The sequence below is a fragment of the Crocodylus siamensis genome, chromosome 5 (genome assembly GCF_052110815.1).
Source record: "Crocodylus siamensis isolate JL-2025a chromosome 5, ASM5211081v1, whole genome shotgun sequence".
NCBI classification, from domain to species: domain Eukaryota; kingdom Metazoa; phylum Chordata; order Crocodylia; family Crocodylidae; genus Crocodylus; species Crocodylus siamensis.
The window spans coordinates 117,970,410-118,031,516 of NC_143399.1; the positions used below are offsets into that span (position 1 = coordinate 117,970,410).

General features: G+C 43.4%; 1 protein-coding gene across 3 annotated transcripts; it reads right to left on the minus strand.

The window, feature by feature from the left end:
* Positions 1-15,541: 15,541 nt before the first annotated feature.
* BLVRA (biliverdin reductase A) lies at positions 15,542-57,121 on the minus strand. 3 transcript variants are annotated; one of them, XM_090050032.1, is made up of 7 exons: positions 57,041-57,121; positions 30,713-30,840; positions 27,595-27,714; positions 25,972-26,069; positions 24,166-24,273; positions 23,069-23,240; positions 15,542-17,672 (listed from the first exon to the last, which is right to left on the minus strand). In XM_090050032.1, exons 2-7 carry the CDS (start codon positions 30,829-30,831, stop codon positions 17,399-17,401), a joined length of 891 nt encoding a protein of 296 aa, XP_089906158.1. In that variant the 5' UTR covers positions 30,832-30,840; positions 57,041-57,121; the 3' UTR covers positions 15,542-17,398. The 3 variants fall into 3 exon arrangements, with proteins under 3 accessions (XP_089906158.1, XP_089906160.1, XP_089906157.1); XM_090050034.1 differs by having other exon boundaries at positions 57,050-57,068; XM_090050031.1 differs by lacking the exon at positions 57,041-57,121 and adding an exon at positions 56,923-57,029.
* Positions 57,122-61,107: the final 3,986 nt, after the last annotated feature.

Here is a 61,107-nt window from a genome sequence, read left to right on the forward strand (position 1 = left end):
GCAGGTACAGGCACGTGGAGCCTATAGGTGGCGTGAGGCCAGGGTGTAGAGGTGGCGGAGCCCCGTGTGCAACCGGTGGGCCAAAACCGTGCCACCGAGGGACCGTTGAACTAGCCCTGCCCACTGGGAAAACAGCAAGTCGTGGCAGGAAAGAGCGGGGTTGGCGACAAGGGAGAACAAACACCCACAGTGTCAAGCAGGTCTGGACAGGGAGTAGCCAACAACCAGGAAGGCGGAGCTCCCACGAATGACACAAAAAGGCCCATCTGGGACAGTTTGTTACCACAAAGGGCTGAGATCAGACAAGCCAATTAAACTGTGACTTTTATGCATTAAGAATTTACAAGGCACGTTTCTAGGAGACTCAGAAATGTTGATGTTACGCTCAATTTCTAAGGACAGTTTCAGTTGCTACATTGAAAGCCAATAAGTTTTCTTACCACCTGTCACCTGGTTATAATTTACAACAGATTATGAATGGAGTTAATTATTCATTATATTAAGACCAGACAGAATTTACCAGCTTCAGTGGCTAGGCCACCATGGACGGTATTTTATAATATTACTGTAAAATTAATATTATTGATGCACAAAAAAGCTTCATTCATGTATGGGAAGCTCAAAAAACCTTATTTCAGATTTACCAATAGAACAGAAAGATTCACTGTAGTTTATTAGACCTTCCATTTTTGGTTAACTCTTGCCATAGCGTGATGTAACCCTTAGAAACATTTATTCACCTTGCATGTATTCTATGCTGGGGAAAAGAAAAGAACAAAAACAAAACAAAAACCACTCTCCTCCTTCATCCCCAATGACTTCCACTACACTGTATTCCTTGAGGTCATTTATATCTATGTAAAATGAGGATAAGTAAAAATGAATTTTAAAAAACAAACAAACAGGAGTTTCAGCAAGTAGAAACCAGGCCCATCAGAACTATTTGTAGTCCTAAAGATCTAGTTTAATTTTTACTTGGAAAGGTAGATGCTTACCTGAAGGTCTTGTAAGATCAGCAGTGGCACTTACCTCCCAGAAAATAACTTCAGTTGAGTTTCTGTAAACATCCAAGCTGTTACTGGAGACCGAGAATTGACCTGTTGTTACTCGTCCTGTCCCGATGGTTTCCAACAAATAAAGCTGCCATAACTAGATCCACTGCAAGGGTCACTGCAAAGGTTGTTGTTCACTAGTCCTTTATGTGTCTAGCTAGGGACAGACGTTACTCATAAACTGGTTTAAGTGAGCAGAAACTGGTTTAAACCTGTAACAGAACAGAAGCTCAGTGCACATAAACCAGTTTCAAAATGGCTGAAGTCAGTTTGAGATAAACCTGGTTGAATGTGGCAGACTTAACTGACTGAGCTTAAAGCAGTTTATGAAAATTCTGTCCCAAAGCCCTTCCTGGTTTAAGTTAAACCAGAGTCCCCAGCATGCTCTGCAGCCCAGCATCTGGCAGAGGGGGGTTATTCTTCCACTTGCCCCACGCGTGGAGTGATTGGCAGTGGCTGGGGCTGGCAGACTTTGGCTATGGTTCCCCAGGGGCAGAGGGAGTGGGGTCAGGGGATATAATAAACCCCATCCCTGCCACCTCTGCCTCAAGGGGCCATGCTGGCTGGAGTTTGGTGCCTCTGTCCCTGCATTGGCCGGGGGGGGGGGAGGATAGTGCCAGTGCCAGTGCCAGTGCCAGGTGGACCCCAGCTCAGGTGCATGGGACAGGGAGGGTGGAATTATGTTTTCTCCCCAGCCAGTTCACTTTAGGCTACTGCTGGGGCACTGGCCACTCCCCTGCCCCCGCCCCCCCCAGCATAGCTTCCTTTGAAGCCAAGGGCTGCTCTAGCACCCCCCGGCTCCTGGCCTGAGTGACTGCAGGCATATGCCTACATTTCCTCAGTCCAGAGGGAATGTCTGTTCATTTGCATATTTGTTCATTCTGTGTTATTTTGGATCTTAGGAAGAAGCAGGAAGACTCTTTGTCCTCATTAAGCCTTTATTGTAGCAACTAACCCTTTACCCAAAATGGTCAACTGACCCTTTCTTATGGAAGACATCACTCTTTAGTAAGGGAGCTAACCATTACTACTACACAATCTAGGCAGGTTAGACTAACCTGCAAAGATTGAATCAATTCAGGCGCCGGCTTTTTGAATGTCTGTCCCTAGCTGGAGCGTACAGCGCATTCCACACCCTCCAAGGGAAGCACAAGGAGCTTCAGGCTCTAGTCATCAGTAGATAAGCACAGTCAGAAAAAAATACAAATATAGAAAGCCCAATCGGTTCTAGTTACATAGAAGTGGCACATCAAGAGTTGCTAATCCAGGGCAGTTAACTTAGTATAACCTCTGTATCCTGTCCTTTGCATGCCAATCAGAGGCAGCCACAGGTGCTCTCTCTCTCTTCACCCAACTCCCATATAGCCAAGGCCTCTCCACAGTCAGCTCTGGCCTGTTGCTCCTGCCCAGATTCTGCCTCTTTTTCTCTCTCTTTCCCAAGCTTGGTCTCCTCAGAGCACAGAGAGTATCCCAATGTACAGGAAATGGTGGGTCCCACCACAGTCTGGATTTAGAACAGGAGAGTTTCATCACCCCAGGAAGGAACAGCATGATTTTCCAATCTGAAAGCAGACAAGCATGATGTAAGAAGATACTCTATCCCAACATCTGCATTTTACATGCTCAGTTTCCTTCAATTTGGTTTAAAACCTTCCTGCTTCTAGTCCTTACCTCTCTACTCTAACAACTGTTCCTTCTTTAGATGGAAAATTCAAAGTAGGACAGACAGTTTAAGCAGTTGGTCTGGCCATGGGAAGTGTTATGCTAATGAGGAAAGTGGCCAAGTAAAATACCAGCTTCAAAGATAAGAGCAATCGGATTTAAATTTAGTAGGAATTGTGCCCCCAGCATCCCTCATAGTCATGCCCATACCTCATAGGTGTTATACAATTTCCACATGTTGAGCCTTGCAACTTGGATACTTGTTTTTGCTCACTCTGGCACAGGTCCTCTGTCCAAGGTTCAGCCTCCTCAGCCTTAGCTGAATTCTCTCTAGCTGTAGCTTTCATCCTGAGACTGCTGGCTTCAGCTCCTTAGCATCAGCCCACTTCATACCTCTGCTCCATGCAGGAATCCATTTGCCGAGCACCCAAACACACCACTGTATGGCCTCCAAACCATCTCTAGCCACTCTTAAGCCAGTAGTGGTGACTCAACACACTCCCAACTAGAACTGAAATAGCTCTCAATAAAATCTTTAACCCTTCTAGGCACACTTACCTGCCAAGAACAAAAATTCTCTACCCTCTGTAAACAGTCTCTCTAATTCCAAGGAGTTGCCTCCTTCCTTCTAGGCCACAGCTCACGCACTCTGCAAGAATGCTTCTACTTTCTTGGTACTCTGGGTTAACTGTCCTCCTTTCCTGGAATCAATGTATTACTGACCCAGCTCCTCCCCAGGTTAGGGACAGACATTACACATAAACTGGTTTAAGTGATCAGAAACTGGTTGAAAACTGTAACAGAACAGACATTCAGTGCACATAAACCACTTGAAAATGGCTGAAACCAGTTTGAGATAAACCTGATTGAATGTAGTATCAGACAACTGATTTGGCTCAAACCAGTCTGTCTCAGAACTCTTCCTAGTTTAACTTAAACCAGAGTCCCACAGCATCCCAGATGCTTTGTAGCCCTGGGTGGGGCTCTCTGCTCCAGAGAGTTGGGCTGGCCCCGCCACTCTGCTTCCTGGCTGAAGCTCCAGCAGAGATGGGAGGTACAGCCTGGCTTCCCCCTGTCCCACCCCACCACCATTCCCTGCTCAACCTGGGATTCCCCTCTCCCAGAGCATGGACTGTAGCCAACATGTGGTGTGCTAGCTAATGCTGAGAGGTGTCTGTGTAAGGCAGACAGGACAGTGGCTGCTTAGGGCTTTTTGGAGCTAATCAACAGGTAGCTGGTAATGTTCCTGCATTCCTTCCTTGGAAAAAGCTGCTTAAGAAGGGCTTGAACTAATGAGAGAGGCTTATGTTTTGCTGATGAGCTGATAATTGCACCGTTATCAACTCCCTGTATAACTCCTGGCTGTATAAGTTAATGCTGTGCTACTAATGTTAATATTAATGTTACAGTAATAATATTAATTTTCAGTAATATTATAAAATGCCATCCATGATGGCCTGGCCAGTGAAGCTGGTAAATTCTGTTCCTTATAGAGTGAATAATTAGCTCAATTCATAATTTGTAGGAAATTATAACCAGGTGAAGGCTGGTAAGAAAACTTATTGGCTTTCAACGTAGCAATTGAAACTGTCCTTAGAAATTGAATGCAACATCAACATTTCTGAGTATCCTAGAAATGTGCCTTGTAAATTCTTAATGCATGAAAGAATTCAGTTTTAACTTTATGTAGGGTCCCTCACTGGTCAGGAGCAGCAAAGGGAGGAGGTGAACTCTTCCCTAATCAAAGTGTCCTGCCGGGGCCTGGCCATGTCCCCTCACCTCACCCCAGCTCAGCACTGTGGAAGGAAAGGGAGGGCTGCTTTAGCACCCCTCAGCTTCTAGCCTGAGCCACTGTAGGCATGTGCCGACATTTTTTCAGCCCACAGGGGATGTCTGTGTGGTTACAAACCAGTTCAGCCTAGGCAGGTTAAACTAACCTGCAAAGATTGAATCAATTTAGGCTCAGGCTTTTTACATGTCTGTCCCTAGCCCAGCTGGCCAGCTGATCCCTGTCTCAGAGGTCTGGCACAGGAGTTTTCTATTATCTCTTTTTAGCCTCATTGGCCTCTGGTTTATCTTTGTCAGAGGCAGGTCCACATCTGGAACCAGTTTCTTCTCAACAACAATCTGCAATAGTTTGCATTCTGGAGCTCAGTGCAGCCCCTGATTAGGGAGTTTGTCTCCCCTATTACGAGCAGGCACTGCCACCAGTTCAGTCTTTCTGTCTTTCTTTCCCAGGGTTCTTTTCTCCTGAGCCCCTAGACTAAGCCTCTTACCCTGTTTTGTAGCAGCACTTTATCTAAGTCCTTGCCCCTGTAGGCCACAAAAGTTGAGTTCCTAAAGGGGCTCTGTTGTTTTTCTCCTGCCTATCAGCTCTTTCTCAGTAACAGTACTTGGGTCCCCTGTTCCAGAGCTCTTGAAGCTTTTTTCTTTTTTGCTTTTTTTGGGGGTGGAGGTGGGGGGGGAGGTTAAATAGTTGGTTTATTTGGCTAATTGAAATTACTCACAAAAATGCCTGCTCTCTTTTCACATTTTGATTTTTTTCCTCTACTGAGTAATAACAAGCCTCCCTCAAGGTGGCATTGCTAACACCCACACATTTATCTTGAATGATAGGATTCTGGTGCCTGCAACGAAAACTCTCACAATAACGTAAAAATCCTTGTATCCCTAATTTTCAGGGCTAGGCACTGCTGCCTGGTATACTGGGATTCTTCTACCTGGGATCTCGAGAACAGAGAAAATTCCCAGGATAACAAGAGGCAAGGATGGAGAGAATGGAAGAAGTCTTTTGGGTGTCCTATGCACAGGATAAGTCAAGTCTCAAGGAAGCTAAAGGCAAAGTAAATTAATACTATTTTTTAATTACTTGGGCTACTATATTTATTTTTAAAACTACATTTAGTGTAATTTTGGGGTGATTAGTATATGTATGTAGGTGAGAGATACCATACAAATAAATCAGAAAGATTTTAAATTACCTTAGAAATGTTTTGACTATAGGACAATTGATTTTCTCTAAAAGTAGTGCATGGATTCTGAATATAATGACTGCACTAATTCTCTAGGAAGTTGGGCTTGGTTTAAGGTACACAGCAATTAACAGGGTAATCGATGCTATGAAGATATTCTTGAGTAAGGTCTTTGTAGTTTGTATCGATTTGTACTAAAAGTAACTGGAAAATTGAATGCTTATAAGCAACAAAGAGAACTGTGTGTTTCTTGAACATTTATTATTTCTTTTCTGTTACTTAGCCCATTTGGGAGTCAAATGGGAATGTTGTAGGGCAAGATGGCAGTGAGAAGTATATTGCAGTTCACTTTTTGGGGAAGTTGGTAAGTGGAGAGTATAGTAGAATCTTCATTTTGGACTGCAAGGGTACTAATGAAAAGGTGGAGGATTCATCAGAATCCATCCACTCAAAAAAGAAAAACAGTGGTGTAATCCAAGCATACTTAAAACCCTCCCAATCTAAACAAAGCAATAATTAGAGAACACCCCAGCCCTCCCCATTGTTATCTGTCACTACATAAGACTTGTGGTATATATAAACTCTTAACTGTAACTGCAGATATCCCAGGGCAACTCCTATGTGTATCATTATCTGATGATAAAAACACAAAGAGTGATGCAAAAATGGCAAGTGAAGAGATTCTCACTGTTAGGATCCTCCTCCAACAAACGTTTAGAACTATCTGCTCAGCAGAGAGAAGAGATGACACGATCCTAACCAACAAAAGCATAATCCTCTGACAGCTCTTCCCAGAATGTACAGAAGTACCACTTGTTCCAGGTACAGAAAAAAGAGTGGGAGGACTAGTATATATTATAATATTATTATTAAGCAGTGCCATTAGTAATGGCATCTCCAAACTTGTGTTGTTCACTTGAAGTAACAAGTTGTATTTACATGCAGTGGGACAACTGGGACTCAAGTCCTTTTAAAAAGTGATTCTAAAATACTGCCTTTGTCCGACAAGCTGCTGAGATCAGAGGACATTTGAAAAACTTGTTAATAAAAACCTTGCCTAATTTAGCCCATCTGCTCCTGGGAATAGGCTGAACCAAGACAATGAAACAAGTACTGGGAGCAGGCATGATAGTAACCAGTATGAAGCACTTCAGTTTTCTTTTCTGTTTCAGCTAGAAACAGTACTGGGAATTATATAATAGGAACCATTTTTTTAATGGAGCTCAGGCATTTAGGTATAAGCACCAAAATCAGCTTGTTTCTTGGATATAATTGCAGTCATATTAGTTCTTGAGAACAGCCTTGAGTTTCCAAGAGTGGCTTTTTTCAGTTATGGAAGTCCCTTTCTTTAGACATTATTTGCATCTGTGTGGGCAGCTGAATGACAGAGAATGCAGAAGGGACTCTCTATGTCCTGATTTACAGCTGCAGTTTGAAACCTATTAATCTTAAACAGTAGACATTCCATCCAAAAGGCAGGACATAAAATGTAGCTCTTTTTTTCAAATGGTTTAAGCTACTGAGATCTCCAAAGAACCATGAAATAGATTCAAATGTTTTGAGCTACTGAGATCCCCAAAGAACCATGAAACAGGGGAAGCAAGTGGATTTCAATCAATGGACTAGGTCCAAAAAAAAAAATCAGTCTTGAAACCGATCATCCACAAAACAGAAACATCCCCAGAAACAAATGAAAGAGCTGCTCTTTGGAAATGCTTTCTAGAGAATAACATGAATTCTAGAGAAAACAAATGTAAAGCTGAGAAATGAGTTCTTTATTAAGCAATTTACATGACCTAGTGTTTCATGCCATTCAAAGAGTGTTTCAAAGCCTCTGTAATTGAGTGCCTTTCAGCAAAGGGTCCAACAATTCCCCCAGCTGGAAGGAGGACATTGTAATTATTATTTCTGCAGTACTCAGTACATGCTTTTTGCTTTACATGTATATTAGAATATTTAGGTGCCTAAAGATGCAGAGCAAGTGTCTGCTGGATTTTAGGAATTCTCCCAGGTGAGTTAGGCACATAGGGAATTTTTACATGTGCTCTGGGTTGCGGCATCAGGCCCTTTAATTGGTGAGCCAAGCTAATTAAAAGTGGACCCTTTAATTAGCAAGCCACGCTAATTAAAGGTGAGTGCATGTCACAGACATCAGCGTCCCTGTGCATCCCCCACACTGAAAAATGGCAGGGGGGGAATTTGAACTAGTTGGAGAGCAGGAGATTTAAGGGACGCTGGGGAGCATCCCAGGGGGAGACAGAAGGAGAAAGAAATCCGAGCAGTGAAAGAGAGAAAGGGAGAAGCCCAGTGAAGAAAGGAGAAGGGATAGAGGGCCAGAAGGTAAGCACCAGCCCCGTGATTTACCCGGCAAGGTCCAACCAACAATTGGAGACGGCAAGGAGGCTTGAGCAGTTGATGAGTCTGATCCTGGGTGGGTGAAAGGAACCACTCCGGGGACCTACAAGAAAAGGAAGAGGGGCTGACTTTATTCTCTCAGAAGAGAGAGGAGAAGAGAGAGAGGGCCCCGGCCTTGAGACTGTGACAAAGAGAGAACCAGAGACAGAGAGCCTTGGGACCCATGCAGGGAAGAACAGGACAAGCAACCACGTAGACAGACACCTCAGTTAAGAGCCTTTTGGTTAAGATAGTAAAGAATCATAGTGGCAATCAACATCGCCTGGAACATCAGGTGTGGTGCAGGCAGGGGATGGGGATGGTGAAGTCCTGAGAAGAGCCACAGAAACTCTGAGTCCATAACTGATCTCAGTTGCCTCCCAGTAGTGTCTGCACTTATCTCCCAGAACGTTGAAGGCGTGGCAGGCTATCTACAACAACAAAATACTACTGTTCCAGCTGGGAGGTGACACAACTCTAAGTGGTGAGGAAAGCCCCTTACACCAATGCAGAACTGTTTCTTATAATATATTTATTAATACATAATTCTATTCTGTTTTAAAAGTCCTGAGTGATAGGTCACCTACTGTTTTCCTATGGAAACACTAGTGCAGCCTAATAGATCTCTGTCAGGAACTTCATAACCTAATTTTTTGCTAATTTTTTCATGATCTTTTATTTGATTATTACCGTATACACAAAATATGTATCAGGCATCATAAAATTCTTATTCAGTAGATTAATTATTCACAACATTGATGTAATCTGGCTCTTTTTCTCTATGACAGGTTTTGGGGGATTTTGTATGTTAACCTTTATCAGTAAATAACATTGACTCATCAGTAATTACGTGAAGTATGGTAGATAGCAGTGTTATTAGGCAGATTGTGACATTAACAGGAGTGACAAAAACAGGAAATTAGCTCACGCGGAGCACAATTTAAAGATTCTTGGTGTTAGGAATAGAGATAACTTTAACAAGACTCCTGTTCCTGAGGTAGTAACCATATAATAGACTAAATAAACTTTCAGGCCACAGTGCTTATTAGCTCAGGATACACTGACTGTTGACTTAAACAGAAAACAGGTGCATTCCCAAGTTAGAGAAGTGTGACACTGAAATTTCCTTTTGATAATGAAGATGAAGTCACCTGTCTGAACCCTGCATAGAGCAGTAAAGACCAAAAGTTACAAAAGGCCACATTTGTTTAGTTTCAGTTTGCTTCCAAGTGAACTGGTATCTGCATGAGAAGCGCTACCACAGCTGACACTCTAGCAATGTCAGTACAGAAATCTAAATCTAAATCAGCTGAATTCCCTCCAAATTAGGCCTGATCTTAAATTGGTAATACCTATGCTGTATCTCTTTTTGAGGAAAGAGAAATTTGATAAGACTGGCTACTTGTTCCTGGTGTTTGAATTCATCATGCCTCTGAGTGAGGGTAGCAGACAGGCTACAACAAAATCAGCATGCATATCATGCCTTCCTGTCTCTCTCTCCTGGGAGAAAGTTTGTTTCTTAGGGGGACAATAAGAACAAGGTATCTAATTCAAAATGACACTAAACACCTTAAATATCACTTCCAGTAAGCAGTTCAAAACCTATGCTAGTTAGGGCTGACTTTAAGATCTAACTAACCATACCCAAATTGGCCTTGTCAGCCATCTTCAGACCCACAGTTAAGACAATCATGGAAGTCAATCATCCTCGATTGTGAGGGACTGCCAATGACGAGATGATGACCCACACCCATTGGTCACATATGCCCCACAAGCTGGTCAGCCTTGGACAATCTGGTGACTTTATAGACATGAGGTCAATCCACACTTGCCTCCCAGCCAGCCTCTCACCTTGGCTTTGTAGGCTTTGAGCATAGTAAATCCATCAGCTACAAATATACAGTCTTTCATTATCTCTCTTCGTTTTTGTCCTGCCCATGAATAGATATAACCCTGTAGTGATAGACATCTGCAGACTGATTCCTAGAAAGGTTCAGAATTATATACAAGTAGTTCCACATGGATGGCTATGGAGTCAGCAACAATGTATGTTGTAGACAGAGGAAAATGACTTGCATGGCTCAGACAGGCTAAGGACAGCCTTCAAGGTTCATCCTAATGTCCTGTGTGTATATACCCAGTCTTACCCTAATCAAGAAGTCTTCTTATGTTTCCAGGTTCATTGTGACAGTGAGACCTGGGGAGACAGGAACGAGATGCCAGGTTGCTGTGCTGGAATTGCAGCTGGCAGCTGTAGATCAGCTGAATGAGACCTGCTATGGGCTGACTGCCCATTAGACTTACCTGCAGCAATGCTACATTTGACAGCACAGCAGCGTACAGCACCACAGTGTCAATTTATAAGCGCATGCTCCTTCCAGCTCCAGGGATGCATGATGGATGGTGTCAGGGAGCTGCACCACACTGGCTGTATAAAAGGAGTTACAGCTGTGCACAGGGAGGAAAAAATCAGGGAGGCAGAGCCCAATATGGGGAAGGTTTAGCAACCTCCTGAAATATTTCCAAGGAGGGGAGATGTGGTGGGACTGAGATTGTCATCCCCACCTTCAGGACTGTCCTTGTACATGAGAGGGGAAGTCCTGGGAAAGGTGAGGACTGTAGCCTGAAGGACTTGGCTTTACTGTTAGGACTGCAGGTGCACAATCAATTTCAGTTTCTCTTTATCCATGGGTACCCTGGAGAGGTTTGCTTTGTTTTCTTCTTTGCAGACCTGGTTGAGGGTTAGAAGACCCCTGTGTTAGTTTATATATTTTTTTCTGGATGTTGGGGGCCTTCTGGAGGACCAGGAGGATTCGGGTACTACAGAACCCTGAGTAAGACTTTCATTACAGGTGTCTGAGCACCCCCAGGGACTTTTCTGGGGAGGATCTGGGAAGCAAGGGATCCTACACTTCTCTTTTGTGAAGTAAATTATTGTTTATGTATCTTCTGTTGCTTCAACCATATAGTTTTCTGTTATTCAAGAAATGGGTGCCCAGAGAGCAGCAGTTAGGCCAGTTGCTGCCCCACATGAAAGGAGGAACAAAACTTCACTGGCTTGATCTCAACACCAGTATTTTCAAAGGAGCCCACTGGCTTGGCTTGGGTGGCAAGTACATCCTCAGTGACACACTGCAGCTGGCATATGGAAGAGGTGTAGTGGAGGTGGAGCTCCAATTCATCAACTCGCTGTGCCGTGAAGGGGAACCCATAATTTATGTCACTGAACCCTCCCCTTTTTCATTAACATCAAAGGCGTGGCAGATGAGTCGGAGGGGAACTCCCTCTCAGGGTGCTCATGAATTAGAGTGGAGGCTCCACTACATTCATGTTTGGTTTAAAGGTTTTCCTTGTCTTCTTCCCTGTGTGCTACTTGACACCTTTGCTTTATATGATTTTCCTGCTTAGGAGAAAAACCCTAAGAGGCACTGTCTCCATGTTCCAGTAGCCTAACACATTACAGATGTCAGTTCTTTTCTCCAAGACTGACATCTTAGATGGTATTTAGGAGTAGGCTTTTCCTCTTGGCATACTGAAGGGATTTCACCCATTCTTAGATGCACCAAGAAATGGGGATGCATATCCCGTTACAACAACTGAAGTATTCAGAGTGTACCAAGTTCACACAACCCACCTGTCCTCTCTTTAAAAACCAACTCTTATTAAATATATTAAGTATAGCTTAAAAATTAAAAGAAAAAAGGAAATAGTACAGCTGGTCAAAGTAGAACAATGAGGATTCATGGATACCAGCCTAATAAAACATCCCTCAAATAAAAAAACCCCCAAATTTCCACTGCCAAAAAGGCGTAAATGATTGTCTTCCTGTGGGTCCTTTCGATCCACGTTCTATACTGTCGTGTTCTTTTAGTATCCCACAGTATGTATCTGGTAGCAGTTAATAGGTTACCTATATAAAGTCAGGTAGGATTATCTTCATGTTTCACCTGAGGTGTAAGATTGCACTATGCCACTATGTGTTAACCCTGTTAGTATTCTCCCATTGGGACACTCCCCAAACTACCAATGCATGCAAGGTAATTTCAACTTTTAATGCTTAAGGAAAAGAATGCATTCTTCTTCTTGGCTGCTCAAAGGGAAATCACTTACTCTCCGCTTCTTCCTAAGGGGAAAGGAATAACAGTACATTTTCCCTATTAGTGTTGACTTGCCTGACTACTTGTCCATCTGACCCCTCATAATTCCTTTTTATTACTAAGGTTATAACATGCACTTGGAAAATGAACAATCAAGGAAGACAGTACTTGCTAACTACTAACCCAGAGGTTCCCAAACTTTTTCTTATTGCATACCCCTTTCCAGATTTACTGGCTGCCTGTGTACTGCTCCCAGCATATAATTTATATTTAAACCCCTTAAATGTGAATTATTATTATAATGAAAATTAAATCCACCATTATACAATTTCTACAGTGTACCCCCAGAGATGCCTTGCAAAGCCCCAGGAGCACGCATACCACAGTTTGGGAACCCCTATACTAATCCAAGCAGAGCTTTTTGTAACTTCGTGCAGTAATATATTTAAAGCAGCTGCAAGCCTATCACTAGCCACAACCCTAACCCTAGCCAAGCAGCCCTAATCAAGCCTAACTGTAACTTGCAAAGCCCTACCAGACAGATCCCTAATCCCAGCCTGAGGTATCCTGACCAGCCAAACCTGAACCCTAGCTCTATTAGCCTCAGCAGTTCTAACCCTAACCATAGACCCAAGCCTAACCCCCAAGCTATAGAGTATCTGGGTTCATTTACTAGTCCCACAAGCCTCCACACTTCTGTCTCTGACACCAGGAGTCTGAAGAGTCCCACCAGCTACTACCCTAAATCCCACAATGCAGTACCCTACCAATTCAAAATCCTTTATAAACTATTTAAGTATTTGATTCTTAAACATTAAACACCATTTCAAAAATAATTTTTAAAACATTCACATTTTTGTAAAATTTCCATTTAACTAAAGGTGAAAATTATACAATTGTTACAATAAATATGGTTTTATGTATTATGCTGTTATACTTTATCCAAAAATACTTTAATTTGAATTATCTTTCTCTCCTACTGACTCTCTGCCTGAAACGCTGTGACATTTCTTCCCCTTCCCTTCTCCAGACATTGCCTTGATTCCAGGCAACAGGTAAGTCCATGGACAGTGGGCAGCAAAAAATGTTGTTGCTGGGTGCACAGACAGACCTCAGCTGGCCCATCCAGCCCTGGAAAGAAGTAATAGGAACAGAAGAGCTGCTTGCATTGCTTGGAGGGCTCCTCCTACAGGTTCCAGACCTCTGGAACTTGCACACTGCCTGCCCCATGGCTGCCTGGAGAGCACTATCTTTCTTCTGCACTACCTAAAGCTGAGAAGCTGCTGTCACATCCCTTCCACCTTCCCTCCTCTCGCTAACCTCTGCAGTCCTTCAGTCTGCCACTGCTAAATCCACCTACTTCCTCACAGTGCCTGTCTTACTCATGTCCTCTGTACCTTTCCTCTACCCCACCCTCTGTGGAGCCATGTTCTGGGAGCTCTGGACACAGCTTCAATCTACCTGAAAGCAACGATGGCAGCTATCTTCTGCCACATCTGAATGTATAACCTGTAGGGAAATGGCCATCATCTTGTTGGCTTCAGCTGCATGGGCAGTAATGGGAGATGATAGCTGTTCTGACTGAGGAAAAAGGTACAAGAATCACTACATTTGCAGGAAAACCAGGAAAGTTGGCAACGCTGCACGCATTATTGGGTTTCCCTTGGCCTAAGTAGGCTGGAACCCATTTCTTCCCTTAGCTTCACCAGCACGCTGTCTGGGCACAAGCACACTGTCTATTACCCCTTCAGAGAAATGGGACCTTGCCAGCATTGCAACCTCTTAAGAGCACAAATTTCCTAGGCAACCATCAAAGAGTCATTAGAGACTTTGTCAATCATCAAAAACACCACTCTGTAAATTGACAAGTGATGCACGCAGAAAAATGACACAGGGTCCTTAATGTATACATTTTGCTTTTAGGAATCCCCCAGAAGTCACAGCATATAGTGGCACAATCCCTGTAACACAGGGCCCCACAGCCTGGCTGTCTTGGGTGCACCTGACCTACCTCTGACCTTCAAAACTACTTCAAGAACAGCCTCTCCCAGAACCCACCAGGTAACTAAAACAAATTTACTTTGTACTTTGATAACAAGGCATGCAGACTTCTAGACATAAACGATAAGCTTTTCAAATACTCCCCTTGCCTATTGCCTTGCCACACTTGAGCATTCTCTGAGCTTGGTTCTGTCTTGGGTCCTTCTCTGGCAGCTTCACTTCAGATTTAGGGGAACCTTCCAAGGGAACTTTTACTGATCTTGCCTAATCCCACAGTGAAGCCAAACCAAAGCATAACCAACCCTTCCTCTCTACCTAAAGCTTGCTGCTTGGCTCTGGGACCCCTCTTCCAACACAGGTTTCTTTGGTCTGTAGGCTTGACTTTTCCACTCAACAAGCTCCACCCCTTGCAGAGACCTCTGCAGCAATCCAAATGCCTTCACCCTGGCCAAAATGTTCATAGCAATATCATCAAATATGTTTAGTCATCCTAGGATGCAACAGTTTCCATAACAATTCACAATTTGTGGGTAGAGATGAGTGACTATCACACAGGAATGTGGGGTTTCTAGCATTAAAGAGGAGGAACACTGGAGACTTCTGTAGAGGATGTGTTGTCCTGCTCTCCCCATGTCACATATAACATCACATTTCATTTGCTCATTTCTCTATATTTCTAGCATCTAGCTGAGAACAGAAGGCCCAGTATCATGTAAAAGGTTCTTCTGATAGAATTTTTCATGCCCAAAATTCAAGCAGTGCTGGAAACCTGGAAGGAGGGGCATAAAAAACACCAAAACTTTCCCTTATACCTATTCCTAAATTTATTCTGTAGGCTCAAGAAAGTTGCACAAAATGCTCAGACTTTTGGATGGGAAACTAGAAATTGTACAGATCCAAATTTGAGTGTGCTAAGAAGCAACTCAGATTTTAAAAAAGACAGACCAGAATGTATGAGAAATGTTGTGCTAAGGTGAAATCATGTAACAAAGACAAGGAATTTGTCTTGGGAATCAAAGTTTTGGAAGAGAATGGCAGATTTTAGGGGCGGCTCACCGTTTGATTATTGATAGGAGCATGAACACGTCTTGAGAAGGGCGAAATCAGGACAGAGATGTATGCATTGCTAATGGGCAGAAGAACTGCAATGGGCAGAAGAAGGACAACAATTACAAGACTGCTCTTATTGAATGCTGAACACCTTTTAGGTGCTCTCTACACCTTCAGCTCTATTTAAGTCCATGGATGTTGAAAGTGTTGTGGATGTAGTAAGAGATGCCAGGTGGCTTGTTAGATACAATCCTACAGGGCAAACAGGAGGAGATATTAAAGTTAAAGAATAATAACTATCACAGGGAACATGTTGAACTCTATGAACTCTAATCACTTTATTAAGTTACATATAACAAATTCACCAATGCTGGTACACAATATACCATGTTACCTCAGCAAAGTCACACCTCTGAAGAGAAAGTAATTTTAGTGCAAAAACTGGAAAGAAAGGGCAGGAAATGAGTGAACAGAGCAGTGTGGCCAGGATATTGGGTCCTGACGTAAATTAAATTGGATGTGTCTGCTTACATTTTTGCAAGCAGTGCGGGATTTTTTGTGTATTTTTTTCTTTTTAAAGATAAGCAGCTAACTAGCCTAACTGGAAAGAGAGACTCTCAGTGTGATAAATGAAATTTCAGTTGTAATATTCCATGGTGTTACTCATAGCAAAGCTAGATATTAAAAAAATAAAACCAAAGCAACTTTAAAAAGCTGACACAATAGGCACTTTCCTTTCTCATAAAGTGTATACATTCTTAATTCCCTCCACCCACTCCCACAGAAAACTCTTGCTTCTATCTCAAGCAAGTGGAAAAATATGACATGGCGCGCAGGGATGGACATATTAAGGCTTTCAGTAGAATTCAAAATCCCAAATCTGTAAGACAGCAGTCTTGGAGAATACAAAAGTGTAATAATTCTTTAAAAAAAGCCCAACAGCAACAACAACCTCAACATTCCTTTTGGAAAAAGCTTCTATAAAGTTAAACACACTTAGATGCACATAGCTTCCAATCTGGTGCCTATGTACATGTGTAACTATGCCAGTAATATAGTTAAGCGTTTCCATAGAGTTCCTCATTGTGCAAGCTTGTACTAACCGAAAGAGGTACTATATAAAGTCACACACAAGACACAATAATATTTTTTGAGGGTAGAATATTCAATATTCTGTTCTTCTTTGCTGTTGAAGTCAGTAGTGAAATTTCTCAGTGACTCCAAAGGAAGCACAATTAAGCTAACATTCAAGGTATGTTACATAACGGAGTCTTGTGTACTGATCCAAGCTAACTGGAAACTGTAGCTCAGATTTTGGAAGCAATTAGCAAGGTGGAATGCCATGCTCACACAGGTAACTCAGATACCCTGCAAACAGCACTGCCCTGTCCCATAGAGATAACTTTAGCAGCATCACCATGGCACTTAGCGTGGGCTAATATAGCCTTCCTTTCAGTAAAGCTAATTAGCCCAGGTGGAATGCCTACTAATAGTTATATTGCTTCCAAAACCTGAGCAAATATCTTCAAAACTAGCTCAGACATCTCCACACCGTTCTGCCTTGCCTGATGCAGAACCACTCCAAGTGCTTCTAAAAAATCGCACTCTAAAGCTTTCATTCACTATAAAAGTACCAGTGATTTGGTTTATGGGAGGCCGGGAGAAGATTCGCTCTCTGTCTCTCTTTCCCTTTGAACATTTAAACAATTTTCTTTCAACTCTCTCTAACAATGTCATCTCCTTATCTTGAAGGGGTTTTTCAGCTTGTCTACGAAATTCCCTTGCATCATGTCTTTCTTTTTTATACTTGGGATTATCTGGTGTTTTTTGTAGAACACATTGAACAGACTTAACCTGATAGTTTGGAAAGAAGAAAGTGAGCCATCAAATACAGGATCTCCATTTTTTTCTTTTCTAAGTATTATCAGTGGTGCTGCACAGAAGCTTGCAAAATCAGAAACATTTTGTGCACTCAGAGAAGATTATAATTTCAATTTCTGAACCAAGACGAACTCCAGGATGAAAGACCTTATTTCTCCCACAAGAAAGCAGGACATTTTCTCCAGTAATTTTATGGAAAGGGGTCATTGGAAATGCAAAAGATGTAACCCTAAGCTGTAGATCTGCACAGTCTCCAACTGTTCAGATCTCTTTCTTGCTAAGCATGGTTTTATGAATGGGTATTCTCTGGCTGTTCACAGTGCTGCTGTATCTCCTCTGCAAGGTCAAGGCACCTCAGGATACGCCATTTCTCAGCAACCAGCTCCTCCCTGGAGACTTGGCCCAACAGTTTTTTGGCAAAGAGGTTCTGATCCTGCATGAAAGGGCCCACTGTGGCTGGTGGGGGCTGAGGGAGGTTCTCCAGGCAGCCACTTGTGAAGCAGAAGTTGATTTTCTTTTCACGTTTCAGTCCTGGTCCCCTTTCTTCAATCCAAGTCAGAGGTCTAGGGCAAAAGGGGAGAAAAAGGAAGGCCATTTAGCAGGAACTAAACTGTGATGTTCACACAATTATTCTGCTTGTTCCTTACTGATGAGCAGTAAGCATTGTAACAAAACATCAAGAGGCAACACTTCTTTGTGTTAACCTGTATAGTTGGACCTGAGAAACTGATGCCCAGAGCTTGTCTAACAACTCTTCCAACTCTACAGTTAGCCCAATAAAAGATATAAAAAAAAAAAGTCTTGTTTCTTGTAATCTCTTGGCCATTACCGCCAAGTCATAATAAAGCACATTATTTCAAAGTCCCATCCATACAGTGTGGTCGGGTAACAGGATCATGAAGCAGAAATTAAGATAGCAGGGAGGATCAAGCATTGAATCCCTGGGTTCTAATTCCTGCCCTGCCACTAATCCACAGTGAGTGCATCTACAAGTGCAATTAGTACAATGCAATAAACTCTGGTGCAGTCTGCACTGGAGTCAGCTGCTCCTGGGCACAGCATTTACACATGTGCCAAAGACTGCAGCATGTTAAGCTGGGGCGGAGCAGCCCCAGGCTGGCAGGGGGCCCAAGGGGTAAGCCCCAGGCTCTTGGTGGTGGTGTCGGGCATAGGAGGGGCTGGTTGGGGCACAAGGGTGCTACAACATGGGACTAGCTGCCAGGCAGGCCCAGCACTTTAGCACCCTTATGTTCCAGCTAGCTCCTGTCACAATCTACATGAGCATTTGATCACATGCAAGTACTCTACCATACGATAGTATTGTCCCTGACAGTACTATTTTGCGGCACAGTTAAATTAACCTACTGCACCCTAATACCGGTTCACGTGTAGACTGTGACACATTATTGCGGAGCTCGTTAGTCTACTCTGCACTAAAGCACATATGTAGATGCACCCGGTGTAACCATCAGCAAGTTACCTAAAATCTCTGCTTTAGACTTCCTTCTGTGCATGCTGTGAATGGCTAACCATCTCACCGCAGGGACTCAGAGCTCAGTTCATTACTTTTTAACAGGCTGATTTGTGCTTCCTGGATAAAAACTGTTGGACATATGCAAATTACATGTTTCTAAGCATTTTGGGCACAATCCTGTTGCCACAGAACCCAGTGGGAGTTTTATGAAGGATGCAGGTCAGGCCCTGTGAGTCAAGTCAGCACACAAAAGAGGAAGATGCATGGTTGGCATGTGCACATGATTAGTGGTGAGATTCAGGCTGAGCTGCCCATCCCCCTCCAGGATAATCCACAGAAGGCAAGCAAGTTCACTCACATGCATACTAGCTCTTAGGTCCTTCCTGAATATTCACGAACGTTTGTTTTACTCCACTGAGAACCCTCAAAGTAAATCCCTGAGATTATGCAAGAAGCTTTAGTTTTCCCCTTTCTTGGCAACCTCGCACACGCACGGGCGTGTGCACACACACACACCATCTGACAACCCCCAAGTGCTACTCCCCAGTGCAAAACTAGATTAAACAGGCTTTTCCCAAGGATCTACATCTGAATATGCAGCTTTATTTTTTTAATGAGGCTAACAAGCTGCTACGGCAGCCCCAGCCTTCATGTCCTTTTGCTATGATGCTTTGGGCCCCTGGATTTAAACAGTTCACAAGCCCCAGGGTGTGCCTTGGCCACACCACTGCACTGCTGAGGAAAGAGATGCTATAAGTAATGCCCTACAGTTGTAAGAGATGATGGGCATAGCTCTAATGTGATGTGGATCTCCAATATAGCAGGGCCCTGTATTACAGCAGGGCCATCTGGGGGAAGGGGAGATGGAAGAGGGGAGGAGCAGGATGGAACAGGACAGAAAAAACCTCAACATCAGCCACAGAGAACGCCTTCTTATACCATCAACTTCTTTTGACTTCCTATAATGCACCTGCTCATAGTTCATTCATCATCACCGGCAGAGACACACATCTTGGAGGTTATACGTCGTTTCTCTCGCTTGATTATTAATGGCCCTTCCATAAGTCCTTCATGCCTCTGCTGCAGTCCACTGCTCATGAATTATGAGGGCATCAATAATTTGAGGAAATAAACGGTACCTCCAAATCCAGCCAGCTGGGCATCGTTAAACTAAAATCAACTGCCCTGGAAAGACATTTTTTTCCGCTCTACAGTGAGCACTTACAGTAGAGAGTTAATCCTAGGATTTTTAACCTCAAATTCTTTACATTTTCAAAGCCAGTTTCTATATGCATGTGCTAAGAACCATTACTCTAAGTCACTAACCAGAAAGATACAGAATATCTATGCTCATTTATTTAAGCAACTATCCCTCTCTATACATTTATTCAGAGTCTTAAATAAGCAACTATACCTCTCTATACATTTATTCAGAGTCTTAAATTTTCCTTCTTTCGTTCTGTTAGAAAATGGTGAAGGTTGCACTTCCTTTATTTACTTGTCCTTCTTGTGCCCTTCTCATAAACTAGATGTTTTCCTGAATTGTGCACAAATGATGACTTTTTCCATTGCTGTAATTACTTGTGACTTGTGTTAAACTCTGTTTGGATGGCAATTGGATTTCATTTTGAAATACATTAAAACTGCATTTTAATTTTTAATTAGTTAAATGTTCTGGATACATAATATTATCTAAACACGTTTTGCATCTAACACTGACTGATTTTTCAGAAAGGAGTCATCTGTAATTAGTGAACTGAACTGATTATTGAAGGACATGACAACCAGAAACCTTTCAGAGCTTGTGGACTTCATCCCCTTGTACCTAGTTTTTATTTATAAATTAGAAGAAGAAAACAAGTTTTTCTCTTTTTTTTGACTCCCAGTTCCTCAACTTTGAGAGAAATGATCATTGAACTGAACTGGCTGAATGAACTGAAAAGAAAAAATTCTCTCTGCACCTCCAGATAAGACTACTGACTTCATAAAATGATTTAACACTTCCAGACATTCTTGTTCCATGTACTTATCCAGTGACTTCCACCAGTTCACTGGTTTGGTCTCCTTTACAACTTCACCAGGAAACACATAGTACTTAATATAAATTTTGTCTTTTGCAAAATTAAACACATTTGATGTGACGAGCCCCTGTGCTAAGGGTTAGAGTCACTAGAGTCTATTAATATTTAAATGAAATAAAATACAATATAAATATAATTAAAAATGGAATATTTTTAAATAACAATATTCATTTTTATCCATCTGCAATAGGCTGGCCTTACCTACAACCTGATATGCACCCTGCAATCAGGTTGGCTGTACCCAGGTTGGAGCTGAACCCTGCCCTCAGCCAACCCAAAATGAAAGCGGCAAAAGCCACTGCCCCTCCAATTCATGCAATCATTTTGTTTGTGAAATGCATTGACTTGAGGCTCCAACCCATCAGGCCGGGGTTTGAGCTCTAAAACCAGCCCTTCCTTACAAAAACTTCCCTGCCCTTCCACCTTATATATTGGTGAAATGCCCTTCCACCTTGTATTGAGAGATTAATTGTCTTGGTAGCAAAAGAGTCAGAGGTAATTTGTCTGACAGCTGAGCTTTAAAAGTCAAACCCAGGGAATGATCAACAGCCAAGCCTGACTATGGACAGAAAGAGTATAGTTAAATCCCTGCTTAACAAGCAGCAAAAAGGCGCTAAGCTGTGCTCTAGCTTCAGCTTCCATACAATGCCAAGGTATAAAGCAGGCTGCAATAACCTTACTTCAAGGTTAGAGTGCACTGTGCTTGGACCATGGCTGCAAAGGTTCATGAGAGACCTGACCCCTCTACAGAAAATGCATCTTCTCTTTGTCTCAACAGATTAGCGCTTCTGTAATTCTATCTGTCAGGGCCCTGTTTTTGCCAAGCACCTATCCAAGTTAACCTGATACAGAATGGGCCAAATTCTCTGCGACTGTAACTCTGCTGAGTGTAACCGAATAGTACTGGAACACTATGTAACTTTCCAAGCAGGATGAACTATCATGCAAGCAAAACAGACTGTGACCCAGAGCAACCAAATATGAATGGTAACAGCACAGTAAGCTAGGATTCATGTGGATCACTAGAGCTGTGAAAAGGGAGCATTTAGTAGTTCCTTAAAGCTGTGCAAATCCCAGTGCTTGTTTTGTCTAACAAAAATCATTCACGGCAACTCTGAAGCTGGTGAAAACACAGATTAATAGCATGATGCAGGTTTGTTCCTGCCCTCTAGCTCCACCTACTGGAACTGGTTCAACTCCTTAGCAGTGAAATGTCCTACAGACAACTCATATTACACATGAATTGCAAAGGTGGCAATAGAGGATTTATGTGAGGTACTGTCTGTAATTTAGTTTTTAGAGGAATTGCACGTGCCATCTAACCTGAAAAGGGAAAGATCTAATCCCCTTATAAAATGCAACTGACTTTGAGATAGCTGTCTCTTTATAACCAATAGTCCAGATGAACCCAATTGTCTAGCCCCCAAATATCTAGATCTACATTTACCCACATTTATTTAGCCTCTCAGCTGTAATTCATAAAGAAGCCAAGATCTGCTATTGTAAAACTCTGATGTTTAAAAAGAGGCTTGCTTGCCTGGATAATACAGTAATCAGAACAGTGTGCTTGACATTCCTAAGCTTATGGAACAGGCAGCAAAGCCAAGTCTCTTAACCTCTTGGGGTTTCACTGTATCAATCTGTAAAATGGGAAGAGCAGTTCTTACCCACCTTCTCCAAAAGGGCATTATGAATATTACATGATGTTTGTAAAGGCAGTACAATACTTCAGTGTAGAGTATTATTAGCAGCCCACGACCTCTCAAAAATTGAGAGCCACTTTCTAAGTATCCACCCTGCTGTGCTCAGTGCAAGAGTTTCTGGTGCTCCATTCTGGATCTCAAAACTTTTTCTGAATATGAAAGTAAAGTCTTAGGTTCTCAAATGCTAACATACATCATGGGTCCAGTCCTTTACTTCTGACACCAGAAACCTCTCTCAGGACCTCTTTTTCTTAGATGGATACTGTCTGACAGCAGCCCTTGTTAGCATAAACACTACGGACTGCACTTCTTAAGCTGGTGTCTCTTGCAGAGAGTTCTTTTTCATTGTGTTTTTATCCATTTCATTCTTCCTTTCCTTATTTTAATAGAGTGTTACAAAACAATTTAAGAGAGGAGAAGGTACAGAAGAGTTCCTGCTGAAGATAGCTGTACATCATAGGTAGGAAGGTAGTTAGCCATGTTAGTCAGAAGTCAAGCAGAAGGCAGGACAGGATAGCACCTCAGAGACTAACAGATTCAGAGAGACATGAGCTTTCGTAGGTGACAGCTACAACTTCATTTAATGTTAGCATACAGAAGCCCGTGCCTCTCTGAACAAGTTAGTTTCTGAGGTGCCACCCTGCCCTGCCTTCTGCCTATACAACCTGGCTAATCCACTCCCATGTCAATATGTTACTCACTTCTTGTTTGCAGTCTCAAAATGGGCTGTCATTTTCGAATAGTCCTTTTCTTTCTGTTCCTCTCTGGTGGCTGAGGTGACAGTAAGGTCCCCGAAGAGATCAATTAGCCAAGTAAGGCGGGCAATTCCATTAAAAGAGGGGAAGCCTGATCGCTTTTCATCCAGGGGACCACCTATAGAAATAAAAATGGAGCATCTTGAGAAAGGGGGAAGGTGCCTCAAATCAGCAGCACAGATTGTAATAGCAAGGGCAGAAGATGTGTATGGGCCAGAGAGCGAGACATCAGACAGAGTCCAGTCTGATCACTGAGTCTCATCACTCAGTATTCCACTTAAATCAGTCCCGTGAAGGTCAGCTGCTGTCTTTCTGTTGTTAAAGGTTAGACCCTATCGAACAGAACCTTTTAAACCTCTCTGTGATCTCTCAAATGCATCAACTCTTTTGCTCTAATGCAGGCATGGTCTATAACTCTATCCCATTTTGAGTAGCACTGTGGGTAAAAAAAGGAAGAGAACAGAACAAATGAACTCTATTCCCATGCCAAGACCCCATCAGAAGGTAGACAGAAAGATGGAAAAAAGATACAATTTATGTAGAATAGAACTCCAGGGATACGTTGGTTCCTTGGGTGGGGGTTCACAGAGCTGGGAAAAATGAAACTTCAAATCTGTCTTACAAGGAGAAGAGCCTGAGGGTTCCTCACTAAAGTGTGGGGCAATTCCTTAGAGCTCTCTATGCTTTGTGGAGCTCAAGTGAAGATGAAGGGGCTCTAAGGGAGTAATCTCCCTTATACCAACATACAAATATTGTCCCATTTCTTTGTGAACTCATAACCCAATATAGAAAAAGTGGAGGAGATGCCTCCAAACATATTTGGGAGAGATTAATGGAACACAGAGCCTCTCCTCCATATAGGCAACTGTTAAGGGAGAGGGTTTTGAAGGCCTCTATAATTTCAGGCGAGCATCCAGAGCTAGAACGTAATATATGGGTCCTGGTTGCATGGCTTCAACCTCTACAGAAGTGAATGAATAATGACTAAAGTGGCTGGCCTTGGACTGCCACTCTCTCAGGAAATGCAGTCTTTAATAACTGACCTGTGAAATGTAGGACTCCCTTGACAAGTTCCTTCCCAGCTACCTCCTTTTTCAGCTGCTTGTACTCTTCCGTCATAAGTTCAATGTGCTCCACATGGAGGACTTTACCTGTTGTTGAGGAAATGAGGATCACATAGAATTACTAAAAGCTTTCAGCTTGAATCCAAATCCATAAGTAGGCAGTAAACCCTTTAGCACTCAGCGTGAGAAAATTTTGCACAAATAGCCTAAGCACAGTTGACAGAATGGTGCCAAGAAAGACTGTCAGGCATTATACCAGGAATTCAGTTTGAATTCACTGTTCTCAGGAGCAACATACGAGTTATCCACAAGCAACCTTTTAGACATGGATTTTAATGTGGATCATGTCAATTAAACCAATGTGCAGTGGAGACACTCATGTTCAAAGAAAAGTTTGTGTAAAGTCCTGACCCTCTCTCTTGCCACCCTCCCATATAAATGATACATTTAACAAAGGTATAAATACATTATTTACAACCAGATTGTAATAGCACATCAGGGAGTTCCTTGCTACACTGCTAGCAGTGAGACTACTTTTGGAGTAACATGCTACCCACCATGCCTCAAAATTTGGCCCTCATTCAAGACACATTCATCGGGATGCCTTCAAGAGAATCAATTTAGTGTAACAATAGGAACTGCTGTTATGACTGAACAAGCATTAAGTTCTGCTTAACTGGAACTGATGCAGTTATTAGCACAACAGTAAGGGTATATCTATAAGGCTCAAGGCAGCACCTTGCAGAGATACCCCAACTCTGCATGAACTAGCTCCAGAATGAGACAGAGTATGGCTACATTTGTACAACACGAGACACTGGTAGAATGGATTATCCCAGGCAAAGAACTGAACAAATGCATCTCTATCATTTCTGGTTCTAGAACAAGCATATTCAGAGCTAGCTTAGGTATCTCTGCATGGCATTGCATTGAGCCACTTCCTTGTGAGTACTCAGGAGGTAGAGGTATGTGAAATGCTAAGCTCCAGACTTTTAGCACATAAGTACCTGAAGAAGGATTACAAAGGAGTGAGTCTGCAGGGGTACACTACACCCTGTCCAAGGGTTTGAGCTCTGCTCCTGCCTAGCATTGCACCCCTTCTTGCAGTGCAAATGGGGCCACCTCCACAATACCTTTAATCTAATCTCAGCTGGGCTGCCAACAACCACCCCTCAGCCGTGCTGTCAGCACTCATGACTAGGGCTGTATACGTAACAGAAAGAAGGTGTTGCTTAGAAATGGATTCTTTTCTCAAACACAGATGCTATGATAAATCATAAAGGAATAAATGTATGATGCATACATAGGCAGAGAGGCTTGTGTCATATCAACCACAACCAAGAAAGGGATTGTTTATGGTTCTATTTCCAGGGGAAGGAAAGTCTTGGGGGAAGGGGAGGTCAAAAATCCCAGAGTTACTGATACGGATTATGTTTTGGTTCATAACTATTTTTAATTACTATGGATGGATACAGTTGTCCAATTACATTATTTGTGTTTGTGCCAGCCAGTAGTGAATCTGCTATTAATGTTAATGCACCCGTCTTGGTCAGCATCTTGCTCTTTGTAGTTCTCTGTTTGTTCACCTGTTGCATATTCTCCAAATCCTGCACTGGAAGTTCTCCAGAGCAGGCTCTGTCCTTTGCTTTTTGGTTTCTACGATGACTGATACAAGGGGGCCTTGCTCCTTATTTGCAAGTTTGAGGAGCTACCATGAAACAGATAATTGTCATTTTAAAAAACCCAGTTTCACCTTTAACACCTAGAATATTAAAGTGTCATTACCTTTTTGCTCAGCCAACTCCCAGAGGTCATGGGCTGCCTTAGCAGACAGCGCCATGGGATACTCAACCAGGACATGTTTCCCAGCCTCCAGAAACATTCTGAAACAAGATAGATAAAAAGAGTAGAAAGTCTTCAAATCAGACCAAAAATTGCTCTCTCCCCCATAAATCTTCTGATGCTAGTGGCCATCAGACCCCTTGAGGACAGGATAAGAAACATTCTAGGACTGGAGACAAAGAACCCTAACATAGAGTTCTGGATTATCTTCTGTGTGCAACTCTCTCATGCACTGTGTAGCTTAGACATCTTAAAATGGGGTCCTAAATCACCATCAAGTGGAAAAAGTAAGAGCCAAGAGCAGAGCTTCTCAGCCTTAGTACTGTGGCACCCTTGGGTACCTTGAGATCTTTTCAAGGGTGCCATTAGACTCCACAAAATGTTAGCACGGTTAGGTGTGCAAAAAATTGCTCTATTATTTTTCTGCAGTCAAAAAAGGAATAAAAACCAAAAGCTGGCATTTTCCAAAGGGTGCCATGAATCTAAAAAGGTTGAGAACCACTGGCCTAAAGTTAAGCAATAAAAAAAGTGCTGAAGATGCAGCTGTGTCTTAAATCTCATCCATCTCCCAGGATGAGACACTTGACTCAGTGCTATATGCAAGCTCTTCCATCCACTTGGGATTCACAGCCTGGAAATTTCTACTACAGTTAGATGCCTTCAGCTGCTCTTTCAAACACTGAGCAGGGGTCAGTCTTCTTTCCAGCCATGGGAACTGGGTAGTGGGAGGGGCACTGCCTCTTTCTTTCATACAATAATCAGTCAGCACCCAGACATGACATGGGAGATCTGAGCTCATTTTCCTTCTCTGCTGGAGGGAATTCAAACCTACCTCCCTATCAAGTGCCTTAACCACTAGGTCAGAGCCTGTTCTGGAGTAAAGGGATTTCTCCACTTCATTTGTTAAAGTTATTCCACTCTGTGGAAAAGAGCTCAAAATATATTAAGTAAAAAAAACCAGACAGCAAGACACTTCAGGTGATTGATTGGGAGCAGGGAGACCTGGGTTTGGTTTCTGCTGTTTGTTTATTTTATCCAATATCCAGGATTGCAGTTTTGAAATTAGATCTCAGTTTAGCTTTGGTACCCAAGTGCTTTTCTGGATCAGACCACGAGTGTCTCCATGTCTTCCCCTACCTATCTGTATAATGAAAATGTTACCTCCCTACCTACCAAGGACATTTGGGGGCTCAAGTTGCTAGAGACCATCGCAACAGAAATACAAAATACTAGGAACAAAATGGACTGGATGAGAACAGAAGGAATGAACAGGGTTTGGGAATTACAGGAACTCAAGAACACAAATCCACTTCTTCTATTTCAACTAGACATATGCAAATCCAACAAGACTAGCATAGACACAATGGGAGGTGCCTTTGTCCTCTTACCTTGGAAGGTTTAAACCTCATAGTCACATTTATTTGGAGAGGGTGGGAGTTATTGTTACAGTGCTAACAAAAGGATTATGTTTAGATGTTGCTTCATCCTTTGACAATGCATATTTTATCGCCCCTACATATAACTCTATTACTAAAGAAGCAATAAACAAAGGAGAGAAGTATGTACCTGACACTCTCTTCATGGTTTTTGTTGTCTGTGCTGATGATGGCTGCTTGGATCTCTTTGTTTCTCAGAGCATCTTCCAGGTTAATCTGCTTGGCCTCTTTAACATTTCCCACATTTCTCCTAATTATCCAAATTAAATAAAAATCAGAATATGAAAGGTAGCATCACAGCCCGCTCCCTCTCGTTAGTATGATTTGTATTGCAATAACATCTTAGATGTCCCACTCTTGGTGCAATACTCCACTTGTGTAGGTCCTGTAAATAAATAAATAACATTAAAAACACAGAACCAAAACATAGCCACTGGCACAAACAGCTTACAATCCAGGACTGGAGACTAAATGATGCAGGGCAGACAGAAGGGGAGCACATGAAAAAAAGAATGAGGCAAATACAGGTTAGCATGATCAGTACTGATCTCCAGACACCAGGTGCCTTGCCACTGTCAATCATTTTGTTGGCACTGTGAGAGAGTGAAGGAGCACAGCAAGGATGTTTATAAAGGGAATTCCTCCTCCATGCAGCAGCACAAATGCACTTGTCTGAAAATGTAACAGGTAGGAAGTGATGGCTGGTCCAAATGTCTGAGCAGAAGCTAGAAACAACATATTGATAAGACAGATGTGTAGGAGGACATACAGGGCATGAAGATAATTTGAAAATGAAGACAGGTTGCTTATATTTGATAGTGTAGAGGGATACAAATAGCAGGCAAATGTGGTCAAAGCAGTAACTGTCCTGGGAAGACTACCTTTGAATTGTATGTTAGGCTGATGGAGCTCCTTCAAAGGAAGAAGCCCTACCACTTTGGTCATTCAGTACTACCATATTTATTTGAATCCAAGACAAGAGTCCCCCCATTCACAAGGGGGGAAAAGCCTCTTATCTTAAAATTGAGTACAAGGTAGGGGTCAGACAGCGGGGTCATGTAGCTGCAGTGGCTTTGGCTCCAGCTCCAACTCTGGCCCCAAATCAGGTTCGGGGTCAGAGTCAGAGCCACTGCCCCCATGTCTCCTTCTGCCTCTTCTGTACCCACCCACTGCCTACCCCACCAATGCTGCCTCTTACCCTCAGGCTCCGGCTCCACCTCCAGGTCCAGCACAGAGCTTGGAGCACATGGTGGCTCCAGCCCCTGCCCAGCCAGGCAGCAGTGGCAACAGCTCTGGCCCCAGTCTTGGCTGAAGCTCCAGCCCAGTTCCAGAGTGGCTGCTGCCACAGCCACTGCTGCCTGGCCAGCTGGGGACCAGAGCCACCATGTACTCCATGCTCCAGGATGGACTAGGGCCAGAGTTGGAGCTGCAGTTGAGGGTAAACAGCAGCAGCCAAGGAGGGGTAGGAGGGGAGTAACTGCCAGAAGGTGCAGACAGTGCGGGGGGACAGGTGGCAGGGGGCAAAGGTCAGGGGTCAGGCTGCTCGACTCCCCAACTCCCCATCCCCCTGCCATTGCTTTCCCCACAGCAGCTGTGGTGGGGATAAATTTCAGATAACCCTCCAATAATTAAATTCTATACATGGAAAATTATAACAAATGTATTAATTTTCCATTTATAGAATCTAATTATTTGGGGGTCATCTTAAATTCAAAGTTTTCTTGGATTGGGGTAAATGTAGTAGCTGTGGCACCGTAGGGAATCAAACTGCATGGGCAGGGAGTGTAATGAGTGACCTAATAGGTCCTTCCTATGTCCAGTAGGCATGACTCATTGATTATATATACCGGGAAAAAACATCCATGCTGAGAGCCATACATGCCTCATTAACATATTTTAAAACTATTATGCCTCACTGCTATGGTACCCACAGGCTGAAAGCTACTGAGAACCAATGCTGCTGCTGCTGCCCAAACATGAACTTTATTGGATTTGTTCTCCACCATGTACAGCTGGCTTCAAAAATACAGATTTTCATACTAGACTTGCAACATCAGAATTCCTCATCTGAATTACCTATAGACATGAGCTCATCAATGTGATTTTTTTCACATTTGTGGGAATCTGGACACACAATAGACTTTGGTTATATGGTTTCTATGTCTCTTTTATAAAGACCTGATCCTGCAGCATGCTGAGATCCCTCAGATTTCACAAACTTAAACGGAAATTAGGGCACAAAAGTACCTGAACTAAAGTGATCAGACCCATTCACTTCACAAAGCTTCATACGCTAATTTTCTAATTTAACCTCCAGATCAAGGGTGGACAAAATAAGGCCCACCGATCTAGCTCACCAACTGATTGTATCAGGTCCACGGGCAGGTGGCCACAAACTCATGGGGTCCAACCCGTGGGAGGCCAGCAGCTCCAGCTGCTGCATAGTGCCAGAAGGGTAGGCAGAGCTGTTTCTGCTGCGCCAGGCAGGCAGCCGGGACTGCTTCCACCCAGCACGGACATGGCTGTGTGAGTTGTGGACGCAGGCAGACACCCTGACCCCCACCTGGAACCTGCCCAGCATGTCCACAGCTGATGCCAGTGTCTTCCCAGGGCTGCTTCTGCTGTGCCAGGTGGGTGGTGGTGTAAGCTGCAGACCACAGGTGATGCCTGGGGGTGGGGAGCACTGGTACATGTTCCCCCCAGATTTGTGCCGATGGTGGGGTGCAAGTCTGTAGCCAGGCTGCACCCATTACCCAGCAGCAGCCAGGGCAGCAGCAGTGGTACAATTTCTGTGCTGACAGCAGGGTGCAGGGCACAGGGCTGCATCCCAGTCAGAACCAGTGCCCAACAGCAGCAGGGACAGCAGCGGTGGCACAGCATTGTGCTCCCCCCACAGTGAACACTTATGCATCGTCTATGCTGCAGACAGGGCTGGCACAGTTCTGGGTCAGAGATGCAGGATCAAGGCGTCCTACAGCTCCGGGCAGAGTGGGTGAAAAGTGTGGTGGTTAAGAGGACACAAAAACTCAGTAAGTGGCCCTTCAGCCAAAATAATTGCCCATCCCTGCTCCAGGTGCAAATGCGGTCACGTAAAATGCATTTTCCATGGTCTCATTCATTATACCAGAGAAATATAACATCTAAGGTATTTGTGAGCCTAAAAAACAATATGCTCAGAAGGGAAAGAGAGGGAGGTCTGCACAAGGGAAAACAACGTGCTCCACAAACTCACAACTGAAATCTCTAACCTGGATACAAAGCCAAACAGCTTCAGATGCTCAGATGGGCTGGAAGGGATTGGATTCAGCAAGTCCCTGATCCGCACTGATCCAGCAATTCCAATTCCAACCACCACAGTCCCAATCATTCTGTTAGTCTAAATTAGAGAGAGAGAAAAAAAAGATCAGAAACAAATTGATTTGCCCCTTTTTGGACACCAGGAACCCCTACACACTGTCCATTATACACCCATTGTGATGGTGAGTCAAAAGATACCCTGATGCTGTGTGCAATTACATCTTCCAAGATTTAACAATGATCAATACCTCACAGAATTGGACCTAAAGGTTCTCATCATTCACAGTTCCTGCACCAGATCCAAAGCACAAGGTTCCTTCCTCTCTCCCAAACGGAGAGGCAAAACTTCAGTAATGAGAAGGTCTTCCATTTAGATAGTACCTAATACCCTGATGGAGCTCCAAATGCTTTGCAAAACTAATAAGATTTTACATAAACTAAACACTAAGATCACGCCCCAAGTTTCTACAACGCAGCCATCTCCAGGGAGCAATGCTGACACTAACAGTACACAGCAACACGGCATAAAACTTCAGGACTTTTCCAGGTAGAACTACTGGAGAATGCTAGTGCCAAGACAAACAGTCCATTTGGCCAGCCTACTTGTCTGACATTTCTAGTCTTGTCAAAAACACCATAAGGTCTTCAAGGAGAGCTGTCTATCACCTCAGTTTTACATCTCACTTTCAACAGCATCATTCCCTACTATTATACTGGAGCACTAGTCAGGGGTGGTGTGGTCCACTGGGTAGGATGGCAGACCCCGAGCAATGAGATCTATGTTCTCTTCTCTGCTCTCTTAGGGACTTGCTGATACTTTGTGCTCCAGTATGCTCAGAAGGACAATACAGCTTTGTGAATATATCTTATGGAATGTTTTGGAGTCTGTGGAAAAAAGCAAGTCTTGTCAAGCATGATTAAGAAGGGGCAGCAACGTATGGCCTACACAGCCATTGGATCCAGCTCATGAAGCCACAGAGCTTTATCTGTGACCATGACTGTGTTCATGCCTGTGCTGGGGCTTCACAGCAAAGGCCTACGCTAGGGATGGGGAGTTGGAAGGTGTGCTCACACTGCTGCTACTTCTCTCCACCCCTGAAGGCTACAGTGCAAGCACAACTGCACTGATACTACAGCTAGGAAGCAGGGAGCTAGGAGCAGTGGCAATGTGGGCACAGTCCAATGTGGGAGCAGCGAAAACCCCCCTACCACTGAGGGCTGGGTAGTTCTGGCCTGCAGCTTGAAAAGGTTTGCTGGCTCCTGACAAAGAACAGTCATGGAGAGGTGGAAAATATTTGGGACATAGCAAAGCATGACATAGTTCTGACCCATAACTTCCTCATTCCCAGTTCTGCTTCTTCCTGTTTTGTGACCGTCTTCTCCCTTCTTTCCACGCGCCCCCAGTTGGTGGAATAAGTTCTCGCCACACAGCTCTTCTTCCGATTAGTTCTGCTACATGATCTCATCCCTGCAAGTCTTTCCTAAAAATCTTATCTCTTTTCAGTGACTCTTGTCTGAGGGGATTACAGTACAGACTGGCCCACATGCAGGCTCTCTGCCATCCAGTTCTGCAACAGCTGCTAAGAATTTTTTAACACCCAGCACTGAAGACTTCCACCATGTATGCTGCACCTGTTTTTTCCCTTCTAATATCTCTACATACATATTCCTGTCAGCACCAATACCACTCACTTCCTTCCTGTGTATTGCTGTCTGCACTGTATAATAAAGGCAGAACAATGATAGAAATGATTGATGTTGGAAGAGCCCCACTGGAATCACAGTACCGTGCTGTTATCACTAGTTGTGACACACTGTAATGACACCACTCATCAGGGAGTGGAGATCTTGCTCAGCCCTGTGCCTGCATATAATATACAATATAATCCAAGTTACAAAATCAAAATTCCCACCAAACCCAGCCTAAGCCCAATTTTATACTGTTGGCCCTTTGCAGAGGGCAACAAAAATAGTTTGGGGGCTAGGGAACATGATTTCTGAGGAGAGGCTGAGGGAACTGGGCTTACTTAGTCTGGAGAAGAGAAGACTGAGAGGGGATTTAAGAGCAGCCTTCAACTACCTGAAGGGGGTTTGAAAGAGGATGGAGCTACACTATTCTCAGTTGCAGCAGCTAACACAACAAGAAGCAGTGGTCTCAAGTTGCAACAAGGGAAGTTTAGGTTAGATATTTAGGAAAAACTTTCTCACTAGGAGGGTAGGGAAGCACTGGGGCAGGCTACACAGAGCGGTTGTGGAGTCTCCATCCTGGGAGGTTAAGACCAGGATAGACAGATCTTTGGCTGGGATGTTCTAGTTGGAGATGGTCCTGCTTTGAGCAGGGGGTTGGATTAGATGACCTCCTGAGGTCCCTCCCAACCTTAATTTTCGATGATTCTATAATTCTATGCAGAAGTGGAAAGTGGCCTTGAAGTAGGTATAAGTTAAAGTTGCATGTGCTCCAAAAGCCATACAAAAGGGCCTTCAGTGTAAATGAGAACCAAGTCCTCTGATACACAGTCAAGGATCAGCTGGTAACTCTTTAAGATCATTTCAGTTTATGGTGTACTGCCCAGGATTCTTAAAATGCTCTCTGTTCAGATCCAAGCTAGAGCAGTGCTTTTCAACCTTTTAAGACTCCCAACCCCCTTGTTAGACTAGGCACCCCTTAGAAAATGCCAGCACTTTGTTTTCACTTGTTTCTTGACTATGGAAAAAATACTAGAGCAACTCTTCTTTTCCAAAGAACTCATGAAGCCGACAACAGGGAAGGATTGTTTTGACACTCTGGATTTGTGTTTGAAATCTCTGGGTTTATCTTGTGAATTGTGTAGTACAGGGGTGTCAAACATACAGCCCACGGGCCAGATATGGCCCACAACACCTTTTTAACTAGTCTGCCTATAGTGCAGCCAGCTACTAGAAGTTGGGAGGCATGGCCAGTGTAGCATGGCCTGCTACAGGATTCAGTGTCCCAGGATGTGAATGGACGTGGCCATCAGCAGCCAGGGGTGAGTAAGTCCTGTGCAGATACAGCCCCTGCTTGCCCCACTGCTGTATATCACCAGACCCGCACTGCTGCCCAATTCCCTAACCTGCTCTGCTGTCCACCCCTGGACCCGCACCACTGGATCCAGGATCCAGCCAGGGAAGAGCCCAGATGGTATGGATCTGACCCAAGGCTTGGGGTGAGTTTGACACCCCTGGCGCAGGTGTCTGCATGACTAACAGGCCAGGGATAGAAATTATGCATATATGACTGGAAACCAGTTCAAATCTGTAACACAACAGAAGTTCAGTGCACATAAACCACTTTCAAAATGGCCAAAACCAGTTTAAGATAAACCTGGATGGACATAGTATTAGACTTAACTGATTCAGATTCATTTGGTTTATTGAACTTCTGTCCCAGATCCCCTCCAAATTCAAGTCAACTCAGAGCATCCCTGCAAACCACCCCCACCTCTGCCTTTGCAGGGTGCATAAACTAGACCTGGCCCAGGATATCTGCTCTGGGTGAGCCAGAAGGCATACTCTAGCGCCCCCTGACTTTTGGCCTGGGCCATGGCAGGCATATGACTGCATTTCTGGAATCAAAAGTGCATGTCTGATCACTTGCTTATCAATTCAATCTATGCATTTTAGACTAACCTGCAATCAATTCAGCCTCCGGCTTTTTGACTGTCTATACTTAGCCACAGTGGTAATATCGCATAGCATCCCATGACATCCTTGAAAGGATCTCATGGCATCCTGGGGTGCCACAACACCCTGGCTGAGAATTACTGAGCTAAAGGCAAATGCTCCTGTTGTGTTCACCATGCCTTATTAATATAGCACATCATTTATTTTCTATTTAAGAAACCAGTTTAAAAAATAATTAAATCACTATTTGCAAGTGACATGTGAAATCCCACCTTCTTTCTACACCCAGAAAGTTCCCTTAATGCAGGGCTGTCCACCTCTGAGTGCCCTTGGCCACATACTATGCAGATCACACCCCACCCAAGCAGTAAACACCCGCTTACCATGCAGTAAACACCCGCACCATGTAGGCGTCCTGAGTCCCCACCCCTGCTCCCAGCTGCAGGTTCCCTTGACCCTCGTCCCCCCCAGGCAACCCTGCCCCACCTCCAGAGAAGGGGGCAAGAGGTGGAAGCTAAAGGAGGGAGGGGCAGCCTCGACACCCCTCAGCAGGAGCAACAGGAGTGATGGGTGGTAGTGGCACCCAAACTGGCAGCCAAGGGGCCACAGGTTAACCTCCCCAGGGGCGGCATGCAGCCCATAGGCCACCAGTTGGACAGCCTTGCTATAATACATCAGTGCACCCTCTAATTATTAGCCTGGGCTTGCAGAGCCAGCTCACTTTTAACAATAGAAGAATTCCAGCAGCCAGCCAGATGGAGAAGTGAGGATACAGTTCTGTGCTGGAGTTCAAGAATGTTTAGGACACCTGAATCCTAAACTGGGTTAATATTTATCATCTTCAGTTATCTTTGTGAGTTGGAGTAGTCCTCCAACAGTAGCCAAGCCCTCCTGAAAGGTCTGCAGGCTTCTCATTCCCAAGCACCACCTTCCACTCACTAACTGCTGACAGACATTTCAGTACAGAATATGAGAGAGAAGAGCCGAGTCTGTTCTTTCACTGCTAGAAACCAAAACTATTTCTCAACAGATGTTTAGGATACAGGACATCAAAGCTACGGCTTCCTTTTTGAAAACCCTCCCAAATTTCATCCGAAGTGCAAAATCCTGGCCTCTCAAAGCAGATGCGTCTAAAAGGGTGAAGCGAGAAGCTTTTTAATCCTTTAATAAGTAGTTACTAGGCAACCTGTTGTCATAGCAACTAGCCATTTAAACAGGGTCCTCTGCTCTTCACAGCTTTATAGGTCAAGCACAATATCTCAACCTTTACCCAGAAGCTATCAGGCATTCAATATAGCCTGCAGGGTCTTCATTTATGTACAGATAAGAAAATGATCAATGGACCTTAGATACAGCTTCTGCATTATATTCTTCCCATACCCAAACAGAAAACTTGTAGCAACAGCCTTGATCACAAATGAGCTTGCAAAGCCCCCAAACTCCATCCTTAAACCTAGCTGGGAGATCTCTAGCTGCTGCAACCTTCACTGTAGCAAAGCCCTGCAGGCTTCCCTGTAGCAAACGGAACCCTACCAGCCATAAGCCTAACCCTGCCACTGGCAGACTTAACCACCAGCTGGGGGAGTCCCAGGATCTATCCTGCCAGCCTGAAGAGCTCGACTTCCCTGTGCCCTACACTGTGAGAAATCCTGAAACATCGTGAGAAATCCTTAAAACTATTCACCAAGAAAATTAAATACAATGCTGTTGGGTGATATTCTGCACCTACCATGCATCTCCGAGGACAGATATCTATTCCAAACCATTATTTACGTATTTACATGTGTGATACCAGTTCTCTTATTATTTCTAACATTCAAAATAGGTCACTGGGTACATATTCTTGTGAAATAATGGAAATAACAAAAAGGAATATTCATTCTGTAACCGCGGCACTCTGGATCCACTCACAGGTTTGTTAAATTCTGTAACACCAGTCAAAGCTCTAACAGAGGATTCTGGGATGCTGCAATCACAATCTCAGTAGGCAAACTGGAAGAAGGTGTGCAATAAACTACACAATAATACTTCTACCAGAATTCAATGCTTGCTTTTTCTGTCCTCCTTTATTAAATGACCTTGTAAAAGAAACAGGCTATCAAGAAAATTATTCAAGCGCTAAGGAGCCCAAAGCCCATGCAACTTTTGTGAAGGAGCATTATGGATTGCTGCAAAAACCAAGTGCTATGCCCTAATAATGAGCAGTGTTGACAGCCTAAAAAAAGAATGATAGGTACAGAGGGAAGAGTTATGTCTTGCAGCATGACAGCAAGTTAAAAATGACTCCCATAAATAGTGAGGAAGACTGTGTGCGTAGGATGACTGAAAACAGAAGGGAGAAAGGAATCCTTTTATTCAGTGGTAGCAGCGTCGTCAGGAAATTTCTCCTATGCAAACCAGCTTCTTACTGAAATAAATTACTAGCAACTCTACTATTCCATTCAGAGCTATCATTATTCTGAAACTCTTTTCCTGCTGGCCTTTCTTCAAACTTTATTTCCTCATGCTGTTCCTTTCCACTAACATTCACCATAGGACATACTTTGTGTGTTCAGCAGCAGGTGTATCATGCCTAAATAATTCTTCCACATTGAACAGGCATTTTCCAGCCAGATCTATCACGGATATTCAGCAGCAGCATGTTCTACTAGAAATGGCTGAGGAATCTGGTAGTACAGCACATGTATTCCAGTTGAATGTAACAGTAATACTTAACACTGTCACAGCAATTTCACATTTTAAAATGCTATGCAAATACTAACTTACCTACACATGAATAAAACAAGAGAATGTTATTCTCCATTTTACCTGATTTGCCCAAGGCCACACACAGTCAGTGCACAAACATGAAGAAAATGCAGTTCTTTATTCTCTGTCCCAGACTCAATCCTCCAGCTGTAAAGTCTCCTCACTACATATCTATAAAAATTCAAGATTGCAGCAGGTGCATTCTGCCTGGACATAACCTAGAATACTCATTGAAAGGCAGGCATTTTAATAAGCCTTATACATACTTCTTGCAGTTTTCAAGTGTTGGTTTTTAATTTCTTGCCCCTAACAAGCAGGAATAAATGACTTGCATTATAAAGAAAAGGTTTTACAACGACTGTGAACTGCATCAATACAATACTTGAATGATACTCTTCCCCAAGGCTCTTACATTCATCTTCTGTAATGTGCCATGTCAAAAGATTACTATCACACTCCTCCAGCACCACAAATTACTAGTAAATTTTTGCATGACTGTTCATTTTAATATTAACACTAGCTAGCTTTTTGCATATTTAAAAGCTTAGCTGTCAATTTCCTAAAATAGTTGCTATTTTCTCGCTCCATTCCAAATGTCCCCTTCTATTCGTTTAATATGCTTGCTGTTACTAAATCAGTAACTGTCAAGTTGCAATATATATTTTGGTTTTCATCTTACCATTTAAGGACACAAAGCCCAATTATCAACGACACTATGGCCACCTTACTTAGGCCTAAAAACTAATACAAATCAGAGAGATTCCAGTGGAGAAAAATTAAAAAATTGAAAATCAGGACCAATACAAAGACAGTCAAGCAACTAGGTTTGTTGAGTCTGGAAAAGGAGTAGTGTGACAGACACAGTGACAGTACCTTGCTAACATTTAAAGTTGATTGCATCAGTCATCGGTATTGGACAAAAATAATAATTGGCATCATTTTCTGTAAGACTGAGGTTAGATGTCAGGGAAATCTTTCTTACTACATACAAGCAGCAAAGCACTGGTCCAGGCTTCTATGGAGCCTGTGAAATCTTCTTCATTGTAAGCTCTAAAAATACAGTAGACAAACCTTTGTCAAAGACCATCTAGATATAATTACCTACTCCACTGAAGGGACTAAATGGCATCAAAGTCTCTTCTGTCCTTATATTTCTAGGATTCTAAGTGCCATTTCATCCATTTAAAGGCCTTTTTACTAAGTGGACTTCATATCAATGAAAATAAAGCCCTTAATTTCTTCACGTAAGAGCCAGATGGTGCTGACATGCTAGTAACCAGAGTAGGGACCCATGGCCCCTGGAGAGCATGTACTCTGGTGGCTGGTTCATGCTAAAAAGCCTGTGCTATGCTAAATGACAGCGTCTTCACTGTTATTGCTACCAATGCTAGTTAAATTAAGCTCTCCTGTGTATGACAGCATATACCACAGAACTTCATTCTGCAGGATAGGCATATCAATGTTTTTTAGGAACCAATTGTCGTAAATCCAAGAACTGCCTGTAGCTGAAATGCTGCTTTTCATGACCAAATCGGAGCAGATAAGGCAGAGGCTGAGTAAAGTATACTTTGAAAAAAATAATTGTACAGGGTTTATTTATTAATTTAAATGTGCAGAGGGACCTATAGGCCCCAATTCAGCAAGGTATTAACCAGTCCATTATGTGACTACTCTTTGACTTCAGTGGAATGCCATGTGACGAGTTCATTTCTTTGGCCACCTTTACTGCATCCTAGAGATAAAACTGATGCGGTTCTGGAAGCATCATATGATAAAGGAGTTAATTTCTAGGATTTAAGCCCTCTTATCATATCCTTAAGGTGTTAGCTGAACACAAAATAAGAGTCTCAAGATCCTATCAAGGCTTTTATCCACTATGCTTTACTATTATTTGTTTAAGCACTCGTGGATCTTCTTTTAAGAGCAGTTTGTTTTCCTCATTGTCACCCTCCATTCCCGATTCATGTCTCCACTTATATGGCCACTTAAAGCAAGGCACATGTGTGAGGCAGATGTATTGACTACTTGGAGGCAGACACTGCATGGGCTTGCCAGCAGAAGGCAATCTGTAATGATGGCTGGCACCATCATACCTGGAAAACAGAGCAAGCTCTTCCTCTCTGGCTATAAACAAACATTTAAACAAGTGATATGTGAATAGTTTAAAGTCCATAGATCTGCTCTTTTGCTCAGGCCTTCTAAACTGATTAAATGTGGGTTTTCTAGCTTACTGGCAAAGCTACAGGTAGAATGTTTGGTATTACTGAGATCAAGTGTCCACACTTAAACCTTATAATACCCCCAGAGCCCGTGGTACTAGATACCAAATAAATAAATGCCTGTCATACTGATTAACAATAAATGACAGCTGTACTTGTAACCAATACATTGTTTCTAGTTTTAATCTCTGAGGAAAAAGAATCTTTTTCTTTAATAAAATATACTTTTGGGGCTTCACCTGTGAGTTGAGACAATCCACAGAAACAAGGCAATGAAGTCTGAGGTGATATTGCACGGTCCCTGCTTCTATATGTACAATAAAAATGTTCATAAACTAAATATAAAGCAATGAGAGATATGGGCCTAAGATGAAGGCCTGACTTAAAATATTCTATGCTATACAATGCTGAACAGAAGGTTCCTTGTACTAAGGTCCTATAGCTTATCATTAGAGGGCCAGATTTTCCTCTTGGATCTATCCACAGTGCTCATGCTTAAATTAATCAGTGCCCACATAACTATCCAAGGGGAGAACTAGAATTTTAATTGGACGAAAGGAGGAAAAAAAGGTTAACAACTCTTTCATTTGAAATATCTTTATGATATTAGAAAGTTTTAAGCTTGAAGGAAATGGTTTGAATTGAATCTCAGTGACTCATGAACATTTTGTCTAGTAAACCAAGGATTCATATGCACTGCCTGTATTCACACTACAACCTGAGCCAGTTTGGTGCAACTTGCAAAACATACATGAGAAATGTCTCTTAAGTATGAAAAATCCATGGTCCTTTTTGCAAATGTGTGCACTGCATGTGACAAGATGATATTGGTTGAACTACAAATACTTTGGAGTTACTGTTCAGTTTGGTTTAAGATCCAAAAGTCTAAGACATGAGATAATTAATGCATATAAAAAGCTGCAGCTCCTCTACACAATCAACTAATTCTATCACAAAAGACAGCAGCACCTGACTGGACTACGCTAGGTGAAATTAAACCCAAGCAAGGCTAATAGTATGCTAGTGAGAAGAGAAAATACTCTTAAGAATTTGTTGCAACCCTTCCTCTTCCCCACTCATCCTTTGACCCTGTCAAAGACATGTGCTCCCACATTTGTCAAAGCCATGTAATTCTCTAGGTGTTTTTAATCCCAGGAGTGACTCTCAGGAAGTCACAATAGTAAAAGACATTTTCACAGTAAACTGCATAGTTGATCTTTCCCCACTTCTCAGAAACCAACTCCAGAACTCCATGCATTTGTTGTCAACTCCAGACCAGGTAACTAAAGCTTACAACATCTTGGTTGAAGGATGCATTAATGAAGAGCCTCTGGCTTGTACAGAATGTAGCAGCCCCCATCTCCAGTGTGATGGGTCACCATAGGCCCATTATTCCTGGATTTTTATGCCTCCTAATACTTATCTTGAGCTTCAAAATAACATTTCAGGAGCCAGCTATACCAAGACTAGATATCCACTCTTGACATGCTGGGATACCTGTGTTCCATCCGGACAATGCAGGTGAAATAAAGCATGGGAGAGAGCAAGAGAGAGAGAGAGAGAGAGAGTCTGTGCTGCCAAGCAGATGCATTCTTGAACAGGGATCAGGAGACATGAGGTTTCTTTTTGGCTGTTACTGGTCTGCTGAGCAAATCATTGAACTTTTTTGTATTTAATCTCCCAGTCTATAAAAACGGAGCAATGCTCTTTGCTTCTTCTGTAAAGCATTTTGAAATGTACTGATGAAGAATGCTACATAAAAGCCAGACGGTGTTATTTTTAAAAATGTTCTTTTTCCTTTGACTAACAAATCAGCAAGGAATCTGATAACAGCAGACTTTTTGTGCAAAAAAACAAAACACCAAAATGCAGGAGAGAGAGAGAGAGAGAAATTTTTCTAGTCTCTGTCAGTTCAACTATTCTTGAAACCAAACCTTGCAAACTGTAAAAGACTCTTAACACTAAGCACAAATTCTAGATTTTAGTGAGAATACTCACACCCTTATGGACCTTAGCCCCCAGCTGTAACAGCAGAGCACAAAAATATCTGGACAGAAGCATGTCCTTTTATTACTATTTCCTATGGATTCAATCCAATAGATAATATTGATTGCCTTCTGGTCCATTTAAGGTCATAGGATCCCAACTATGTGACAGGTTTCCATGTCTATGAGAAGCCCAAAAAAAGAAAAGAAATTGCAGATCTTGACACAAGACCAGAGAAATACAAATATACAGTCAGATACGTAAAAAGGTCTGAGGAGTTCTGCTGAAGAACAGGAATTGTGGCAACTTACATCAGCTGAGGACCGAGCCATTAATATTCTTCGCACAGGAGACTGTCGGTGGTCAAAAAATGTCTATTTTCCATAAAAATGTTCATAAAAAATTAAATCAAGAGGTTTTTTTTTTCAAATAAAAGGTTCTAAAATTAAACAGGTTGCATTATAGTTCAGTTAAGGTCATTTTTGAAGACTCGGGTGAAGTTTTACATGCTATTGTCATTAAGGGAATGTATGTACTGCATAAAACCGAGGCATAAAATATGTCTAAGACTGTGTATCCTAGTACTAGCTTCTCATTTCCTCAAAGGCATCTAGAACAATCAGCAGACATTCACAGCATTACTAACCATGGCAAGTGTTTCATAGTGGGAGAAAGATAGACCCAGTAGGTAAAATGACATTGGGAAGAGAAAGTAAAATGACATTTTCAAATTCCTCATAACCTTACCACCCTCCATATTTTTCATAGTGTTGGCCTCCACCATGCTCAAAGTTTTCAGTCTAGCTACCAGACCTTTCTTTTCAGTAGTACAGTACTATAATCAGGTACAGTCAGGATAGCCATCCAATGGTACAGAGCAGTGTGCTCCATTTGGTACCCCATGCTCTCATCTTTTAGGCTACTCTGAAAAACTGAAGACATACATCTGTTAAGATGACCACCAGAGGGAACCTCTAGAAATTCATATAATACTATTGATAAAAAAATAAAGCAAATTAAACATTTTATGAGTAGACCATAGGTATTTCAAGAGCATATTCTTAACAGTACTTCACTATACATTATACTACATTTTTTTTAGAAGGAACCATACATTAGGTGTAATGGGAGGAAGTTTTCATAAGCAACCTCAACTGCTACCTGCACAAGGTATGAGCTTGAGTGCTGAGACTTGCACAAGCAGACAGGAGTTTTGTCTGCCAGTCAAACGGCTAAGGTTGTCCAGATATCAGGTCTCCATGGGCAAAACAGGGCAATTCCAAACCAGCACAAATAATTTTAGAGGCTAGATTAGAACAATTTTTTTTTAAATGAAGTGGGGGGAGGAGAGGAGGAGATTAATTGCAACTAGTTTCACTTAACAGAAACATGCTTCCTTGCAATATTTCAGCAATGCTGAGCATGCCATTCTGCACTACAAAACTTCCCCTTCGGGAACAATTCTACTACTTGGTCATCGAGCTGAGTCCTGCAAAGAACAAATCAGAAATTCTGTCTTGGCTCACAGTACTCCCACTATTGTCATCACTGAAAACATAACCAAGAAGAAAGGTGAAACAAATATACACATACTCAGAAAACACTCCTTTAGCCATTGATATTTCCATTCTTTAAACAATGTCAGTGCTCTGATCAGTACTTCCTACAACCTGAGACTGTCTTTGTAGTTGCAGAACTGGGAATTCACTCTGAGCTGATTGCCAATCAATTCCAGCTAGACTAGATGCCATAATCACCTAACATAGCTAAGGCCAGACTCACCTGGGACTCAAAAAAGCATATCTGGTGTCTCAAAACTGCTCTTCTCATCTCCTCTGCCCCCAAACTGGTCTTCCCCTCTCCAGTGCCAAAATTTATGTTGACAGATTAGTAATCATACTTTATGGATGTCAGGATTACTCAACTTGCCCATAGCCAAACCTGACAAAGAACATGATACTCAAAAGGTGGAGTTGTACCCTTGCACAACGGCGATATCAGAGCATTCAATATAGTGCTGCAGAGAGAAAGCTGTTGGGGCCTGCTGGAAAGTGCCTTGCAGGAATAATCCACATCAAAGGTATAGAAGATACATTGAAGAGTTATGAACAGCAAACATTTGCTCCTGAGATTTCAATATCCAGCACATCCATTTCATTCTTACCCAACTAACTGTGAAAATGATCTATTTTACCTTTTTAAAAAGTGTCTTTTCCATTTTAAAACAATATCTCTGCAAGAGAATGAACAATAAATTGGGGGGAAAAAAGAAAAAGATTTGTTTTGGGCTGTGATCCTTTTCTCGTTTAGCTAAGTAGCAACGAATATAAAGAATAACAAGAATTTAATCCCTGCTAATTGGTTGCTCTAACCTGCCCCCTAAAGCATTTTTTAATCTCAATTTAAACCTCCTTTTTCTCATTAGCTTATGTTGGACTCACTCTACAAAACTCTGAAAAACTGTCTAGGAAATGCACTTTATAAAAAATAAAGTCCACTGGATTATTTGATTCGTGTATATCCCACCAGGCATAAAGCCAGCACTGATTCTGGCCTCTACAAAACCAGTTTCACAAGTTAATTGTTCTTTTTATTACTGTTAGAATCATTTGTAATGGAAAATACAAATAAGTCACAGTAATGTGTACTGTAATTACAAGCGCTGCATGTGTGTGCACTTATACTGGTGATCTACAGAACCTTGCCTTAGCTATTAGAAGACATGGCTCCAGTTTTTCCACACATGGGTATACTTCTGCAGATAATGGGTGCTGTGAAGCTGACTTTCCATTCACATTTAGGACATGTCATAAACTATTGATGAGCCCTTTTCCCCCTAATTCATTTAGGAATAATCCTTAAAAGACAAGGAATCAGGGAAGGGTGGCTGATGAGTTAATACACTATAACCTCATAAATCTGCATATCCAAACTCTGGAATTCTCAAAAATCCAGCACTTTTTAAGCTTCCCCCTCCGCTCCCCCAGACACAGAGGGAAAAGCTTGCACGTGGCAGCTGCTCCCGCCATCCACGACACTGCACTGTCGGTTTAAAAAAACAGAATTTTCAAATTTCTGGCAGGTGCTCGGTCCCAAGCATGCTAGATTTATGAGATTATACTGCATAATGCTCCTGATTGTCCTGTAGAAAGAAGGCCTCTATGATAGGAGAGGTCAACATGGGAAGCAACCAAACCACTTGGTCGCAAACTCAACCCCTTCCTTTTTTGTGTCCTTGTGACAAGATATTTATCAGAATTCACAGATTTGTTGGAATATGACAGGCCTGCTGTGGCCTTGAAATTGCAGCTTCTGGGCTAGCAACCATGTGCCTTATTGCCTGCACCATCCCAGCCCCATCCAACTTTCAACATGCAGGGACCACGTCTAGAATGAGAAGAGACTAAGAGGGGGTAAGTAATAACGCCCCAATCCTTTCTTTGCTCCCATTCATATTTTGTTTTATTCAGAATGCAAACTATTCAGAGATTGTATCGGAATTATGGCATAACGTGATAATACTACCTGAATTCAAGTGGAGGAGGGAGGAAACAGTCTCCTTGTATGTATCCACTTCCTGGTAAGTTTATTTAAAATCTAAAATTGCTATTAAAATGGCCTCTTCTAGAAAGTTTGACCTACCCAACTTGGCAGTTTCTTTTTTTATCTTTTATCCTTCTACCATATTCTGTTTCTTCAATTTTAAAATGTGTGCCTATCACTTGCTTACAGAGAGACCCATTTAAAAATGAACGCAATTTTCAATTTTAAACTTGCTAGGTTTGCGTCTCCTGAATGAAGAGGTCACTTTACTCGAGCCAAGCTGCACAAAATCAGAATGTGGATTTTGCACATATATATGGCAAATTCCCATTTCACTTTGTCCATCTAGTTTACATTTGCAGAGCCAGTGTATGTCCCCAAGTGACAAAATTGTAGCTGGGGTGGTGGAGCACTTACCTTACTCAAAAGAGGCTTGAACCCTCTTCGACTTCCTAAGAGAGTGCGCAAACAACCACACCACAGATATGGCATTATCCAGGCTCCTTTTCAGCACTCCTTTTGAAGCTGGCCTTGTGGGCAGCCAAGAGAAAGTCTATGTAGAATCTGATGGAAAAGAACAAGCTAGGGTCTATGTGACCCACTGAGATACGGCTGCTGCTCTGGAAAGCAACAAGCACTAGGTTCTAGTCTACACCTTTGTTCCCAATAGGGAAAAAATTCTTTCCTGCTCTCCATTCATTTTATCCAATGACTATTAAATGCAAAGTGCTGTGGCTTAGCCTCAAAAGGAATGCTGCAGAGTACACTATATAATGCTTAACGTGTAGTGTAGTAGTTCGAGCACTGTGCTGGTTAGTCAGAGAAATACAGGTGTGATTTTAAATCCCCTCTGGGTGAGAAAGGGACTAGAACCTGGGTCTCCTGCTTTCTGGGTGAATGCCCCAACACAAAAGTGTCAAACATAGTCCATATCCAAAGCCAAGTCATAGGGCCCATTGCCTTGATGGCAGAAGGGGAGAAACCTTCCTGTGGCTGTAGGGGTGGTGACCCAATCCATTCATCCAGCACATGGATTGATCCTGCCCATGGGGCCAGATGAGTTATTGTGCTATTGGCACAAGTAACACCAGCACAAGGTATGCCACCGCTTCTTGTCCTTGGGGAAACAAACTTCCACACTCATGTGGACATGGCTCATGAGATTTCTTTTGGTCCAATCTTCCAATTTGTCTAGGTCTCTCTGAATCCTAGCCCCACCTTCTAATGTATCTACTACTCCCCCCAGCTTGGCATCATCTACAAACCTGCTGAGGGTGCCCTCCATCCCAGGTCCCTGATGAAGATATTGAACAAAACCAGCCCCAGGACCAACCCCGAGACACTCTACTTGATACCAGTTGCCAGCTAGACATTGAACCATTTATTACTACCCTTTAGCCTGACAATCCCTCCCACCAGTTTTCTATCCAGTTTTTCAACCTAGCCAGGTTCCAGATGGGGAAACTGGAGATCCAAGTGATGTTTGTTTGCAACTCCGCCACTTATCTGGCAAATGGCCCTAGGCAACTTAATCCGCATAACAGAAATGCTGGAGTAAATAAGGCAAGGCCCTCTAGGGACTGGTTGTAAAGCTTGTTAATTAATGCACTTTTAAAATTGAGTCATAAGATGCTCAGAGCATATGAGAAGGGGACTGGTCCTATTAAGTCACTTACTGCAGTATATAGCACCATGTGCACGTGTACACAATTTTACACTGCAGCACCAGGCGCTTTTAAAAGCGCCTGGTGCTGCAGTGCATGCATTTGTATAAACAGCAAAATGCATGTCAGTCCTGAGAAAATGGCGGTAGCACGCTTTTGAACTAAAATACATTGAAGGAGTTTTAGTTCAAAAGCACACCGTCACCATTTTCTCAGAGCTGACATGCATTTCTCCATTTATACAAATGTATATGACGCAACACTGGGTGCCTCAGCTCACGTGCGGAGCAGACTCTATTAATGAAGTCTGCTCTGATGCACCAGATCTCCAGCACATCAGAGCAGACAGATGTACAGGCTTCCCTCAATTTATGCAGGTTCTTTATATGCGAATTCGCTCTTATGCAATGAGCATATTTAGACCCATAATTTGTTACATGTGAGGTAAATTTGCTCTTATGCGATGAACATAGATGCCCCCTGACCCCAGCAGGTAAGTCTGTGGGGGGAGGGGAAAGAGCTGTGGCCCCACTCACCCCAGCCCTGGCTGCAGCGGCCCTGGGAATGGCCAGCACCAGCTGCCTGCAGCCACTGAGCTGCACCATCCTCTGCCTATCCCCCTGCGCCTGGGCTCATCCTAGGTCCTGGGCTGCATCATGCTGTGGTGCAGGCAGCTGGTGTTGGCTGCTCCCAGGGCTGCTATAGCATGGGCTGGGGTGAGCGCGGACAAGCAGAGCCCCAGGCGGCGCGGGGCACAGCATTCACGCCAGCCCCAACTGCAGCAGCCCCAGAAGCAGCTGACACCAGCTGCCTGCACCCGGGCCTGGTGCAGCCCAGGAGCAGAGGTGAGTGGGGACAGCGGAGCATGATGCAGCCCAATGGCTGCAGGCCACTGGTATTGGCCACTCCCAGGGCTGGGGGGTGTGCTGCTCTGTTCCCTCTGCTTTGCTGCCTTGTGCAGTCTCAGGAGCAGCACCCCTCCCCCCGATCCTTCCCTAGTCCCAGCCTCACTCCCTCCCTCACCGCCATAGGAACCTATCCCTATTTGTTACACTGGAAAGTGGGTTTGTTTTATGCGAACTTGATTTATGCACCATTCTCTGGGAACGTATGTACTGTGTAAAGCGAGGGAAACCTGTATGTGTATAAAAGCCCCATGATTCCAAATGCTACAATTTCACTACTGTAAACAGCAGTATACTAAAATGCACAAAATGCACAGTATAACAGCACAAAATACAGAGCATTGGAGATTGAGGCCCACATGCTTTTCTAATCTTTAGATTAGAACATTTAAAACATTTCAAAATTAAAAAAAAAAAAGAATTTTGATCAAGTCCTTCAAGACATGTCAGACAGAGGGAGAAGAAGACCCAGACTAGAGCAGAGGATTGGAACGGAAGAGTTTGCCAGGCACTGAGGGGGGGTCTGTTACAGAGATGTGGGGTGGAAAATTTTGCAGTGCTTTATTTTTCCATGGGAAATTTTCCATTTCTAAAAATTCACTGTTTCATAAAATTCATTATAGTAATGATGAATGGATGCCAATACAATATTAAACAAGCTTGACAGTTTTGAGGTTGTAATTAATGCTTTTCAGGTGATTATCCTTAGGAAGTGTGTGAGAGAGTACATACATGTTTTATTGACTTGTAAACAGGAGGGTAAATACACTCACATAAGAATCCAAACCAAAAATCAAGTTATGAATTCACCTAATTGGCTGTGTGGGTCAAATCAAAACCAAAGCATGGCATATAATGCACAGTTCTTTGGGTATGCTAAAATTAGTGTGTCAACAGTTTTCAGTGCCTTCATTTTTTTTCTTAAATGTAAACAAACAATATAAAGGAAGTACATGCTATTGTGTATTGTCTTTACATTTTAATAAGTATTCCAATAAAAATAGTTGCTTTCCACATAAAGCTTTGAATTTGTTTGAATATAACTTTTAAACCACATTAAATGTACTGTATTTAATTTTTTTCCTAATCAAATATGTCAGTTCAAATACTTGTGGCTATTGGGACATAAAATATACATGGGGGCACTTTTTTAGTTTTGTTTACTAAATATAAGTCAGATAAAAATACTAAATCAGATCACACTCTATTTAAGACATTGGAAAATTTTCCACAAAACACACATCTCTGGTCTGTTATCCCCATCCTCAGGTTTGCAGGGAGCTGGGAGTTTGGGGCCCCCCAAGAATTCCCTGGCTCTTCAGCCCCGGTGTGTGTGGGGTGGGACCTTCAGGACAGGGCTGGCTGCAGGGGTGCAGTACAAAGAAAGAGACTGGCTTTCTTGCATACATACTGGCCTCTGGCTGCTTTACCACTCCATCTAGGAAGAGCACAGACCATCTGCAGACGGCTCCTCAGCCTGGCACAGGGTGTTTGTGCCCAAAAGCTTGCTAAGAATAATTTTTCCAACTATTTGTGTCAGTCTAATAAAAGAAATCAGATTTACCCAAAGAATCTTGTCTGCACAGAGAGAGAGGAACAATGAACAGTTAATGAGCTAAATCATATTGAGAATAGAACAGAATGGCTGTCAACTAATGAAGCTGCAGTGTAAAGATTAGCTTTGAAAAAGTTCCTTATTCTCTGCCTGGTTCCTAAAAGAAGGAACCAACTTTAGCCTCAATGGGTTCATTAATGCACTGTAATTACAGTATATTAAAGTTTAGTACCTATAAGGACAGGTACTAACTTAATGTGCCATGATTGGTGCTATTGCGCATTACTGCAGATGAACTTTTTTTGGTGATATTAATGCACATTAGACTAAATCTACTGTGCATTAGCACCGTTTTTGCCAGTGACACTAATGAACAGTAGAATTAGTCTTCTGTGCATTAAGTGTCTTGTGTAGACATGCTCACTGTCACCTATGAACTACCCATTAATGGCTCTGTTTCCTTCTCCCCCCACCACAAAGGCCACCCTTAATCTGGCCACCCTTCCCTGCAAATAAGCCTGGGGTCCCCACCCAGGGTCCCTAGCTGGGAAGTAAAATTGATATAAAGGCCTTCTGCTCCCCTACTGCTGCACAGTGCTCTCAGTAGGCAACAGATCTTTGGGCACTATAGCCCTGGCTGCATCCCAGAGCAGCCCCATTGCCCTACATGGGTTGGGATACACAGAGTACTGAGCTGACACTAGGCATGTAATGTTCCGTGTCCACACACAACACTGAACCAGGTCAAGGAAGACTGGCTCAAAGTCGTACCCAATATTCCTAGTGAGCTTTTGAGAAGGTTTACACTGGTCTGAAGTGGCCTGTACATACAGTCCCCACATGCAGGGGTGTGTGCTTGTAGAGGCACAAATAGCAGCGACACAAATTTGTGCCACTGCTTTGTGTCCCATCACACCCCCCTGCATGTGTGCTTCGGTGTGCAGCAAACTATCCCAGTTAGGGGTAGAGGAGGCTGGGGCCAGCACCTGTGCTAGTCCCAGTAGTTTTACCTGTTTTACCTGGTGGAGTGCTGGAGCAGCAGGGGCAGCACAGAGGCCTGGCCAGCAGCCAGACCATTGCTCTGGATAGCCCAGCCTGTGTTTGTGCTGGTGCACGCTTGTTTTGCATGTGATGTGCCACTTTTTGTTCTGATGCTTTTTTTTTTTGTGCTACCCATATTTTCTGGAACTAAATTTGCAGCATGGCACACATTTTCACATTCCCCACATGCGATTTGTGATGCTGCAAACCACACACCCCTGCAAGTGGGGACCCATCCTTGGGGTTAAAGCGTATTTAGAATGTCCTAAGTGTTATGTCTGTCTACCCCACTAAAGATAAACCAGTTAAAAGTAGAAGACAATATACTGTATACATATTTTGTAAACCACATGCTGATCATCTGATTTTTAAAAAATTACATCTTTGGTGACAGAGGCTATCTGAGAGCTAAATGAAAGAGGCTAAGCCAGGGGTAGGCAACCCCCAGCAGAGGTACCAGAGTGTAGCATATAAAAGTATTTTGCTTGGCACTCATGCTTTGGGGAAAGGACCAGGGGTGTGCTGCCACAACAAAGATTGGGCCCTTTGCAGCCCCCCCTGCTGCCCGCCCCTGGCATACCAATGTCTTACAAGTCGAGGTCGCTGGTGTTTTAGGCACTGCTCAAAAATGTTGCTGACACTGGGCTAAGCAATTTTGCAGCCTGGTTTATTTGTGGTTCCAGGGCTGTGCAAAAGCAATTTAGGGCCCATTCCTGCAAGCTGGTAAGTGGTCCCTCAGACTTGCCTGGGACTTGAAGTGACCCCACAGCTCTCAGGAGGTGATCACTCGCAAGACCACACCTTTCATGCTTTAAAAATGTAACATTCTGTTTTTGACATTAAGCATCATGGGTCAAATTAGGCCTGTAACACACAGAGCTATGCTCAAGGCAGCATTAAGGCACTCTGTCTCATAGCAGGTTTGACAGGTGCCGTTCCAGCAGGTGTGCTCCAGATTGCAAAGGTAAAGGCAGTTGCTGTGCTTGCTTGCCCGACACAAGGCCATATCATCTCTCCAGCACAGAACAGTTACAAGCATATCCCAACTCCACAACAACAGACCACCCCCGGGGTCATAGACAGTCTGCTCAAATGAGTGTTCACATGAGTGTTATTTGCATGTCAGGTTAGAAATGAGACCGCACACAATAAAATTATTGTCACATCAAGGCATGGTGTACAAAACAATCATATATACTAAAACACAACATACATTTTCCAGACTAAGTAGTCCCAAACCTTGATTCCCTGGGGCCCCCAGAATAGAACTGAAGACTCCTGGCTTCCATTCTACTCCTAGACTGTATTTGGTCTATATATCACCCCTCTACACAGGTTATGATTCCACTGTGGCAGGGACTGCCTTAATGCTAAGCTGCAAGTGTCTCCCAGGCCTTTGGCAATGTCAAAGTAATTAATTTCTGTTTTACAAGGGGGCAGAGTAAATGAGCTAATTATAATGAGCCTTTTCCATCTCTAATTTCTGTGAACTCCTGATTTCAGTCATATGAAATTTCCAGTCTGCAACATATTTACATTTGCCTGTAAGAGGCAGGGCACAGAAGTAAATTCTGCTGTTATACAAAGACAAACTGTTCACACCTTTAATTAAGCAAATGCTCCCGAGAAAAATTAACAAATTACCTTGAAGAAAAGCACAAGAAGGCTGTTCTAGTCACTACATTCACCAGAAATGCCAAAATAAGAGCCTTGTCCCGGCATGCTACTTAGCAGTGAAACCAGCACAAAATTACATAAATACCAGAATAACAACCATCTTCAGGCCTCAGTTGCATAAAACAAGCCATTGCCACCACTACCAAAGCAGGGGTAGGTAACCGCTGGCACGGGTTCCAGAGTGTGGCACACAACATTGAAGGCATTTTGCTTGGCATGAGTGCCTCACGGTAGATGTGGGGAAGGAGAAGGGGCTGGGGCTGAGCTGCCATAACAAGGATCTGTCCCTGGCAACTCCCCTGGCATCTGCAACAACCTTACAAGTTAAAGTTGCAGGAGTTTTTGGTACTCTGCCGACAAATGTTGCCAACCCCTGCCCTAAAGAGAATCCTATTGTTTTCAGTGTGTGCCAGGAGTCTAGAACAATGGTTTTCAATCTTTTTTCATTTGCAGCCCCCTAAAAATTTTGACCAGAGGTGTGAACCCCTTTGAATGGTAAGTGTGGGTGTTCACATACTTTTGACTTATCATAGTCATCTTTTGCGGACCCCTCAGACATAGTCTGTGGACCCCTTAGGGGTCCACTGACCATAGATTGAAAACCACTGGTCTAGAGCAATGTATTAGGCTGCAGGATCAAGCAGGCTGATTTTATCCAGAGAACTTTAGACCCTGCCCTGTTTTCTACTCAACTGCTGCTGCTGCCATTTCCTTCTTTAATGACCCCATATTTTCCCTGAGCCTTTCCCCCCTGCCTTTCATCCACATGAAGAGAAAAAAGCAGAGCCCAGAAGAAGAAAACATAGCAGTGTTTCAGTGGGAAAAAAAGAATACCATTTACCAAGCCAAAATGTGAGAGGAAACAGGGTTTTTCACGAACAAATATACTGCAGTCCTTAATTTGGCATTTAGTGTCTAGCTTCAATAGTAATGAGCACATTAGAAATGCCTAAAGGCAGCTGCAATATTAAAAAAATGTCCTCCGTATTCTTACAGCTAAATAAGTTGTAAACACCTATTTCTATGTATTATGCTTAATCTTCTTGCACAGCACTTCATTATCTAAGGGTTCCCAATGCCTCACTACCCTGTGCACCACATGAAAACTTAGACCAAAGGTGTCTGGTGTCTTGAAAACTGGAGTTGAAAGGGCATCTATCTCTTGCCAAATGTGGTTTTACAAGGGGACAGAGTCAAGAAGCTAAGTAATTATAAGGGTACTGTGCCAATCAGCTGTCAAGGACAGTCACCTTCCTGCTATAAACAGTGTTTGCTGAAGACAACTAAGCCCCTTTTCAGTGACATTTTGGTTCTTTTCTTCATTTCATCCACAAGTTATCTGAGCTCCCACTATCACCACAGTCTACATCCAGGAGGCAAACACAGATAGCCCTTGAACAGACCACACCCCTGGCAGGGCAGTTACTTACAAGATAAACGGGCTCCCATCAACTGCCACAAAAAATAATGGAATATCATAAAAAGGTCCACTTTTACACCTCTCACTTATGTTCTTAAAAGGTCAAGATGAAAAACGCATATAAAACAAAGAAATCCAAATAGAAACCAATCTAACAGGTTCACACCAGGGTGCATGTCGTCTACACCTCTTTACATTCTCTTCCTCTTTGTATCTTGTCTACACTCTGCTGCTCAAGATCAAAAGATGAGATATTTCGGTTTTATTTGAAAGCTCAGTTTGTTTTCCCATTTTATTCATAAATATTTCAACATAGATGACTCATTTGCCATTGGGAAAAGTAAGCATTATAAAGGGTGACCTGATTAAGGTCTGATCCTAACCTATTAGAGAACATTTGATGTAACCGGCATGAATTTCAGAATTGCATGTTGATCTTAACAGATGCTGCAGCTGCTCTGCATCTTTTGAAAGTCAAGCCTATTGGTATTTACAAACAAGGGTCCATTCTTCTGTGGTCATTGGGATATAAGCTTGTCCAGTTATTAATGCTTTTAAAAAATCACTGTACCACAAGTAAGAAAACAGAAAGGTTAGAAGAGAGCGATTCCCCTCTCCGATTCTATGTCACATACCCTGTCCTAGTAAGAGCAAGCATCAAGAACAACTGAAACCTCTCATGATCCCAAACTGTTTCTGAATTAATCTCCTAAAAAAGTGACTAGGACCAGTCTTTGGGAGAGGGGGGAAAACGGGATAGGAGGGAGAGATTTATTTGATTTAAAAGACAATTGTATATGGCAGTGAACAGCGCAAATTCACAAACAGATTTGCTCTCAAATGGAAAAGAAGTTGACCTATCCAGAAGTAAGAGCAATTGCAAGGGTTAAATAAACAAAAATAGTTAAGCTTGTTAGACATTCCCTAGTATAACAATCTTGTTCTTAGTTACTTATAAAACTTTGTCAGATTTTAACTATCAAGGCTGAAATGTCCATGCAGCATGTCTGTCTTAGACTAAGTGTTTATCTGAGAGGAAGATTCTTGCTTAAAATAATTGGATCATTTCCCAAGAACAAGACTGGGAGAAAAACTACTTGGAGGGGTTGTTTTTTTTTTTGATCAGATCAAAAAAAGTTCTTACAGCTGTTGCTAAAGCTTTTCAATGTATGTTCTGAAACTGATGTCACAGTAACCAACCCTCGTATTTTATAACAATCTTGAAACCTCTGATTTGTTTGGTGTTATATATCTGGCTACAATTGTATTGCAGAAAAGTACAATATTATGTGCTGTACATCAAGCACATTACTGGCTATCACCCACATAAAGAGAGCTGGCTGAGATGACCTGCCAGAAGCAACTGAACTCCCCCCCCATCTTACATACTTGCAAAGACTTACTAATGCTATTGAATAGTCCCCACCTCAGCAATTGGACACCAAATGTTAAACCAGTGTCTAGGAATATCTTACAACCTTGCACCACTGTACCAATGCAATTACCATGTGCAGGGTCCTGTCATTTTAACATTTCCTTAATGAAGCTTTTTCCATCTATTGCTCTTCACTTTGTAAGTGTTACAATTTAAAGTGGGCTTCACAATGAAACAAATTGGTTTTCTTCTTCCAAAATATTCAAGCAAGTCACAGAGAGGTGCCTACATTCTACACAAATGGCTTTGGACATTGTACTTGGCTGTCCTGTGCCAGCTTCTGTTGAACAGCACACTTCTGTCTCCCCTTAACTTTCTGGGATCAAGATATTAACCTGGTATGAAAGGAGGTAAATCGATGATTTTAAGAGATGCTGGAAATGTATCTGATAGCTGACTTCCACTTTTTCACCGCTGTTGTGTAACGAAAAGAGCTGCTCTTTGTGACAAGCTGACCAACAAATGGCCATCCTTAGTTGATGCAAACCAGATATGTATAGGTTTAACCCACAGGTTAAACAATGAGAAACAAAACACAGAGCCCATCAGCAGAGCTCAAACAAGAAGGGTTCCATTCATGGGCAAATGGTGAGCCTTGCTTTACAGCTCAGCAAAGCCCTACCACGCGGGCAAAGCAGTGAAATCAAGACACCCTGTCGAAGAGGACTGCTTAGGCATGAAATCCAAAGATCATACTGCACACTGCTAGAAAAAGACACTTTGCTCCAGCCCCTTGCTGAGAGGAAGTGACATTTGCAAGACTCCTCAGGAGCATGGACATAGCCTCATTTTCCTCAGGGGGTAAACTGAGGCCTGGTGGTGGGGGGTTCACTGTTAATCCTCTGCCACTGCCCTGGCTACCTTTGGGTGCTGGGGATGTGAGGGGGGAAGGTAAATGGACTCCCCCAAGCTTTAGCTTACTGCAGCATCCTCCATCACCCTTGTCATAAAATCATAGAAAATTTGGGTTGGAAGTTACCTCAAAATGCCATTTTGCCCAACCTCCTGCTCAAAGCAGGACCATCCCCAACTAGATCATCCCAGACAAGATTCTGTCTCCTCAGCTCATGAAAACCTCCAAGGATGGAGCTTGCACCACCTCTCTGGGTAACATAGGTGACGCATAGGGGGGCATGTGCCCCCTCCGCCTGAGACTGCCTGCCACAGAAGCTGCTGCCAGCTTCTGTGTGTGGTCGCCCCTCGCTCCCCACCCCCTCGGTCGATGCCGCCACTGGCATCTGCAGGCAGCTCCTGCTTGTCATCCCCACTGCTGCTGGTGTCTGCGGGTGGTTCCTGCTTGCTGTCAGTGCTGTCACCTACAAATGGTGTCCCTCCCCCCCCCAGTCTTGGGAGGCATCAGTCGTTGATGCCACATAACCTGTTTCACTGCTTTACTACCCTGCTCCTGAGAGAGTTTTTTCCAAAATCCAACCTAAACTTTCCTTGCCGCAACTTGAGACAGTTGCTGCTTCTTCTGCCAACCTGCCAGCACCAAGAACAGTCCAGCTCTGTCCTCTTTGCAGCCACCTGCTATGAAATCCCCCCTCTGCCGCCTCCTCTCCAGACTAAATAAGCCCAGCTCCCCCAGCAGTCACATGCCTCGACCCTCAAACAAGGTTCTTTGGGTAAGCCCGATCCCTTGTATTAGACCCCACTCAAATTTGAGTGGGTCTAATAAAATGGTTTCTTTTATAGATACATAGATGCTAGGGTCGGAAGGGACCTCAGAGGATCATCGAATCTGACCCCCTGCCAGTGGCGGAGATACCCAAAGGTACTGAATTGACCATGGGTGACTGGTGCTTCCTGAGTCTGGGGGGGGGCACCAGATCGCTGACCAACAGCTGATCGCCAATGGGGTAGGGGGGTCCCCCAGCAGCTGATCACTGGCAGGGGGAGTCCCCCAGTGGTCGCTCACCAAGCCAGCGGCTGGTGCTTCCAGGGGGTGCACAGGCATGCACCCCCTATGCCTCGCCGCTGGGATTTACCCAAAGCACCTTGTCTGCCCGTGTCCTTAGACCACCCCAGCCCTGAGACCATGTGCGTTGCCAGCTGCCGGACTCGCTCCAACCCATCCACACCCCTTGTGTAGCTGGGGCGGGGGGGAGGGCAAAGCTGGGCGTAGATGTGGCCTGGCTGGGGCCAAACGGGGGAAGAATCGGCTCCCGGCTCTGCGGGCAGCTCCTTCCGCGCACCCGGCAGGCTGGCGTCCCGCCCGCTGGGAGTGAGCCCAGGTCCTTTCCTGCCCAGCGAAACCCAAGCCCCAGCCCCCGGGTCCCCAGCCGCGGGGACTCAACTCCGCCCGCCCGGCCCCGAGCAACCTTACCTCGGCCCGACTCCTCGCGGCCCGGCCTGGCCCCGCCCCCGCCGGCCTAGCCTCGCCTCGCCCCGCCCCCCGCCGGCCCCGCCCCGCTCCGCCCCGCCCGGCTCGGGGGGCCCAGCACCTGCCGCACTTGCGAGTCGCTGCCCAGCTCGGCTGTGGCTGAGGGAGCCGTGGCAGCTGCTTTGCAGGACCCGGACTTGCACCCACCCCGGGGTGTGGGAGGAGCCGCATTGGTAGAGGGGTGGGAGTCCCTTCAGGAAGAGGGCTGGTACCTGAAGTGTGTCCAGTCTTCCCTTTGACAGCCTTTTCTCCTAGGGCTGAAGAAGTGCACAAAAGCTTGCAATTCAACAATTTTCTTTTTTTTTGGGTGCAAAAATCTAGTTGGGCAAATAAAAGATATCACCCCCACCATGAGTCCTGTTTCCTTTGTGCCTCAGGACCCATACGGCTACAACCTGGATACCTTGCCATACATCCCAGGAGCGTAGGTTGTAGCTGTGTTGGTTTAAGGCCGGGGTTTTCAACCTTTTTTAATAAGTGTACCACCGGCAGCCTCCTTTTTAATAAGCGTACCCCAGGGACAGGGAGCAGGACAGGGGGGAGCTGCAGCAGCGCGGTGTCTGTGCGGCCATGCTCTCCAGCCCTGCTCCTGTGAGGTGGTGGCGCACCACCCCACCCCCACCTACCTGCTGGGACCTTTTAAAGTACCCCCAGGGGTATGCGTACCCCCAGTTGACAACCTTTGGTCTAAGGACATAACTGTTATGGTAAAGTATGAATTTTGGGGAGTACTGGGTGTGCAGCTGAATAAAGGCTTTTTCCTGTGTCTCAGCAAAAGTCGCTGGTCACAAGGCTGGATAATATATTAAAAGTAACCTCAGCAAAAGCTGCTAGTCACAAGGCTGGATGATATATTAAAAGCAACTAACTTTGCTAATGTTTAAGTAAGCAGATTCTTAACAAAAGGATAGGGTGCAAAGTGCATGATGTGTTATATAAAAATAGGATGCAGCCCACCAGCTATTGTCAGGAAATAAAGCAGAAGTAAGGCCTTGGAGATGGTGCTGAAGTCAGCAAGAAACTAAGAAAAGCCAGCAGAAACAACAATAGACCAGGAGGAGACTGAAGTCAAAGTCTTGAGCATGCACTTTCAGCAGAGAGGTATACCACGCTAAGGAAGCAAACTGTAAACAGAGATGGAGCTTGAGATGGGAGGAGAAATGGGTGGAATCGAAGGAGCAACATAGATGGGTTGAATGTTAATATGTATGGCAAGCAATGTGTGCGGGTGTTTGCTCCCTGCTTGCTCTGGCTAACAAGTAACAGGACCCATGGGTAATTAGATCATCATCTCCCAATTTGTGGGTGCCGCATGGAGTTGGGGTCTAACAATAATGATTTGAGTTGGTCTAGTAAAAGATACTGGATTTACCCAAAGAACTTTATCTGCCTATTTCCATGTCTCCATCATCTTAGAGCCCCTTCCCCCCAGGCAAAAATAAAAGTCAGCCTTGGGGACCATTGCAGTGCAATGTCATTTCCTTTTTGTCTCTTCCCTTTTGGCCTCTTCCTGCCATTTCATCTACCCTAGCGTGAGCTGTTCTTATCTCTCCTAAGCTTTAGGTTTACTCTCCTGGGGTCACCCTTCCAGGGACAGCTACTCAGTGCTAATTCAGGCAATAGACCCTTTGCCTAAAGATCACTTGTGTGGCACCCTGCACCACCCTTGGGAGGACCTTGGAGGTGTTCCAGGGGTCCACAGCCTCTTGGTGGAGACCCACGGGCTTATACATTTTATAGTACAAGGTGACACAGGATCTAAACCCACCTGAACAGTGGCTGCCAACACTTATCCATCCTGTTCTCATTTATACCAGTGCATCTGGAGTAAGTTCAAGGAACCCCCATCAGCATTATTTCCAGTTCAGAGCAGCAAGACTGAGGGCCTGGCTAAGCATGGGTTTGTGCTGATATAACTGTCAGGAGTGTTTCTGGCTTCCTCCCCAACTTCAAGTACAACTGTTATCATGGAGGCAGGCACAGATGCCTTGTATCTGTATAAATCTTATTTCCCTTCCTGTAAAGGGATAGGCTATGTTGTTATAAGGGGTGTAGGTTGTCGCCATGTTGATCTAAGAACATGGGATATAGTGGATTTACTCAAAGAACCTTGTCTGCCTGTGTCATTATAAGCACCTTTTCAGCTGGTGCCTAAACTAGATGGGAGGGCTGTATAGCTTTAACTATACCAGTATAGTTGCAAAGAAAAGTTACAGTGTTCTGCCTATGCTGGTATAATAGCATGGTTAAAGCAACAGAACTTGTGTGTGAAAAAAAGAGCTTTTCATAGTCTGCATCTGACCAGAAGAACAAATTGCCACACAATGGATTGCTTTTATGTCTTTCCAGCTTTCCAGTACTTCTCGTTCTCTTTCTTCCTCTTGCAATCTCATCTGCTTGTAATTTTTCTTGTTTTCTTTGCTTTGTTGCACTTTCTTTCTGCAAGTCCCTACAAGGCTTGGGCGTGTCAGATCAACTTTTTGCAACAGCCAACATTCTTTAATGCTTTTTGTCTGCTACAGCAGAGCAGCACTGAAAATCGTTGTGATCATCACTGTGGCAGTCATTAGGATTTGACTGACATTTGAAATTCTTGCAGGGACTCTAGTTTAGCTATCAGATAGTAGAGGCTTATTTAAAGGCTACTATATTTGGGAAAATTCAGCACACCATAATAAGCATAGATAGCAGATTAAATACCATACCAAGGTAAAAACAGAAGTTATAGTTGTAGAATAAAAATTTAAATAAAAATCTTAGAATGAATTGTACAGGAAAAGGAACTGGCTTTGCAAGAAATAAGGAACAGTCAAGTCGCTCCAACAGCTTGATGATATTTACAGTTATGTCAGAAATATAAACAAATGAATGATGCAATAAAAACAGGATAATGTTTGGCAATAGTTGGAGTAGTTACAGTCTAACGCCAGGGGAAAAAACCCATCTATTTTAACCTCAGCATCAAGATTAGCAATAGCCCTTTATCATTCCTTGAGCAATAGTCTAAATTTCTATTTAATTGATACTATTTAATTGTAAATCTAGTTAAACATGTTAAAAGTCACTCCATAATTATAGTACTAAGAATAAATTTGGTCTAAAATATGAATGAGCAAAGAGTAGAGATACATAGGGCTTGACCCTGCAAAGCTTCATATCTGTATGTTTTAGCTGCACTGCTGTAAGTTTTTTCACCCAGTGTATAATTAAAATGTAGGATGTATTGCCACAAGATGCTGTGGAAGCTGACTGTTTAACCAAATTCAAAAAGGGATTGGACAAATTTTTGGAGAAAAGATGCATCAACAGCTATTGATCACAGGAATTGGGGGTACAACCTGTGAATCAGAACTTCCTAGATTTTAAATGCTAGAGGCTGCAAGTAGGAGAGGAACAGAGGAAAAACCCCATGTCAGACCCCATTCACACTCCATTTCAGCATCTGCCCTGCCATTGTGTGACACAGGATACTGGGCAAGCTGGAGCTACGATGGCCTGCCCCAGTAAACAGCAGTTCTTACGCTCCTAAGAAGTTCCATGGGCCACTCACGGTTGAACGTTAGGAGTCTGTAGAAATGTTCACGTTGGACTCAAACCTTCACAAGAAACTCACAATTAAGGGAAGGAAACCGATCAAGTGAATAAGGGGAAGGCAGTACATGTGATATATTTTTTTGACTTTTGTAAGGCTTTTAACACAGATGCCCTTGATATTCTCATAAGCAAATGGTTAAGATGAAGCGACTGCCATGAGGAAGCAGAACTGCCTAACGGTCCTAAAAGAATAGAGAAGTGGGAGGACATCTACTCCAACCCACTAGGGCAGGATTGTTAGAAATGCACAGTAAATGGAGTATTGTTAGAATATGATTAGAAATGGAGTGTTGTTAGAACTGCACAGTTTGCATCTCGTACCTGATAAGAAAAGAACACTGCCAGGGACCTTTCTTTCCTAGCTAGCCTTGTTACAGTTTTTTTTTCTTATGCTAAATCACTCCCTCCTACTGGTCTTTCTCATGCAGATTACAGAAGCTGGAATTCAACTGACTGTGTCCTTGAAAGTGGGGGGGATTTCAACTCTTGGTGACCTAGAGAGCTTTCTGAGCGTGCGCAATTAGCTGATGCATA

What these genes read in the sequence shown, in the direction of transcription:
- BLVRA (XM_090050032.1), bottom strand. Translation starts at nt 30,831, where the DNA reads ATGATTGGGACTGTGGTGGTTGGAATTGGAATTGCTGGATCAGTGCGG. An exon ending in CTGTTTGGCTTTGTATCCAG is followed by an intron (nt 27,715 to 30,712) that starts GTTAGAGATTTC and finishes TTGGATAATTAG; the next exon opens with GAGAAATGTGGGAAATGTTA. An exon ending in TTTGAGACTGCAAACAAGAA is followed by an intron (nt 17,673 to 23,068) that starts GTGAGTAACATA and finishes CTTTTGCCCTAG; the next exon opens with ACCTCTGACTTGGATTGAAG.